This window comes from Centrocercus urophasianus, unplaced genomic scaffold (genome assembly GCF_019232065.1).
Source record: "Centrocercus urophasianus isolate 14NV4802_14NV808 unplaced genomic scaffold, USGS_Curo_1.0 seq_32, whole genome shotgun sequence".
NCBI classification, from domain to species: Eukaryota; Metazoa; Chordata; class Aves; order Galliformes; family Phasianidae; genus Centrocercus; species Centrocercus urophasianus.
The window spans coordinates 4,344,087-4,409,244 of NW_024884889.1; the positions used below are offsets into that span (position 1 = coordinate 4,344,087).

The following is a 65,158-nucleotide window of genomic DNA, read 5'->3' on the forward strand; positions in this document are numbered from 1 at the left end:
TACCTGAACTGCCAAGAATGGTTCAAGAACCGAAAAGCTTCAGGCTGCTGACACAGATCAGATGGAAGGTAAGAATAGATCTATAAATAATTTAAGTAAGCGAACAACAAAAGAAAGCACATGACAATTAGGTTAGAAAGAAGCCATCATGCAGATTTCATATTAACTAGACTATTAGAAAATAAGAATAATGAGAACAGGAATAAAGTTCTTAAACATACTAAATGATGGAAAATTAAAAGTGGCCAGTGGATTTGCGTTGTCTCTGACAAATCCATAGCACGTGAGACTAACTCTGTCTTTGTTTCCTTCAGAAACAAGGCTTATCATACTGTCAACACATTATTGTTCCTGTGATGTACATATTATCTCATAATTTGATATAAAGGTTAAAGTAATAAAGATAATTAAGCTCCTATAAAACTCAAGCAAGCAGCCTGCAAAATAAAAATTTGATAAGTTCCCCAACACAGGTTTCATCTTCTGTTTACACCTCATTAACCACATGAGATCCCTCCAGGGCAGAGCACATATAAGTAATGCAACTACAGTAAAATTTCAACTGGAGATGACAATTCTTGAGACACCGAGGCCAGCCAACAACTAACAAACTAGTGGCAAACTAGGATTGTTAGTACTTCACAGGACTTAAGCCTACTCCCTCTATGACATTTACCTTTTTAATTTGAAACTCATCTTTCAACTTCTTAGAATGATGCCTATTTGCTGACTCTTCTGTAGAGTTTTCTGTTCCCCACATGGCCTCTACTCCAGGGTCTACAGTAATAGGACGAGGGCAAATGATTTCAAGTTCAAAGAGAGTAGATTCTGGTTAGATATAAGGACAGTCTTTTTACACTGAGGGTGGTGAGGCACTGGAACAGTTTGAACAGAGGTGTGATGGATGCTCCTGAAGACTTTCAAGGTGAGGTTGCATCAGACCCTGGGCAATTTGACCTAGCTGTGCATCTCCCTGTTCATTGCAGGCAAGTTGGACTAGACTAACTTTAGATGTCTCTTCCAACTCGAAGGATTCTGAGTGTACAGTATCTTCCTTTCCTAGAAAAACAGCTAGCAGTCTCCATTCAACTGATACCTTAGAGGCTTCCTTCACAGTTTACTAGGAGAAAAACCAAAACAAATGAATAATAAAACAAAAGAACAAAAATCTAGTCTCTCACACTGAGTTCCTCAAAAACAGCAACTATTAAGATCAGCAGAATAGCAGAAGCTACAGAACTATCTGTAATTTGCCGTGCTCCTTTTCATTACTGGTTATCCTCTATCAAATGCATTCCTTCGGTCAGCATTTTTTATTACAGTCTGCATGAGAAAAAGAGAGTAGCATGTCTCAAAGAGTGATTTGGGAGCAGAGAAACTTACTCAAAACATGGTTCAAATTTTACATAGTGTCTATGATAACCATCTTTCACACATAGGGTGGTGACACACTGCAACAGGTTGCCCAGAGAGGTTGCAGATGATCCATCCCTGGATGCATTCAAGGCCAGGCTGGATGTGGCTCTGGGCAGCCTGGTCTAATGATTGGCAACAGGGGAGATGAAACTAAATGATCGTTATGGTCCTTTTCAATCCAGACCATTCTACGATCTAAATTTATCGGGCTGTATAAACGTAACAGAAAACTGTATCACACTTCAGTTATAGTGAGAAGTTGAAACTCATGCTGTTTTTCTCAAAAAAACCATTGCATTTTGTTTTGTTTCAACCCAGTGCTTTTATCATTGCTCATACTTTGCGCAGCACATGACAAAGACAGCTACTATATTCCACAGCTAAGAAGGAAACCATTCATATAAAATTAGAACATAAATTCAGATCCTGTACGACATAAAATTAAATCTAAGCTGAAAAATGAAAACAGAAATCATCCACAGATGAGATAAACACATGCCCTGTTTTCACAAGTTGTGAGTTTTCTAGCTACTACAGGATACACTATATATAATCCCATAATACCCATTAATAACAAAGGTAAACCAGTAGAACAGTTGCCCCCCAATCACTCAAGATGCTTTTTCTTTATTTCTTTGAAAGGAGATGGTCTTCATACAACAGGTTCATCTCTAGCAGGTGGGGAAGGAAGTAACAGGAACGGATCAAATGAGTTATTGGCAAAGTAATACTGCAGCCAGCAGACTGCTAGCAACTGAGACGCCACCCATCTGGTGGCATCCAAATGAGAATAACACCACTGTACTTCTATCAAAATCAGCCCTATCTATCCAGTTCAGAAATGAAAAGCTAAGGATGTGCCCTCTCACTTTTTTTCATCTCCTGGGGTTTATTCCTCAACAGGATTGGCAGGAAAAAAAAAAAAAAAAAAAAAAAAAAAAAAAAAAAAAAAAAAAAAAACAAAAAACAAAAAACAACAGTGAGATTTATCAGATACAGTGGCAGATTGAGCTACTGTGACTCCAGTATACTGTTTGCAACATTTCCCTAAGCTAAATGCTTTCAATCTAGGAGCAACGTAATGAGGATTTTAATTAAACTTTCCAGATAAGCAGTCCCTATTATTCCATCCTCACCTATCTGAGAAATCATCTACCTCACTGTGATACTTGCATGGATCTCAGTAAAAGCAGCATACTTTTCCTGAGAGTCTGCAATACCTTTGTGTTCTGTATTAGCTTCAGCTCATGGTCAGGAAGTTCTTGCTGGTTAGTACTGCCATTAAACTGTCTCCTTCTGCTGTATTTTGGTGTGAATGGCAAAAGGGTATGGATGACCTACGCAGATATTCAAAGAAAACATTCCTGGTGAGACAGACGTCAAGATGAACAACGTTGCTTTTCACCTATTCCTTTTTTTTCTCCTGCTGTTAATCACTGGTGGCACTGAAGAATAGTCTTCCCAGTTGCTGAAAATGGCTGCTGTAATCTCTCTAAGAAGTCTTACTATGTATTTCATAGCGTGTTTGTTGCTTTTCCCACAACTCTTTGCTTTAATGCCTTATAACTAAATAATGTCACCAGGTATATGGACATAGCTCCCACTGGCTTCAAAAGCAAATAAAGAAGGAAAATTTATTTCATCTATGTAAATGAATCGTTATCATGCTATGCAGTACTGCAGATACTAAGGAAGTTACGCTAGCAAAACTCTTTATAGAAGGCAATTCTGCTTAATGCAAAAAAGAAAAATGACAGAAATTGTGAGGAAGGGAATAGGAATGCACATTTACTCCTTTAAAAGGTTGCAGTCATAAAACCAGCACTTAATTCAAGAAGCTAGATACTAAGTGCAATAAGCTGAATATTAAAATAAAGTTTATTTGGTAGTAAAATGATGAACTTTAAGAGTGCACTGAACCGTGTGCTTTGTATACACACATTAAACCAAACACCTTTCAGTTAAACTAATGCTGGAGGTATGATTCACAGACAGAAAAGCAAGAAAATGCCCAAGATAGGCTAGAATTAATGATCTGGGGATACTAAAACACAGGTTTTATGACACAGCCTATTGTTTCTAGACCAATTCTGTATCAAGATTGTCAGCTAAGGACTCTCTGAGGAAAATAGCATGACTGAGGAAAGAGACTTTCTATTAAAGACATTATATTATAAAGACACTTTCTATAAAATTTGTATTTTGAACCGCTCCAGCTTTTCTAAGCTTCAAAACAGCATGCTCACATGAAGATTCTGATTTCAGATCATCATCTGTCTGAGCAGTTTGAAAACGAGATGTTTGTTGCAATCATCATGTTTACCTTTTTTAGTTAATCAAAAGATAAGAGAGACTACAATTATTGCAGATTTACTTCCCCCCTCCCCCCCCCCCTCCCACATAAGAATAGTTTGTTAATCTTTTCGCTCAAAGCAGCTTCTCCCTGCAGACAAAGTACAGCATTCATTAGAGCATTTCATTAGGGTCTGGTATTGCTCTAGATGACCTCATTCTCTATTACTGCATCTACTGAGGCTTTTTCTCTTCCCTTCTTGCTTGTGTCCAACCTTCTCAACTAGCACTCTTATTCATACTTACATTCTCACCACAGACTCACCTACGGAATTCCAATTCTCACCTACTGCACCTATGGAATGTGCAGAAATAATTCAGTATAATATTTCATATACTCTTCCCTAGGCATTTGCCTGTGATCTCCATCAGAGAAAGGCTAGCATAGTAGATGGCTCTTCTCTTTTTGCCAATTTGGTCTTTCATATATTCTTATGAACATGTGAACACTGAATGAAGGCACTGATACCACACACATACATTTCTTGATGCTGTTGTGCAATGAGCCTTGCTTCTGGGAAGAAGGAGAAAGTGACAGTGCTGAGATATCTTAAACAAAGTTGTCTCTTGTTCTCCCATCTTTCTTCCACAATAATGTTCCATCTCATTTAAACAAACTATTAGGAATGTTTTCCTCTGATGGATGGGAAACCTGCCATTGCCTCTTTAAGATGCTAAAATACATTTATTCTTAGAGACACCTTTGTGCACAAGTGTCCTTAACAGTTGTAGTTGTAACAGAATAACTTGTGGGTGTTCAGGAGCAGTGATGCATGTGGGTGAGCATTTGTCTGAAAGATCACATCAAGTGATCTTCAACAGAAACAAATTGTCTGAAAGCATTTTACTATTAATTGCTTCTTCCTGATACTCGTTGCACTTGTCTGAAAAGTTTCTAGATTAGATGCCTACTAATTGAGCATTCAGGGCGAGTTTTAATGTGGCATCAAAATTACTGACACGTTGGACAGTAATTTAAGCATCAGTAAACTTGGGAATAGTCAGGAATTAATAAATACATGCCTAATTATACAGTAGATAAGAAGCAGTACAAAGTTCTGTTATTCTTTTGTTATTCTCTTGTTCATTTTTTCATCTTCTATGCCTACAGCAGGAATTGTGTAACTGGGTTCTCCATCTCCATTTTTCAAGATTCAGTCCTAATATCACCTCCAGGGATCTTTAAAAAAATAATTATCAAAATTATCTTATTTCTGACATTTCTTCAAGAAGGGAGTATTTTTGGAGAGGAAGAATAAGAAGATGCTCAGTGATGGATATTTCCAATCACATGGGTAAGACTAGCACATTTCCTACACATAAGGCATATTTCAGTTGTTATGCCTCAATCTCTGCCACAGACAGACATATTGTTCAATATTTCTAATAATGAACTGGTGTTAGGGCATTACAACACATACTGTAAAACAAAAAGCATTACAGAGAAAAATAGCTTAGCTGGCAAAGCGTACTCTGGAGAGAATGGCAGGACACACCTCAACCAGCAATCCCAAAGGAAACCACTGTAGAACTTCCATACATAACAATAGGCTATCAATGTCAAATAATTAAAAAAAAAAAAACAACAAAAAAAAAACCAACAGTTATAATTTACTTTCACTGCAAAGTTGTCTTTCCAATAAATAAACCATCGTTTACAATAAACTTTGGATGTCACCCAGATAATAGGTTCCAAAGAAGTGATTGTTTCTCAGTGCAGACACTCCCAGGTTTTATTGGGTCCTGACATTTTCAAGTATGCTTTAACTCCAAATCTCATTATTTGTATCGTGTCCCTATTAAAATGTTGACAGCCATGGTTTTCTTTTACGTTTTTAGTGCCCTCCATCTAAACAAACATATTCCTCATAAACTGAGATGACAGGATCCTAAAACCAGCTCTAATTAGATTAATCTTACCCTTCTAATTTAAAAGTCCAAACAGCAGTCTATCGTCTCATGCAAATCACATCAAATATGCAAATTACATCAAATATGAAGAAAACTCTGTATTATCAGACCTTATTATTATTAAATTCAAACTACCACAAATGAACAGCATTTTCAACCAGATAATTGCACAAAAGTTCCAGTATAAAATTAAAAATTATGAACAAGCCCACAGTATTCAGATTTGCACTTGCTCTAGCAGTCATCCATCTAGTCACTATGAAATGCAAAAATATTAATGAAATGAAATCAAATTGAAGAAAATATAGTTTAATTTGAAACTGCTCCGCAACCACTCCGTACAAAGGAAAATCTCTTTTATCCTTGGCTTTGATGAATCTGGCCTGTGATCTTCTGAGTATCTAAAGATGATCAAATTGAGCAGAAAACCCCATGAATCCTCATACAGCCCCTATAAGTGATGTCCTTAATGAACACAGTATGAAGTATTTAGACCATCTTGAGGACAACTTCCATCTAGTCTCTGATACCTTCAAAGAGCTTTTTAGTCAAGATGCACTTTGGCCAGCTATTGAAGCACTCATCTAGTAACATCCCCTTCTATGAAACACTTCACTTGCATATTCGACCATATCTAAGACTATTTCTATCACTGAAAAGGGTTTGGTTTATGTTTTTTTCCTATTTTTTCCTTAATTTTATTTACTATTACTGCTGTTACGACAGTTTTATGGATGAGAGCTAAAGGGAAGTAAAGAAGCAACAAAGTAATAATTGTCATATGAAAGCAGTATTTTTAGTACTTCTGCCTGTATTTCTATTACCAGCAATAAAATTACACATTTTACCTGAGCATTAATTTTTAACAGAACAAAATGAGTAGATTTAACAGAAAGAAGCAGAACACAGACAAGCTGAGAGACCCTGGGCAACGTATCCACTACTGTGAAGCATTCTCAACTTCCACAGCACGCTGCCTTTGCAAGAGATGCAGCAGAGTTTGAGCACTGCTTTCAGGGCCCAGCAGGTTTGTTTCCATTCACTGCCAGCACTAATAAGCTCTCATAGAGCAGGGAGCTACGGCCCTGTTAGGCTCTTTCTGCACATGCCCTATAATGCAGCTCTCCAAAGCCACACGTACCGCTCATCTGAACTACATGCCCAATAGCAGGGGCTTGCAATTGGGCTAGGATCACATGCCATGTTTTAGGCTTATCATTGACTGCTCTGTGAAAGGCTCTGGGGTTTCACTTGATGCAGTAACTCCACTTGTTTCATCATTACTTTGTCAATTTCTACCCTCTCCATTCAAAACCTGTCTCGTACAAACCCTGGGCTGATCTTAATCAAATATGTATTCCCCGAAGGTGAAATGTTATGATCTGTGATTATACAGATGGCACTTCTCAAATTTTTATAATTAAAATAATGCTTTGACATGAATTTTGCTTTTAAGTAAAACATAAAAATAGCATCTCAGAGGCAACACAGAACCATAAAAACAACAACAACAACAGAAAGTCTGTAGACAGAATTTCCTCTGAAGTAATCGCAGAAGTTTCCTTGGCTCAGTAACGCTCTCACGTCAGCAGAGTATCACAGTGAGATGAAGATCCCTATCATCTTAGAGAAAGTTTTGTGCTGACTTGGAGTTTCGTATATACAACTATTTTCCCTTCTCGTAAAGCCACAGTGGCACATTATAAGTACTCAGTATTTAATATAACACCTTCAATCAAGTATCCTATATGTAATTTTCTTCATGACATCTCCTTTTTCATAATGTTACCTTTTTGTTCTTTTTCCACTAGAGAAAAAGATATTCAGTACTGCTTTTAATGAGTGCAGAGAGGGTTTTCCATTTATCTAGTACAAATCTACGTAAAATCTTCGCAGAATCTATGCAAAAATGACATTGTCATTTACAGTGAGAGACCTGCTCATTAAACTACAAAAGAAGGGTAACAGGGCATATGTTCTCGGGAATATCATTTCCTGCCAAAGCAGACATCTACCTTTAGACACAGGTAGAGCTGTGAACAGTCACTGCAGCTTGAACTGTGAAAGAGTAAGACAGGAAACACAGCCACTGAGGGCAGGAACTCCAAAACTGTCACTGACGGAAAGAGTTGGCAGGAGCAGAATCATTGCTAGCTTAACTCAGTTCACAGATTTGCTAATCCCAAAAAGTAAAACCTCTACAGGCCTCTTCTGTGAAGACAAATATACAATTACAATGCATGCTATGTTATTTGCTTAGAAGTAATGCTAGCAATCAATAAACAAAGTGTGGCATTTTTCATGCCTTTTCAAACTTGCAAAATAAATGAATTCTACTGATGGTTCCTTGCAGGCTTTTTATTTATTATGTGTTATACAACCTTTGTACGGTCCTTGCTTTCTGGGTGAGAGGAGATATTACAGAAAGCATTGTTGAATTCAAGTGGAGTTTTATATAGTCACACAGTCCTAAATAACTATAAAGACATATTTCAGGATGGATGGAATATAATGCTTTTTAGCAAGAATTTCAACTAGAACTGTCACCTGCTGCTACAGAACTTCCTTTTAGAAGGAAAATAAAGGAAATGTAAACGGCATTCTGGTGTGCTTCACTTTTAGTAGTGGAAGTCAAGAGCGTAATACTTATTCAGGCCTTTTATTTTCCAAAATAAATTTTGATTTTTCGACAGAACAGTTATATATGTATATAGTTTGCATTGGCTTCTGTGATGTCACTTGCAGGGCTCAGTAGACAGTGTTACTAAAGAAGAAATACTACTGAAGAACATCAGTCTTAATCAGCAGTTATTGGGAAAATAGCTATTAAGTAATGGTTACCAGTGTAGGCCACTACAAAAACTTAAAGAGAATCAATCTGCATATGCCTGTTTACTCCTTTCAGACCTTCCTGATTGAATACGGCAGCCACACTAAATTCTATGCTCTCAAGTGTTCTTGGCATCCATGCTTCTAGGTAGATGGGAAGAGACGAATGTCATGCATTCATATAAATTCTGTTAAAGATTAGCAATCTAACAACTGTATTTTAAGGTGATATTAAAGGGCAGCACAAGGACTCTTCCAAAACCAGTACTCTGCTTGACGGCTATGAGGTGCTGCAGCTGGGTGAAGAAGGCACACTGTGAGGGTTGCTATGCTCAGTCCTGCCAGGCAGCCAATCAAGTGCTGCCACCAGCTTCGTAGTCAATTAACAGCACAGGCCCCAGGTGAGTTTGAAAGGCAGCTATTTCTCCATGTCACACATGGGCTGAGAGGCAGCAATGAGGTGGTGGAGAAAATTGATAAAGAAACTGATACAGAGAGGGGAAAAAAAAAAAAAAAAAAAAAAAAAAAAAAAAAAAAAAAAAAAAAAAAGCATGTTGACTTCCATAATCATTTTTCTTCTGGAAGAAAAGCAATATAAAAGTTCATGAGGACATAGGCAAATGGCCACCGCTTCTTGTGCGGACTGCATCACAGTGATTCTGAGATGGTGTCTTTTGACCTTCATCCCTGCTACCTCCTTGAATTCCATTCCACAGTCTCCTTTTTTTTTTGTTTTTGTTTTTGGTTTTTTTTTTTCCCCAGCATACTTGCACAGTTAAATTTGAGCCAGTATTGTGCAAAAACAATGCTCCTTTAGTCAATTTTAAAACAGTAAAGGAATATCAGAACAGACCCTCCATAGTCCACGTGACTTACATATAAACTTGTTTCTGTTCAAAAAAGAGATATCATGAATGTGCCTAAAATATTCAACTTACTCTAAAGTCTCATGAATGAAACCACTAATCTATTTTCTGGTTAAAAAACAAACAAACAACACAAACATTATTTACGAAACTGAAGCTTTCCTCAATTATAATGTGATGTATTTAATAAGGACAATCCTTCAAAATAATGCTTACAGAGAAGGCTATTTCTCACCTTCAGGCTGAGAAACCAAGGAATTACCATGTACCAAATGACATCTGTACATCCACCGTTTTCTTCATGGAAATACTGAAGTTCTTCACTTCCTTTAAATACATATACAAAATTCTTCCTCCAGATGCTTGTCTAAAGTATTTGTGGTTAATTTTATCTAACCTCTATGTTAAATCACTCAGTCTATACCCTTCTCAATTGACCTTTATTCTAAAATAGGAACTCATATCTGAGCTTAGGGTATGTCTACTGATTTTCCACCTCACCTGTTCAGAAATGGCAAAATGTTTTGTACCCAATATTGCAAATTAAAGAAAAAAAGAAAAAAAAGAAAAGTCATGACATCAGTGCTGTTGAGATCAAGAGAAGTGCTAAAGATCTATGAATGAGAAAATATACAATGAAAAAACTAGAACTAAATATGTGCTAGAGAATTTACTAGTGGTAGGACTATATAAATTTAATGCTACTTTTGTGGAAACTTCTACTTAACCTCTGCTCAACCCTGTGGAGGGCTAAGAAAACAGGCTTTAATTTCTTGCAGGAAAAAGGGGAAAATGATGAAACAGGAAAACCAGAAGGGAATGGGAATAACTCCTGTTCTTGACAATAAGGAAAAATAAAGGTGTGATTGTCCACATCATTAGAACCTGCAGTAATACATTTTATTTCATGTAGGCTGACTGGGAGATGTTTCACTGTAAAATGGAATTAAAGCAGAGCTAAGAAATATGACCTAAAATTTGTTTCAACTTCCGTAGGCAATTTTATTCAAGTTTGAATCTTGTTTGAATTATGAATACAGCTAGCTTTTCTTAACACACTACTGAGGACACATTTCCACATTTCTCTGAAGGACAAAGTATTACAATCCAGTCTGCAAATAGGTCTGGAGTACATATGCTCAGCTAATATTAGTTGAGAAAAAAAAAAAAAAAAAGAAGACTAAATCTCCTTATTCAATCATTTACTGCCCAAGCCCCAGCCAAAGGCAATAGTGCCCAGGTGCTGGGGATAGCTCCTAAGACACACATACCTCAAGCAGAGTAGACTAAATTAAGAGACATCAAGTCAATCTTCCATTGTACATCATGATATGAAGATATTTGAGTCAATACGGAAAGTGTTAGTTGTGAGCATCAGAAGTGCTCTTGTTCTTAACCTCCTTTTGAAGCCTTGTAATTCTCAGTATCTCATACTGACATCTCTATGTCAGTGGTTCATGGGCTGCTTCAGACCAGTGCCATAACTAGCAGGGCAGAGGGACCCATGGGCCCATACCCCGAATAAGGGAAATAGTGAAAAGAATAGAGAGATGGACCCAAAAACAAAACAGCAGCAATGATCTGAGGAAAAACTACTTTACTAAACAAGACATTGGAATGCAAGATAACACACCATAACACAATTGTATAACTAACAAATGTACACTTAGAAGAGTAGCATGGTTAGGATGATAATTTACACGCATACAGTTAAAAAGATTATCATGACAGAAAAAGATAATCAAAAATGAAATGCTCACCCACGTTCTAGGCTCACGGTAGAAAACTCCAAAAGGAGGGAACTCCAAGAAAAAATTGTTCCCCAGTGGCAGTCAGCCCTTAAATGGGGTCAAGGAGATGTGCAGCAGGGTTCCACCCCTTCCACTCACACAGCTGAATTGCTTCACCTGTGCTCCCACAGCTGATTCAGTCCTCACCACAGCTGATCAATCAGTGATTCAGGCCATGACTCAACAGTTCCCATACAACAACATACTACAATATAATTAGAAATGAAGCTAATAAATCAAATATAATGAAAAACCGAAGGTCTTAACTCCAATGCTGAAGTGAGATGTGCAGTCAGGGTGAGAAGAAGGGCAGAGAGCGAGGTCTTGTAACATTGCCAGGTGTTTTATTTCCTCTCTGAATGTGAAGTCCTCCAGGTTATGTAGTTCTCTTCTGGGACAAGTACCTGGAACTGGAGCATTAACTTTTTAACTGCCAGTGCACTACCTGATGTAATGATGTGGAATACTGATAGCCAAACATCATAAAACCATGACTCTGATACACTACTCACTAGAACCCTTCTTGATCAAGTCAGACTCTCCTGAAACATGGAAGCTCTGAAACATGCCCATAGTTGGGTCTTACGGCAACTTTCCACTGCTTATGTCTAAGAAAACTATCTGTGGGTTGCTTTATCTTCGCAAGAGAGAAAATTCATGAAGAATTCAGCATGTTGCTCAAAAGCTGCTGAAGAATCAAGGCAAATACAAGTGGAATAGCTTGCTCCCAATGGGCCAACATGACTTTTCCTAAGGAAAAATGTGCCAGACTGAAATTAACAAATTGCAGCTTTGAAAATCTGAGAACTGTTCATAAATGACTCATAATATTTATACAAGTCCTACCAACTGCTCATGGCCACAGAAATTTCAACATCTGCCATTTGTGGAACCTGCATCAAGGTTAAATTGGTTACAGACATCTGACACCGATATTCAACTGTTATTCTAAAGAATGTCTAAGGCCTTTCCTGTGTATGACTGACTTATAATTAATAAATGTTAAAACACTTGTTTCGCTCAGTATTATGAGTGTAATAAAAGAAACAGACGGAACTATTCTTTTTTTTATTCCTCTAAGATTTGCTATAATTTTGTTATGAAACATAACTATGTCAAGAACAGAGATTTGACTGTCTACATCAAGAATTCATTAACTGCAGTCAATAAAATCAAAGCCAAAGAAAATATATTCGGTTATGCAATTAGGTGGATATTTTTATACTTATGTAGACTGAACAAAAGGCTTTGCAGGGACAGTAGAACATTTGAGCGTATTCACCACTTCATGCTCACTTGAGAGAAAACAAAGTAGGGAAAAATAAAATGGACTTCCACTTTGAAAGTGGGATCTACTGGGTTTCCGAAGAGCTCTAGCTAGTTTAGCTTGTTATTTCTCTCACCCCCAAAAAACGTAAATGCATTTTTGCTGATAGTCTGATAGACTGAAACTTCACTAACGTATAATGCAGTGACTCTTTCCATGTGAATTTATGCAGATAATACAAGACAATCACAAAATGTATAGATGGTTAAGTTCTTCAATCTGTGCATGTATTTCATATGTATATCTGTATGTACCTGTATATGTATAGGTAGGCATAAATACACGTGGTACCTGAGATAAACAGATGAATGCAATTCTTATTTCTGTTCAGTATAACTTTCAGTTATTTAGACAACCCACTGTCTTAACCAAAATATCAAGGAAAATAAGTAGAGGAGAAAAAAGGCATATTTTATGATGAATAAATATACTGAACCTTTGCAGATATATACATATGCCATGTAAATAATGAATCTGCATATGAGATGTTAAATTTCTAGCTCTAGGCTCTTTCTTCCTCATGAACATCCCTTAAGTTTTGATACCCACGAGGGGTGTATGTGACTATGTATATATGCACATATGCTGCCCATCCTTATTGCATTATATAAATGAATTATGTGGCTTTTATCTTATGCAAGAGCTTGTTCTCCCAAGAGCTCTATATGCATATTTTGTATGTGCAATGAATTACCCAGACTATTTTGCCATTGTTGAACTGCTGAGGGGGAAAATGATAAATGTTAATGAAAAATTCAATAATTTAAATAGACACTACTAAATTCAATGGGACTTCTGTCATGCTCTTCACTGGGACCAAGACTTCAGCTTTACTCTTTACCAAGGGTAGATAGAAGAATGAGAAAAGATTCACTGTTATTCTCCAGTTCAATTTTTCTGTCTCCTAATTCTTATTTTTCTTCTGTACCACATGAATACTGGAATCCAGATTCTAAGGAAATTAATCCTTATAACTTGCAAATACATCTCTCAGGACAAACCAGATTGCAATATTCTGAGCTGAGTTGAAAAACAAAACAAAACAAAGCACACACACAAAAAGAAAGAGGAAAAAAAAAAAGATTTTAACCCAACTGAGAAATAGGTTACAATAAGGAAGGGGAGGAATTTTTTTTTAAAAAAAAGGCAGAGGCATGCATTACAGTGCATGCCACATTACTTCCCTTATATCTGCAGTGTTTTTTAATAACTTGAAGGGAATTTATTCCCAGAGAAACTATATGAAGATATATTTGTTCCTGGAAGGAATTTACTGAGTAGTCACATATCTCTTAAGCCTTGTGCTTTTTAAACTTCATGCATCTAGGTATTTCAGATTTGGCACACATATAAATATTTTAATCCTTTTAGCGTTTTTTGTTTCCTATCTTCAGAGCTTTCGTAAGAAGCGAAAGAACAGCATGTTAATTTCTGGTTCTACCAGAGTCTAGCAGAGTCCTCACTTGTTTACCTAACTGTATATAAGGTCCTGATCCACTTAAGGTCTAATCCAAAACTTCTCAAGTCAGCTGAAGGAGTTCCATTTGCTGCCATAGTTTACCCACCAAACTCTCGGAAACCTTCAGCACGCAGATCATACTAGATCTCTTTTTATTCTGACAGTATCTAATTGCAACCTCCTCTCTGGAAGCCTTGTGCTTAACGTTCCTAAAATACACATTCCCTCATTTATTCATTAGTGCTAATTTCTTAGTCTATTTCCTTTAGAGACCAATCGTAATGCTTAAATTTCAAGACTTTATCATCTGCTGAGAATGAGTGTTGACACACTGAAAAGAACTCAGAATAGTCTATGTTTTTTCATGGTGCTAGGGTCTCATAAGTACATAATCTCATGCATTACAACAAACAACATGCACTAAAAGAGATATCTTCTATTTCAAATAGAATGGATATTAATTAAGGAAAAGCTTAATTCAGTTTGCATAGATACTCATTTCAGTTAGCATTACTCTGATTTCCATGGAGTAATATTTTAGGGAGTTATTCTGTATAATGCTCTCAGAGTCACGTGCTTGCATTACGCTTTATAACTCCATGTGTCATCCTTATACTATCTGGTACTTCCTTTTTTTCCATTTTGTTAAGTAGCCAGGGCCCCACTTACCATATAAGGTCATTTTACATGAGAAAGAAGGCAGAGAATAGGGCCCTTGTGTGTAAGTTAAGCTAAATTCTAATCCATGCTTCTAATAGTTTTCTGTGTTCCTACATAATATTCTTCACTTCCATCATCTTCCTTTGTACTGAAATCAAGAAAAGGTAGCTTTTCAACTCTTTTCATCCATCCTGAAGTCTTCTCTTATACGACCCCCTTTGTTACTATTCAACAGTCTCTTTCTATTCTCTCTAGATATTTCTAGAATACTTTTATATTTCTTCTATTTGCCTAGGCAGTGTTGTTATATTTGACTTTATTTTCTTTGCTTCCCTTTCTTTACACTTGCTTTGTTTGCTAGCTAGATTTCATGCAGTCCTTTCAATCTATTCATGTGTTGGTTTGGGGGAGTTTGGTGGTTTTGTTGTTTTTTGTTGTTTGTTTTTCTGAGGGTGAAATGAATAATGCAAATGGCTTTCCTGCTACCTAACAAAAAGAGCTATGTAGCTTTGTGTCTGTTCTTTTATTGCTTTACTTACCTCCCTGCAGTGAGTTGTCTTTTGATCAACTTTCCTCAGTCTTTGCTTTTGCTAAACAACTGAATTTAATTAACTGCTGTATTTTATTAAAACATATCTTGACTTCATAGCTTAAATAGCAAAATAGCAAACTACGGTTTGTAGCAATCAAGTCTGTGTTTTCTTAAGAAAATGGCTTATTTGCTTTATAGTAAGAAAAAAAATTGCATGTTAAGGCAAACATAGATAATATTTATTCAAATTCATATAGCATTTAGTATTTCCATTTTCTTTCAAATAATGTAGCTGTAGCAAAGAAAATAGATATGAAAAAATATACGAAAGCAAAGACAGCACTGTATGTAGAATAAATGCTAAATTGTCATACAACACACCTGGCATGAATGCCAGATTTGTAAGCAGTTCCTCTTGAGATTAAAACATCTTGATACATTCCATAGCTAATATCCTATTCCACAGCAGTGTCTTTCAACTGAAATACTCAGAGTGTTTATAAATATAAAAGTAAAATATAACCTGGCACCAAATAATGTTGCTATTCAGAATTTAAATAACTGACGTGGTAGATGGTGAAGTGTCTTACTCAAGATACAAGAATATTTTCCTCTTCTGTACATTCTGCCAATCTTTGCCAAAACTTACCTTTGAAGTTCATTCTTAGCAATTCACGTTTGTCTCATTTCACTTAGAGTACATTCACAAACTTTTCTCTGTCCTTTACTCACTATATTTGACTACGTCCACATCACGAGTCTCTTAGCATACTGAAAAATATTCAGATATAATAATCTGATATTGGTGCATTATTCTGGAATTTCCTATATAAAGGATGTAGAATCCTTTATATACAAATATTTACACATATGTTGGAGTAATACCCTGCAAAACCCTAGCCAGGCTCCAACAAGGAAATCCTTGTCAAGGAGGAAAAGAAAACTGTACCATTTACAACATCAAAGAATAAATAGTAGTTCTCAAAAGTTACTGTTAGGTGAATATATTACAAATGTAAATAGGTCAATGCATTCCAATGCAATTTGTTCAGGAATTTCTGTTTGTTTGGGTTTCTATTTTGTTGTTGTTGTTGTTGTTGTTTCTTTGTTTGTTTTTAATGAAGCCAGCTAGTGCATACTGTGTAACATTTTAATTCAATTTAGAATTCAGTTTAGAAATGATTCACAGCAAGCTTTAGATTGTTATACACAGAAATGTATGCCGGTTTATTCCTTTAACAAATCTGTTGTTCAGCAGCATACAGCTGTGGATTATTTGTGACCACATACCACATATTGGCTTGAGTATTAATATCAGAATGAGATCATTTGCAAGTGATGGGGTTTTCAGTTCTGAACTGTGATCATCTTCTTCACTAAGAGAATCCCTCATAGGCTTAACGCTGTTTGGTGTCACACTCAGGAATGAATACAAAGTACATAATCTGCCCATACAAGCTCAAGCATTGCAGAAGTCTGGATTATTAACATAGTGGAATTTTAAATTTTTATCTTTTTTTAAAAAAAAAGAAAAAAAGAGAGAGAAGAGAGGGGAGGGGAGGGGAGAGAAATAGTGAGGTGCTGTATTTATACAGATATTGTGTCTGTAAAAGACAAATAAGCCAACAGAGAATAAAACAGACATCTTACAGACATATATATCAGCCAAGTCAAAAGCTTCTTGGTTCAGTGAAAACTCCTGGCAACACCATTTAACACAAATTTTAAAAACACTGTAGAAAACTGTCTCAGTGTACTTTATAAAGGCTGCTGTTTAGTAATGTATCAGATCTTATTTGATTGATTTCTCTTAAGATTAGGATCGTACTGGATTGCAAAAACTGAAATACATACTAAAATAATTTATACAGGCTGTATTTTGAGAGCAGTTTTACTCATTGTAGAAATAAATCTACTTCTCTGTCTGAAGCTATCAATTAAAATGGGAGCCATTATTCACGAAAATAAATATATAGTGTGTTATTCATGACAGGAGAATGTATCATGTATAAGTGGTCAATAAATCATTTTAGGGAAAAGTGATACTGAAAATGGCGGCACTTAAGCTTTCAATTTTCATTAAAACTGTAACTGCATGATGGTGTTCACCAGAGATTCAGTCTCTGCCACACAGTCCCTTGTGAGGACTCCTTGTTGCTCGATGTTGGTCTCAGAACTTGTCAGAAAACTGTAGCCTTTTGTCTTGTACCTGAGTGAATCCATAGAGTTCCAAAACACATCAGAGACTCTGGAATGGTGCAGAGGGGGCCAGGCTCTCCAATATGATGCACATGTCTCCCGCTATATTTTGAGACCTACACTTTGAGCATCTATCCATTATGGGTTCCATGTTTGCCAGGAAGACTGTGTGAAAATTCACCTGTGGACTCCATGGTATTATCATCACAGGACAACAGGAGGATGTCTGCTTTACAGCATATTTTCTACATTTTATTATTTTCCTCATCTACTTTTTTTCTTGCCTTGTCAAAATGTCCTTAATCGGCCACCACAGCACCTGACTGGTCTCCTGTTTAAATCAATAGGCCAACTACAGTTATGTGATCCCAGTCTCATTTTCAAAATGTTTAATCCAGGTGCTACGTTTTGACAAGATTTCCAACAAAGGTTAAATTTAGTGGCAATGAACACACTGGCAACTCAGATCTTGCTAAGCCACCACCTTAGGCATATGCTGTGTTTCATACGCTGTAGTACAGGTAACACCATGAACAAAATAATTATAACTATAAAATGAACCCAGTGCCTAAGAGGCCTTGTTGTACAGTTAGCATTGCAATGTAATATCAACTGATCTTTTGAATCCTCCTCTAAACTTTCTCTTTCCCTGCGCAGGGAGATGGTGGGAATGGCAAAGCCAGACAACCATTACTGTTTGGCAGTTCTCAGGTCCCAGAACCATTTTACTGACAGAACCGTTCAATCAAGAAACTCAAAAGCTGATTAAGTTGTATCAACCTCAGAGTCTTCCCCCTCCCACTTTCACTTTGGGAGGCACATGTGAGTAGCATAGTTTCCATTTTCTCTACTGATAAAATTGTTGAAGGCATTTCTGAAAAGGACACAAAATCAGCTGAACGGGTAAAAAAAAGAAAAAAAAGACAGGAGGACTTCTAGTTTGCAGATTGATATGAAAGAGCTGATTTAGTCTGTGAGGCTTTTCTTAATGTCTTCAACAGAGTTGGGCTCTGAAAGCATGACTTAAATGGTTTATGGCAGTAAGAGCCATGTATTACCCTTCAAGACAAGGCTGGCTGTGGCTCTGGGCAGCCTGGTCTGGTGGTTGACAACCCTGCCCATGGCAAGGGGGTTGAAACTAGATGAGCATGGTGGTCCTTTTCAACCCAGGCCATTCTACGATTCTTTTTGGCTAGTTAGCAAGATTTTTCAGCTTATTTTTTCTCATTTTCTTCATCTTTTATTCAGGCATAATTTTTCTTCCTAATATTAATATTTCCTTAGATTTCCATATCCAGAGGCTTTATTTCAGAATAGGGTTTTTTTTTGTCTGTGGACTTTTCCCTCTTACAGAGACAATTAAACTGCTGCTGCTAAGTACAATGGTGTCAGATTTTACATGTTGTACTGGCAGTAGATTATCACAAAATCGTCCACTCTAGTTTACCTACCTCGAAAGCTATTGGCTTTTATTTACAGCACACTCATATCACACTGTCATAAGCCTGTTCAGCAGTGACCTTCCGGCTCAATGAAAATAGTTTGTTGGAAAAAATTAGACCATAAGTTCAGTCTCTCTAATATTTGCTCAGCTGGTACAGAGGTACATAAAACCACAAGATAATTTGATTTGTGCAGGCTGTATACTGCTGTCTAATTGACCAACAATGCAGCACTGCCCTAGAGCCACTTGCATAATCCATCAACTATTTCCAAAATACTGCAACAAGTTACTTCTTCCCAAGAAGAAGTAGGGAAATATAAGTTTCCCAGTGGGTTTTAATTCATAAGTCTCCTGGAGAGGCTTATGACCATCTTTTCACCAATTCTAAATTCCAGATCGCTGTGGAGTCAGCAAAAAATACAAATGACTATCCAGAAGCAGAGACTATAGGAATGGAAGAGCAGTAAATACTTGTTATAGACAGGAATGCCCTTTCCTCAAACTCCCCCTCTCCCTCTTAGTTTGGAGAAATAATGCTCTGAAGGAAACCAGTCTCAGCTGCCTGTGGAAGCAGGAGATTTGTTTGCTAATTGTAAAATCTTTTCCACCCATTTAATTTAGTTTGAATGCCTAAACTCCTCTACTCAGTGAAAGTACATTTCTGGACACAGGATCTGGCTCTTCCAAGCACTGCTTCTTGTTGAGAAGGAGAAGCTGGCAGAAGTATGCAAATTGAGTTTAAACATTCCTTTTGCATTAGTTTATAAATATTCAAAAGATTCACATGCACACAGGAAAAAACAAACAACTTACATTCTGTATTTAGTATTCTGCATATATCAGGCCTTTCATAATTATAAACAAACATGTAAACATGTATATACTTTTTTCTCTAGTTGGATATTATCCAGAAATTATTAAAACTTAACTTCATTTACTTCTGGTGTGGTACGATGAACACAAATGATATTATAATTACATACTAGTTATCTTTAAAACAGCAAGCAAATACTCTTGCAATTCCGAATCATTGTAATTAGCAATATGTCAATGAATCTAAGCAAGCTTAACTCCAATTATCACTATTTCCCAGCAGATTCCTGCATTACCACATTCTCACTCAACAATAGTTCTTGGAGTTTCACGTTCTGAAAGGCTCTACTCTCAATCATTGATTCTTTTTAGTGATCTCATTTTTTTCAAATGTCTACGTTACATTTATGAACACATGGTAAAATGGCACAAATGGTTTGCAAGTGTGCCACTGTGAGCTGAAGCCAATTTGGCATGCAAGGAGTGATTGGACTAATAACGGTGTTTGTGATGACACAAAAAGAACGAGCATATTGGTGCAAAAGAAAATCTCATAAGATAAGGGTGAGGGACGTCTTCTGCCACCTGGCTAAGGCTGAAAGGGCCTCAGGTGATTATTACTGAGCAGTCTCTATTTGTTCCAGTTTTGGAAATAAAGCAAGCACTGAGGAAGGGAATGCAAATAGATGAGGTATGCTTGGGGACTTCTTTTTTTGTTGTATGAATGATGAGTCTGTACAGCGACTTGCAGTTAGCAATAAAGTCCAGATAGTACTTCACAAATCCTGAGTTAGGTGAGTCATTTACCACTGGAAGAACTGAAAACCTTGAAAGAAAAAAAAATATTCAGTGAATGGCTGCTGAAATTCCCATCTTCATTCATTTCAGAGCTGCTTGGGCCCCTTTTAGTTTCTGTGAACATTCAAACAAGTAATTAGTGCCTGTAGAAACCAGAGCTTAATAGACTCTGTATTCAAATGAGAAGAAGTATATCTTGATACGGAATGGGAAATTAACAGAAACATCATCAGAGCCCTGCAACAAGAGCAACTGAGCACGCAACAAAAAAAAAGAAAATATCATTCATATAAAGAGAAGCATGTGTAAACATCCTATTGAACATGGAAGAAACCAGAGAAAGTACAATAGCTATAGACACAGATATTTCAATAGCTATATATACAGATATTTCCTATGTATATCACAAATATCTATACTTAAATAAATCTGTATGAACTATATTCATTCTGCAACTGTGACTGTTATTTTAAAGGTGACTTATAAATATCTCATTGTTTATGTCTTGGAGTATGTTCTCCTCATACAGAGAAGTTCAAGATGATTGTGGATTCTCCAAGGCCTTGCAAAGAAATGCCAGTTAACAGGCAAATGTACACATACACGATCAAGACTGAAAGGTGATTGGAGAGGTCTGTAAGAAAAGAATTTTAGAATAGTTCCACACACAATGCACATGGTGAATTAAGACAGCTTCTCAAACCGGCTAACCAAGTGATGTCTCATTTGAATGTACAAAATGTCAGAGAGGGCATAACTGCTCAAGCCTTATTATTCAAAGAGAGATAGCTATACAACTGCTTGCTACAATGGGATAGGATGCTGGATGGCCATCCAATTATCTTCTGAGGCTACACTTCTGAAATCAAGACATCCTTATCTCATACTTACATGTGTGCACATCAGGCTTCAATGATCAGGATAGGGAGATCCATTTCATCCTCACTGCTTTCATACAAGAGGTGTCATATAGCCAAAAATAGCCGTAATACTTCAACATAAAAAATAACACATCAATTCTCCTGTTACTTCCCCTCAGACTTGGTACTGGGTAAAGAAGTAGAATTGTGCTGGCATTGCACACTCTTTCTCTCAAGCAAAAGAGACTGCAGCTGGGATTTCCGTTATCATGCAGAAAGAAGCAGTAGAGGACCATGATTTAATATTTTGGAGCTTAAATTTGAGTTTATGAACACTTTCCCATGCTGCTAATTTCAGTGGAAGTAGGAAATACTTAGCACTCAATAGGAAGTTGAGTACTTACACTAATGTCAGCTTTTATGTTTTAACATAGTATTTATGCCTGTGCAAACAGAAATGAGATTTTCAAACCTGGAAGTTTTTGACTGCAGATGAATTACTGTAATTACACCTCAGTAAAGCAATGACAAAATACTATTATCTTAGCTGTGGAGAAAAAGGCTGCAAAGGGGAATGTGTTTTCTATGGCTGAAAATGAATGCATTCTCTAGACTCTGTTAAATTCTGAAACATCATTTACAGTCCACATTCATGACTAGGAGAAAGGCAATCAGCAGGGTAGATATCCAGTCAGTTCTTCCTTTACCCAAATAAATTCCTAATCTGACAACTTATTTCTCTTTTAACAGAGATAACCTGATGAAAGCAATCATTAAGACTCAAGATTAATTCCCAGATATGCTGCAGTTTGAAATTGTATTGGCTCTTTTATTTCAACTGTAAAACTAAAATGACTTGTATACTTAAATACCAGTTAAAAAGAAATACCTACAAGATGGCGATGCTAAGAGGAAAATCATTCTTCCCGTTTATTGAATTTTCATAGTCAGAAAAACAGCTATTGGATTTGAAAGCAGATTTGTTGAGGAAAAGAATTTGCTGAAGGTAGAAAACATGGTGGGGCTTTCCTCCAAATTCCCTTGCTGATAAATGAACGTTAATGCTTAAGCCCTTCTAATGAAGACAAGTTTACCATGGAATAAAGTCGTCAATGATGAGCAGAAAACAGAGCATTTGTAAATACAATGTAGCACAGAATGATAAAGCACATCCAATTTATGCAAAGATGTGCTTGCAGCAGTATGATAAATAATATCCGCATAATCAATTACTGGAAAAAAAGACAGACTAAATAAATTGTTTTCTGGCAATTTATAGAAAACAAGCCTAGCACAAAAAGGACAATTTGGCTTTAGTCTTTTAACAGGATTGCCTGACAAGCACTAAAACCAGACTTACTAGTGATTCAAAGGACACAGTATTTACAACTGTCTATTTTCATTAGCAATAAAATAGTCTATGTAGGGCAAATGCAAAAATCATATTTGTTTTTTACATACTAAGCAGAATACACAATGTAATAACAGAAATATTTATGTTCTTTTGATATTTACTGTACCTGAGATTCTTTGGTTTAAAACACATGCCGGGTGAGAGAAGCGGGAGACAAAGCAAGAAAAACATATTTGATAGGCTCATCAATAAATAACAATAATGGGACACTACAGTAATTTTAATTTGGTACAGTCAATGTATATTTAATAGTCTATATCCACTTGTCTCAGTCAGAAAGTTTTTATTGATCTGGGTAGCACTGATGTGAGCCTTTAGAGATATTTCAGAATAATTTTAAAACTGAATTAGAGAAGCTGCAAATAACACTGTACCTTTACAGAGCGATTTACTTTATGATCCAAAAGATCTCTGAGATGCACAGAGTGTTTCTAGAAAGCATCAGAAACTGCTTAGTATACTGAGAATATTAGAATGAGTGAAAACAGCCATTTAATATCATGAGATTAGCTTTGGAACACAATGTTACTGAACAGAAGCAATTCTCCAACTCACCCTTATACCAACCAAAAGAAAACAAAAATTTAGAAGAAAATATCTAGGAGCTGACAGCACAAGTAACATTTGCCTGTAAGGGTATTCAATTTTTTTTTGTTAGAATCTGCATAACACAACTAGATAATTAACAGAAAAAAAAAAACCCACAAAAAAAAACATTTAGCCATTTATGACCTTCAGTCTACGCAGAACATTAAAATTCACATAACCTCCAGATTCAGTTTCCTCGAAAAACATTCAGTGATGCCTGCAGCACTACTTATTCTATTAGTAAATAAAATGCTGGTTTTATTTTGGTGCCATTCCAGTACAACAAAAATCTCTCTCTTCATCTGTCCATGGAAAAGGTACAGCCAACCTTCAGCAGGCTACTGTTTGTCATTTGTTCTACATAAGGGACACAGCCCTAGTTTCATCAGCTAAGCAGATTAAAAGAGAAAAATCAATATCAAGCTGATGCAATGCTTGATACGCACTTGATTGTGTTTGAGAAGAGGGAGCGTGAAATTTGGCTCCTTAAAATTTGCTGTTGATGTTGGGATTCAGACAAGAGTTTGAATCTACATACCAGATGCCAACCTCCTTTTTGGGACTCCTATCAAATTTTGACCTTTTGGCTGAACAATTTGCATATTTCAAGGTAACCATACCTTGATTAGCCACGATCTGAGTAATGGAAATACTTGGTTGTTCAGAGGTCTGAGATATCCCCAGAGGTTTCGCTTCAGCGCATAGATCTTCAGGCACTGGTCACGCTTCACTGCCTACATGCATACAGAGTTACTTCCCGAAGTCTTTATACCCATTTCAGGACATTAAGGCTTCACTGCACAAAGATTTATATGCTGAAGCATCCTCACATCAAGATTTTCCTACTAAAAATATGAAGAGCTGTTGCTGCTCTCTTCCTGACCCAAGAAACTGTTATCCATAGGGATAGGTGCTGTAAAGGTCCTAAGAGCAAGCACCTAAGCAAGCACCCAATATTAGTCTCCAAGGAGCCTTCAGAAAAGCATCTGTTGAGACACTTGTGGCCTTTGTGTTGAGGAAGCTATACCATACACAGAGCACGCATCTGTGTGAAGGTTAAAGACTTTCTGCAGATTGGAAATAACCAAGACTAAAATATACTAGCAATAGACTGTAAAAATTCATATTCTGAGCATAATAGACTGAAGTGTAACACAGTATAAATTACCTTCTGAAACAAAACAGCAACAGTTCAGTGTTTCACACCGCTGATTCAGTGTTCAGGATTTTACACTGTAATATTAATAGGAAAAACAATTTCAGTTTAAATCGAAGTATTACTGGACTCCCCCAAGTGCTACACTTCTTCTAGTGAAAACTGACATATCTCTGAAGTTTGGAAAGTCAAACGGCTTACATACAACACTGCATTTCCAGTGGAAGTACATATTTGCATCATCGTAAGGATGGCATGTATTGTGATGCAGCCTACTTCACTGTAGTGCATTCTCAAATATAAGCACAAAGGTGCACTGTATCTGCTCTATAAAGTGACTTCCTTAGAAAAACTTCAATTTCTAAATGCAACAGAATCTCATTTTTCTAATTGTCCAAAGAAATGCATCCAATTTTCTCTTCTAGTCAACCACGTAGTGTCAATGAGATGTTTTCCTGGCACATGAGCTACATGAAACACATATATTTTCAATTTTGATGAGTTACATTTTTGGCAGCCATAAATAATTAAAACCTTCATTGAAAATTTCCTCATATAGAAGGGCAAAACGATTATAACCAGAAAATACTTCATGAATAGATACATACTGGCACATCAGAAGTGCGTTAAACATCCTTGAGAGAGTAAACTGTTCATTTTGATTTCATGTTGAAATACTACGGACAGGTTTCCCTTATCAAACATGGAAATTTCATATGCCAAGACCATACCAAGCATGGGAGCACGGGTCAGCCTTTTTTGATGCAAACTCCTCTGAGTTTAGATCTACATTGGAGTCTTCTAGGATTAAGCAGAGATGATGGGCCAGTACCACTACCAAAACAGTGCCATTCAATATTCCTAGAAAAGTGAATGCAGTTTGAGGCTTCACTAGTTGTATCTATTTTGACTTCTGACTGGAATCATGACTACAGAACTTCTTTCAGAGGGCACACGCATTACTTACAGAAAAATAAGTTTGAACTTCATTCTACACTTACCTCAAGTGCATGGGTGTTTGTAAAAAGCATCATCAAAAATGTGGGGGTCAAGTTAGGCAACAGATTTCCATGATAGAGTTACAAAATCCAATCAGATTTCAGACAGCTTAATGTTAAGTGTTTGGTTCAGTTAAGAACTGGGTTCAAATCTCTGACTTCAGTGAAGCAATCTAAAGACAATGCAAAAATAAGAACTATAAAGATTTCCAGCCCTCTGAACCTACCCACTCTTGTTTAAATCCCAGAATGAAAGCTACTCTTGCAAAATGTTAAAAGAAATGGTTCATTTTGAGGGTTTAACAGAGACATACAATACTCTGGATTTATTAATGGGAGGAGCAGCTTGTTAAGAAATGTTACAAGACATCCGTGAAAACCCTTCAACAAAGATGCCTTGTATGTTCTTTACCAGCAGCCTGGGATTTGAGCCATTAAGTCCAAAGGATATAACCTACTCAAACTTTAACATTCCAGTTAATGTTAATTTATAATTAAAATCTTTATTATCTTTGTAGTAACTGTACTTGGTTTTAATAATCTGAAACTGCAACAAGGAGATTTGGGGTTGAATATTTCATTAATGTAATTTTTTTCTTTTTTTCTTCAAAAAGAAAAATCTTGAGGAAAATTAGTGTTCATGAAGGCAAGATCTTTAAGTCCTATTTTAGGAGAGTATCCAAATATTATAAAGAGAAACTGGTGAATTCAGTGAGATATTGTATGCTGTCCAAGGTAAACTTTTAAGCAAGTTGCATGTCCCAGAATCCACCTGAGAATGATATCATTCATAGTTTGAGTGAGAAAAGACTGTATAAATCTTCCTCTGCATATCTCTACATATCTTCTTGTTGTGTATTCCACAATGGTATAATTCTAACACTTCTGCTATTCTGACTACATTTTTTTGCTAGGAAAGGGCTGCCACTCACTCTGTTACCGGTTGTGTTTTTTTGTTGGGGCTTCTGGGTGGTTTTTTTTTTGGCTTTGTTACCACTGCAGCTAACAAGACACAGCAATTTTTAAAACAATCATTACAAAAATCTCTGACACTTCAAAGCAGGACTGTTTTCCACACGTGAAGATCATGTAAAGCATGTAGAAAACCTAAGAGATGCTGCAGATGTGGTGCCCTAAAGATTTCCAAGTACTGCTACAGACTGTAGGAGCAATCATCATCTTACATGGAGACGGGTGCTATGAGCTATAAGTTTTTGTCTACCTTTAAGATTCTTCCTTACTTTATAATTCTGAAATGATGATAATGAAAAATGATGTATGTAATTTGACAGTCTCTCATGGAATTGTATTTTTTAACAAGAAAACAATCAAGAGCACAATAAATAGTATTTGTCAACCTATCCTTACACATAAGGGAAAAAATATCCTAGGTCTGGAATGTTGCGGACATTTAAAAGGAGAATGGCACGTATTTTTTGAAAAGTAAAACCTGAAACGTATTATTGCTCCCTTTTGGCAAGAGAATTGAAAGAAGTCATATGGAAGATGCAGCCCATCTCAAATACAAATAAACACAAAAACAAAGAAGTTACTTTCAATAGCACGATCTCTCCATCATCCCCACATTTCTTATTGCAATGGAGATTTCTCTGCGGCTTAACTGGATAGCTGCAGAAAGAAGGACAAACCTGTGTTAATTAGCTGAAGAACCAGTAGTCTACAGCTATTTCCAAGAAAATTATGTATGATAGATACTGCAAGTCCTCACTGAAGTAGTCAGCCAAGTTCTGCTTATAAAATCACAAAGTAAGAAAGAATTTACTAGATGTAAGGCTGGGCATTTTCTAAACAAGATGTAGAAATGAGGAGCTCTTTCTCTTGCCTCTAAACTGCTTTTGAAGTATTTTTCTACAGACACAAAGAACTTCTGCACAGAGCACACCTCAGTGAGGCAGAAACAAGACCAAGATTAATTATTTTAGAGAAGCAAACAGCTATTTACAGAAAATCTAGCACAGTGCCCATGCTACCTAGTCACCAACGTACAAAAGAAAATGTTACTTTTCATTACACTGGAAGAGTTGTCTTTTCCTACTTATGGTGCTCTGGCACATTGGGGCCTGGTAATACGCACAATAGCTGGGAGTGACTGCAGTACAAATAATAGTAAGAACATGCACCTTTATTGTAGTTGTAATAACCCTAAGTACTTCCAGAGCTTTCTAATTGGCAACATTCTGTTGCTTCTAGTGAAGCTACAGCAATTTAACTCAGCTGAGAATCAGACCCAGAGTATCATGTTCTGTTAGGAAAGTGAAGTAACTTTGAGGAATAATAGCATCAGAAAATCTGATGATCTGAACAGATTTAGTTTTTTAATATAATCTTTTCAAAACAAGTAGGAAGGGTTTCTGTTTATAAGAGAAGTAAGATAGGGGCCATTTTATCCTACTACATATTAGTGATGTTCTCAGAAACTTCAGAATGCATATCCTCACAGTTGCCCTCATGTTTCTGGATAGCATAATTCATAAATATGCAATGTGAGCTCTGGAAAAGCAGTAACAGTTTGAAAACAGATAAAAAACACATAGAAACAAGGATAACTTGAACGTAGAGTTTGCAAATCTATTTGCAGACCTTCATCCTTAGTAATTTGCTTATTGAGAAATAAGTGCTTCCAGGGTTTTCATAGGACTGCACTCAGATTTCCCATAGCACCCAGTCTGGCAGCTTTGTTTTGCTGTTGTTTGAGGGGTTCTCGCTTACGGAGCATCAGATAGTTTTCCCATGCCCTATAATGAGTATCATACATATTACATTCTGGCCTCTACCTCAGCTGTCTTTAGGCTCTGAAACTTTTGATTTCTCATAACGTCACAACTAAAAAATGAACTCGCTCCCTGAATTCCAATGGACACTTAAAACATTTTTTCTTTTTTTTCTTTTTTTTTTTTTTTACTGCTAGGGCTTCCAGGACTTTTGATGTTTGATGTTGAGAAGTACGGACATGTAAAGAAAAGATCAAAGTACACTTCTGACTAATAAAACTCAGCAAAAGTTACTGCACAAAATGCTGGTAAAATTAGACTTCATCAAGGAATCATGGATAGCTAAAGATAAAAGGAAAACATTAAAAATCAGAACAGAAATATTAAAAATAAAAAAGGCAGTAAAAAATTGTTTTAGAAGGGCAGCAGGAAAACATGCAAAAGATCATGGTAAACATTATCTAATTCTATGTTTTCATTTTTACATTGGTTTGCAGATAACGTGCTGTTGGATAAAGTACTGCTCGATAATAATGCTGGTGGGAAATGAGCATGCCTTCTGAATGACAACACTGCATTTATGTTCAAAGCTCTAATGCTTCATGGCATTCATACGGAAAAAATGCAGTCTTGCTTTCAGGAATAATAGCAACAAAAACTTGATGAAGACCTTTAGTTATAACATTTAGTAATAAACATTAATTTTAAACGCCCTTTTTTTTTATCTTGAAAAAGGAAGGCACTGCTTTAAGGAAGCTCACTTTTTCCCCTATAAGGAGGTCTTTAGACTGATTATGCTTGAGAAATCAATTGTACATTCTGGATTAGATGATTCTTTGCGTCTCTTGTTCAGCACTAGATGTTCCATAGCAAAATTGTGCATTTAATACTTAGAAGGGGCAGATCTGTATGCCTTAATCTGATCAACTCAAAATAATGTTTCTAATATGTCGGTTGCTGCAAAAGAAGTGTCTCTTGTTAATTTTCATGGAAAAGCACATAATTTCCAGGACTCATCAGCGTACATGGGGTGGGTTCTGTGTGAGGAAGATTGATACAGAATTTCAGTGAAGAGAGACCTACCTGGATCATAATTGAGTGATTTCTTTTTGTTATTCAGTTATAGTAGCATTCCATGTAGCTTGCTCTGAAAGCAATGCTTCCAACTTACTTCCATGGAAACTACAACAGATAGAAAGAGCACAATAACACTATTTGATAGAGCAAATTCTTTGCTACAGCACACTACTTCTCATCATGGTCACCACCATTAGCTAAGCATTTTTGCCAACAATGAACAAGAGCCCACATGCCACACTTGTAAACATCTGCATGGCTGAGGAGAACGTGGCTTTTCTTTCACATCACTGTTGCCACAGCCAAAAGGCACTACTCACCACCTCACTGTGTTCACATACCTTCAGCATGTGTTGATGCATATCAGTGGGTGCCATTTTTTCCTCATGGAGTAAACAAATGACACACCTTTGTTTCATCTGCACTTCTATGTCAGACACTGTTTTGTCAGACTGCCCCTCAGCTGCCATTCGTTGCACAGTAACAAAATCTAACAGGATATTAATGGGAAGGCTCAACCTCTACTGCCACGCCACCAACATCATCGTCTGACAACGTGGACCACATAATAAAATGGGAGGTATTACTTTTGGAGCAGCCAAGATACATACATTTTACTGCCAGTTTTCCTGTTATTGTTATAAATGACCAATATTTCCCAAGAATACTCTAAGTAATATTTCCTGGCAATGAGCTTCAGATATTATTTCATTATTGTGTAAGGTGCGGTTCCTCTTACGAGTTTCAAATTGCAATTTTAAATTTGAATGTTATTACACCAAAAATGAATGTACACTTGATTTTACTTTTTTCCATGCTTTTTATTATTTCAGCAATTCCTTTCCTCTAAACATAACTGAAGTGTTTTTTTTGTTGTTGTTTGTTTGTTTCTTTGTCTGTGTGCAGTAATACAGAATACTACAGATAATTTTGTCGCCCTTTTGTATTTTCATCTGATTAATCCAAAGGGGACACAGAGTACAAAGTGAAAACTGATGATGTTATCAAACTATTCTATGCACTGTTGACAAACTACTGTTTCTCTGGTTCTTCATGTGAACTAAACTCCGCTGGCATGGCTGTTACAGGGCACCAAACAGGTGTTTTCTTACACTTGTCCAAATATACATTAAATTTTGCTCTAGACAAGCACCTTTATGCCAAATAGATTGCATCTGAGAAGTGAGGGCTTTATTAAACCAATCCAAAAGGAGCAGTGAAGATCTAAAATAGCACAGTCCTCCTCTGTAACTATCACGAGGTACTATTCAATGAGTCTAGCTCAAGCAGATTATGAAATTTGCACAGTAGCGTAGGACATTGAGCTTTCTCTTCAGAGCCCTAGAGTGAGGATTCACTGACATTAAGATCCCAGGGTCTTCATCTCATCAGACAAAGGTTGAAAAAGTTAATAGAATTCCCTGCAAGTGAGTGAACTTCAATACCAAGCACAAGTCGCCACTCACATTGTCTATGCACCCAGGTGCCATAGGAGAACCAACAAGAAGAAGTGAATATGGATATGTCACGCCCAGCAAGAAATTCTTTTTCTCCTTACCCAGCAATAAACAACCTACTGCAGCTTCCCTAAGAACAGGAGAAATATAACAACAAAGGAGTAAGAGATTTCCACTATACGAGTAGAGAAAAGCCCTCCTGTTCTTCTTGGGAGATAAAGAAGAGATTGTTGACCATACGCCTTAACACCTGCTGATTACTGATTTGAACTGAAGATGGCTCTCCTCTCCCACATTGATTACACATTGCAGGGAAGATAAAATGAAGGAAATTTTAAGACTGACACAGAAATAAAAAGTTACGGGCATTCCCTTGCCCACAAAACTCATGTTACTACAATCTGTCTATTCTGTGTTTGCCAAGCAAAAGCTGCTGCTTTGCCATGTTAGATGGGATAAATATTTTCCACACTGAGATAGTTAATTTAGGTGTCAGCAACAGAGGTGATTATTCTGACTTACGCTTTCATTACGTTTTGAGCATTAATTTCAATTGCTGTCTCTCAGCGAGACCCAGAACAATGAAGACATTCTGACTTTGATCTTTATTCGCACAGATTATGCAAAGAAATCACTCAACGTTCACATTTGAACTTGTTAAGTTTTTATGATTAACATTTAACTAGTGAATAAAAAGGAGAACAAGCTCCCTAGAATTCAGAAAGTATCAGCCCACTTTCCTTAAGACATCTCTGAAGTAAGGTCAGTTTTCACTTTCAGACACACTGCTGTGGATTTAAAGTCTTTTTAGTGAGCCTTGTGGATCTTCTTCCAATTTGGCTGCCCAGTCAGAAGCTATGAAAACAAATTGCTTTCAAGCAATTGAATAACTTCCAATATCAGTCTCTATGTGTAGATATAAACTGAGCTTTGTACCTATTTCTGCAGATTCCTGGGGAAGAATCTTATTCAAAGGATATTTGGAAATTTCGATTCCAATCCTCTTTACTTTTTGTTGTGCAGTCACAGCAGAACCAAGGTATTAACCACTAACTCACAGAAAACATTTTAGAACTGGTATTAGATCTGATACACTTTATAGTAGCTAATTCAGATTGTATTATTCTTTCCATAATTCAACAACTATTTCCTTAGTTCTTTCCTTTCATTTTTATTCTCTCCATTTTCATTTTGTCTCTGCTCTGTTTTGCTGCCCTCTTTTCAGTTTTTCCACACACACTGTATTTCACATTCTCTTTTATTTCCTCCATCTTTTCCCTTCTTTTTTCCCCCATTTCACTCCTTCCATTTCCTTCACCATTTCTCTTGCTTTCTTTGTTTAATTCACTTCTTTCACCCTATCAATCTATTGATTGACAAATTAATGGATAGCTTTGAAAGGGTTCTTGTAGGTGATTTTACTACCACAAGACCATTCAAATGTACAAGAAGCATGTTCATTTTCAATCCATTAAATCATCACTGGACTTCTGAAACTGACCATGTACAGTGATAATATTTTGCTTTGCTTCTTCAGAGATGCAAGTTTACCAGGCACAATTCCTATATATCAGAATAATACCCATGAAAACTGCAGTACATATCCTGCACTGCTCAAATTAGAGTTTGCTGCCAGATTGTTTGAAAGAGTATACAGGAATGTACACAGCTGTGGCAGTCTCTCACTAAATGAATAATGCAATAGCAACATCTGTAGGATTCTTGAAATGCTAAACGTTCAGATATGAAGTCTCTGCTGAGGACACAGATGGTAATGATGTTATTCTTACAGTGGTTCCCACCAGAAAGAGAAAGAGTTCCATAATCAGACTGGACTGTTAATGCGTGAAACAATACTTTCATTCAGCAGCAAAAGCTCTCAATGCATAAATGCTTGCTTTGTGGGTTGCGTTTGATTCTAAGTTTTGTTAAGCTAAAGAAATCCAGTAATGAATACAGACATCTTCAAGCATGAATACAGATGCCAGCACCAGTTGATAGCACTCAGCAGGTGAATTTAAACTGACAATCCAAGTTAAGGTAGAGTAATTAAAATGAATTTTCCATCAAGTGAAAAAAGTGTAAGTCTTCTGTTTACCTCAACAAAACACAAAGAACCAGGAAAATTTACCCTACAGGCACAACAGTATTATTTACAGGACAGTATGTACTGTTTGAAGAATATCAGTACACACTGCCTACTGAAAGACAAGAAAAAGAAACAAAATAACCTCTGAATTCAAGCAAACAAATATCATTCATCATTCAAATACCATATCATTCATCAAGTGTTTTAGAGCACTGACATCTTATAAGTTATTCTTTGTCCTTTTCTTTTTCTGTTTTTTTGTTTTGTTTTGTTTCTACAAAAACTGTGTTCCAAAGACAAGCAAATGTAAAACTGTACTAAAAGTACTTTTGGTTAAAGTAGATGATGACCCTGCAGTCAGAATAAAGCTAAAAGTACTGGCTGGAAAGCCAGTCCAGTGTACAATTAGGCAGTGTTGAGAGGCAGAGGAATTATAAGAGGCTAATAATGAGAGAAATAACTGCAAGTTACAAGCTTCAGAGAGAAGGCATGATGTCACCAATCAGCTCGTCTGGACAGCTGTAGCCTGAACACTTGATCCCGGACACAACTTATCTTCTTAGCTGGGATAGGCTCTCCAGAAAGATCAAGGATTATTTCCTTTGTGCATTGACACAGCTGAGACAAGCATATCAGAAATTTTAAAAACTGTACCCAACTGAAGAAGAATATTTGAAAGGCTTAAAAAACAGGGGAAAATGTCAAGATGCTAAATCAGAAATTCCAGGAAGACTGGGTAGACAAAGAAGGAACAGGATCCATCATTTTCTAAAATTGTTAATAATTAACCCTACATATAACTTAATACATTACAATAACAGTCCTTGTTTGATTTATTTTTTAAGACCAGACCAGAACTATGGCCAAAAGAAATCTGATTCAAACAACAGTTAACTTCCCTTTCTAAATGCAGGAAACATGTTCTTCAGGCCCATCTCTGTGAGCCTTGGAATTCATAACAAGTTGATTTCTCTGGGAAGGGAGAAATCATTTATATTCCCACTAGTGCTCTGTAGAAAAGTCCAAAATGGATAGTCTTGCATCATCTACACTACTGTCCTTAGGAACTGCTAAACAACTCATGCTTTTATCACGTCCAAACTACTTACCTTGTTATCCATGTCCTGTGAAGATGGAGAGCCACATAGCTATGCTGCTTTCTGATGGAGATCTTAGGAAAATTGGATTCCTGTTTTCCTTTTGGATACATCTCCTTGGGTTTGGTATTTTCAAATGTTTGAGCTGCTACTCAATAGAAGATTGTCTTTCCTCTGGAATTGTTGAAGCCACCTAAGAAAAGCTTGCAGAGGATATGCTTTTATTCCACATTCCTATTCCTGGAAATCAGATTTTGAAAAAGAGTAATTGCTATTAGAAACACCTGGGGATGGGAGGTGGAAAGGAAGGAAGAAAAAAAAGAAAGCAATAAAGATAGATAACAGCAGCACAAGTGCTTCCTAAAGTTAAATAATTCTACAGTGTTTAGGAGTAGAAGGTCTGCTGATATGGGACCATCAAATGAGTTCAGTTAATCACCTCACCTTATGTTAATCACCTCACCTTACGGGATATGGAACTATTAAAAAAAAACTCAGATACAGATTTAAGAGTGGGAAAGTTGGTGTAAAACAAAGTCTCTAAGGCCTTTTCCAGAAAAAAAATAAAAAGTCTGCTGCTCTTCCCACAGGAGAAAGAGAAGCATTTATAGACAACAGAGACAGGCTGTGAAATCAGGGGTCACAGCTGAAGCTGTGATAGCCAGGACTAAAACCCAATGAGGGCCATCCTTAGGTAGAGAGGTACAACTCAGAAGGTCTATGTTGTAAACTGAAGAACTTCTTTTACTGAAGTAGCCAATAGGGGTTGGAAACACGTGCAAAAATACTGTGTATAGTGCTAGCCAAAAGTAATAAAAAGGTTTTAGGAAAAAAAATAAAAGGCAGCTCTAAGATTCTTATTTCTACTCAGAAAAAAACAACAAACCCAAACCTTCAAGAACTGATGAACGCACATATTGATGCACAAAACATTAGTATTTTGCACATGTTGGAATACGAGCTTCAAACTGAGCCACAGAAGGCCTTAGTGACTTGCCCAAGGTCAAAATATAAAGCCGGTGTGGGGCTCTTTGATTATGATTTGCTTTCTAACGTAGATAAAGCTCTCATGCTGAGGGAACTGAAACACTTTTCAGGCACACAAGAGCTCCATCTAACTAATTTACTATTCATATATACTTTAAAGAATCTGATCCCAGTAGATGTTTGTTCACATCACAAAGCTACTACGTATTTTGAAGTAATCTGTTAGAGTTGGAAGGCTCTGTGGAGGAAAGGCACAGAAGTCCAGAACTGAAATAGGAGACACGTTACAAAGCAGGATCAAAAGATACACTGACAGATGCAGTCAGGAGGCGGAGATGGTGTTTCTGTGCTCTGCTAATAGCTTTAATCCAGGCTATCTTGTGGTAATACCCACATCTAGTGCTTTATCAAAGGCTTAATAATGGCACTAACATGGTAATATGATTTCTACTCTCTTGTGAAACTTCCACAATTGCTGAGTGTTCTATTTTACTTTTCCTCTTATTCATTTTCTCTATATCTCCTTCTATTGCTCTGTTTCTTAAATAACAAATTATTTGTATCTACACAGGCTATATGTATCCACACATCTGGATGTTTGTTAAAATAGACCAGTAAGAACCTCACTTTTTGTTAATTGCAGCTTCCTGCAAAAATACTAGCCCAATCTAGAAAAGCAATCAGATACAATTATTTTTGGCTTTACAGTTAAATCCATTTAAATAGGTTCAAATATTGTTGAACGCTTTGCTGGTGTTGGTCAGCAGCCCCAAACCAATTTCCTCATGTCCTAAAAAGTGCATGTAATTCATGTATATTTTCTATTTCCTAACAACATCAGTCTTTTTTTTTTTTTCTGATTTGCTGCCAAAGGATTAGACACCACTTTCTGCTGCACCTTTGCTGCCTAATTAAATGAAGAGAATATAAGCATTTCCTGCGACTCCTTGATGCCAAACCGTCAAGAAACTGTGGTGCTCAGGCAGTTTCAGAATATCTTCACCTGTATACACATCTACATATACATATGTAAGTTTATCTCTGTTTCGACAGACAAAGCAGTTCCCTAGCTGAGGAAGCTGATCCGTAACAGTCCCTGATACTACAGAATACAGATACAAAGCCAAAAAACATATGACCTGTCCAAATCATAATGAATCAGAATCTCTCCAAACATTAGGAGAATTTCAGCATGTTGAGGAATCTCATAGGGAGAGAACAAAATGTGCTAGAAAACCTTAAATTATGTAAAATATTGAGAAGTATTATATGAGGCATTTTAAATAAGGGCAGAATAAAGGCTAAATACTTCTGAACTGCCTCAGAAAAATTAATCCTTCTTAATTCATGCACTGTTACTAGACTCTAACATTAAAATGCTGCCTGCCTTTAGGGTGATGTAGTTAATAATTATTCACTTGTTTTAATTTGTATTTTATGTAAGATGCATTTTTATGCCTCTCCAGTTATGGTGGCATCCAAGAATTAGAAACAAGCATATATTAATCTCTCTGTTACCACCAACTGTCTTCAGCTAATGAACTACAGGACCTTCCATGATTTTCAATTGAAGTTCTGAATAAAACAATACATCTAATAGAAATCTTACAAAATCTGAACTTTTCAAGTATACCTTATTAGTGACACCTAAAGGACACATTAACCATAGAGTGATAATAAAAGCTGCAGTTTTTGTGTCTACGACTGGGTGCCCCACCACTAGGTAAAATCCTCTCAGCACCATTTCAGCTGTAGCTAGTGTGCTGATGCTGGGATCAAAAAAGTCACGTTCAGTTTTTATGTGCTGGTTCTCTGAGTAATCCTGTGAAAGAAAACTGTATTTTGTATGTGTTCTCTGTCTCACAGAGATGGAGTCAGAGAGTCGGTTATAATGGGAGAAATGTTAAAGTCATTTCTATCAATCTTGTTACAATATTCGGAGATCACATTACTTGGTAGGATTCACCCTTGAACACAGCTTTCAACTCTCTCCAACTTGGACTTAGAAATGATATTTTGGGTACAGACCAACAGAACAAAAGAGAATCTGGGAGGGAAAAAACAAAGAAACAAACCAGAACAAAAGAAAAACAAACTAGCGTATTTCTGGGATCAAATGACTATAACAGAACTTTTCGTAGCAATGAAGCTTTTCCATTTCCTGAGTAAGCATGCAGTGATATCATCAAAGAACTTTTAACATCAGTGCATTTCTGAGTCCAGCAGGCTTTTTCTCACAGACAGGCATGCTACCATGAAGGCACCTGGAGATAGGATCTAAAATTTGTAAACCTCTTGAGCAGTTATGCTTCCTAATGTAATACAAGAGGAAAAGTTCCCAGCTATGACCCACAGAAAAATAAGCAAGGATTTCTCCTAGGGAAAAGAAAAAAAAAGAAAAAAAAAAGAAAAAAAGAACTCTCATTAAAAACTAATTCAGAGCTCATGGAAAGCATGATATCAAGAAAACAAAAAAGAAAAAATTGGAAACTCAAACACATTTCTGACAGGTAGAAGTTACAGAAAAATATATTTTAGGTCTAATTTCTGACCATATCGGCCCACAGAGATTATGGCAAAGTTTCAGCTCCCAGACTGTTGGCTCCTAAGCAGATGGAGACTGAGAAATAAAAATCAATACCACCATTACCTTAGAAATGACCACTAATTTTCATGCTGTTGGCTACATGTTGTACGGAAACAGAAGTCGTTCTATTTGCCAATGTTTAGTGAATACCAGTTAACAGTATGTAATGTAAATTTTTGTAAGCATGCAATGCTGTGTAAGACACGTTACTGATTGAAGTCCTGAAATGTGTTCCTGACTTAGTTGCAGTGGGAGACCGAAATAAATACTTAATAGTGCCTAGAAAACAAGATTCAAATATTCAGTAGAGAAGTATGAGTATACAGTCCTGATTTTGAAAAAAATTTCAGTTAAGTTTATTATTGCTTTTAAAGTTCTACAACTTTACTTTGGCAAAGCTGCTGTATGACTACATGCAGAATGATATTTCTGTCATAATCTTTTGTGGGTTATGAATACTCATGTTAAAAAAATGAGGAAACTACTTATAAATATTTAGGCTTGAGAGATACGTGAGGTGCATCTCTAGATTAAGCATTTTTACAAGAAAACATTTAAAATCTTACAAATACATCTAATACACCTAAATACACAAATACACTTGAATAGGGATTTATTCATAAAATATCATGAAATATTTGGTCCCTTTCCTAAAATATTAATATAATTCTTGAAAAAAATACCATATTTCTTAGAATATTATATAAAAAGTAATTGATTTGTATAATACTTTTCAATTACATATGTTTCATACATAAAAGACAATAGTATTTTTTTATTTATTAGAGCTGATCCAAAATTAATGCCTCCCATTTTATTATGTGCGCCTACAACGTCAGACATGGATGTTGACAGTATTTCAGTAGAGGTTGAACCTTCCTGCCAATATTCCATTACTTTTTGTTGCCATATGACTGATGACAGCAGAGGGGCATTCTGACAAAATTGCATCTGACATGGAAGTGTGTATGAAGCAAAGGTGTGAACTGAATTCCTCCATGCAGGAAAAATAAACCCACTGATATTTATCAATGCTTGCTGAACATGCATGGAGACCAAACAGTGGATGTGAGCACAATGAGACAGTGGGTGATGCATTTTAACAATTGTATCAGGAGCATGAAAGATAAGCTACATTCCAGATTTTTATCTAGAGAAGTCACACCATAAGATGGAGAGCACCTCAATCAGATCATCTGCACAAATCGGCTAATAATGGTGACCACAATGAAAAGCAGTGTTTTGTTGCTGAGAATTTGTTCTATCAAATAGTGCTATTGTGTTCTTAGTATCTGTTGCACTTTCCATAAATAGGAAGCATTACTTCCAGAGCAATTTACATAGAATCGTACCATAACTTAAGAGTAATAATAAGTTGCTAAATTAGGAGCCATACAGGTCTCTCCATGGTGAAATTCTGTATCAGTCTTCCTCACAAAGAACCCACCACATGTAAGGAGAAGAGTCCTGGAAATTAAATACATCATGCCATAAGGAGGAAATAAAAACAGTTCCACAGCAAAGTAACGTTAAAGCCAGATTTCACATTGTTTCAGTTTCTCATACACTTTTTATATACCCATTGTCACATAGTTGCAATCCTAAATCACGTGAATCTAAATCCACTTTTCTCCTTAAAAGTTGCAGAAACTTTGCTACTGCTGATTTGATTTTGAAGGATACGCATCTATATGTATTCATCTACCCAGTGCTAAACTAGAAAGATTAAGGTAAAGACTTAATTACTGAGACACTGATGCATGTGAAAAATATTTTCATTTGTAAATTCTAACCATATAAATGGTTTTTGATTCCACTTCCACTTTCTTTATTTTTCCAGAACCTCTTAAAACTTTACTCCCTGTTATCTTAGCTTATTCTGATGAGCTAAGTTCCCCACGTCCCAGGTCTAGTTTATCTAATCTAAGATACTGTGCCCAATTAATTCTCATTTATTTTGTGGCAGGATTTATTAGCAGAGGCATACTGACACAATTAACTTAATGCCTGGCCAACTCAGAATTCTGGCACAAAATACTTTTAACCCCTTTCAGAATGTTATACAGATACTCTGTTGGTTTCCTAGATTCTTGCCACAATACCCTCTACTGTGGTTTCTTATCTCTAGTTCTCCCACACACCTATTTTCCAAGCAGATCTAGTTCTTATTCCCTTGGTACATGTGTCAGGCAGCTTTCCTCTTCTTTTCCCTTTCAGCCAGGAGCAGCTGACAACATTTTCAGTAGAAGAAATGAGACATACAATGGCTAGAAAACATTTTATGGATCAATCATGATTAAAAAAAAAAAAAAAAAAAAAAAAAACATTAAAAGTCTGCATTTAGCAGCCTGAACCTGGATAAATGGGGTCAAATTTTCAACAGAAAGCAAAGGGTACAGCCATGATGCAGCAGCCTCTCTTTGCCAAAACAGTCACTTACTTAACAATCAGAATTGATTACTTTAAATTCAAACTGGTAAATATTTTTTCTATGCTAATGAATGAATACTTTCAGAATTTTCCCAATTCATGTCAAGTAATTACATCTGAGCAAAATTTGAAGCATCTGAAAATTAGATTCTGTAGGTTAACCATCCAGTAACACAAATATCTCATGTCCAAAAAAGTTGATATTGAAAACCTTCTTGCACCGACAACATCAAAACAAACATTTTCTTATGTTCTGCAGCTATTAATTTCTATACAAAATGAACAATAATTTTCCATTACAGAGGGCAGATGTGCTAAGGGTGAGCATGCTGTTTACATTTCTGTACAGGGCTATTTCATCAAGACATCAAACGCTTGGCCCAAAGACAAAAAAAGACATCAGTTGTCACAACTCTCCATAGAAGAACAGCAACATTACTGAAAATGTTAGTGATCTACAGTTTATTTTATCTTCTTGTACTCAGATAGGCATTAAAAAAGAAGTCTCAAATCTGAGGTCACACAGGAGCAATAAAGCAAGCATTTAAAACCTGCTCTGTGATTGTATTTCAGGTATTATCTATTATTTCAGAGGAACAAAAGAGGACACCAGTTCCTTGTCTGCTCCTTCATGTCACAGATAACACTTCAATAAATTGTGTCAGGGTAGCTGTGATGATAGATTTTGAATCTATCTAATACAGAAGCTGTTTCACCAGGAGACAGACGTAGGTCATCAACCTGTGACTGACACAAACCTGCTCAGGGATGTTAATGCAGGGAACTAACCAAACAATTTTCTGATGTTTTTTTTAGAGATAATAAGTTTCTTCAAGAAAGTTACAAGCCATCTTGAAAGCTGTCAAACTTTCAAAGTTCATATGAAACTAAAACTACCACGTGTGCTCTCTCACAACACCTTCAAATAAAATCAGAGCATAACAATATTAATTTCTATTTCTGATTTTCTCACAACACCTTCAAATAAAATCAGAGCATAACAAAACTACCCACCTCAATTAAGCCAGAAAATCGCACCAAAACTTACCAAAGATAGAGCTGTATTTTGAAACAGTACAGTTTGACCCTGGAATAAAGCAAACAAACAAACAAATAAAATTATATTTTTGTATAAAGACTATATTATATAAAAACCTAAAACTGGACAAGCATTGTCTTCCTGTCCAACATTTTTTCCAAGCTGCTATTTTCTTGCAATTCTTTTATCCTGTGAAAGAATAAAATTTAACTATTGAATTCTCAAATATTTTCCAGGAAATTATAATGTAAATACAAATCGAAGTGATTCTAAGTGCTTCAAATAAAAATCACAAGCATCATCATATTCTTAATACTGACATGCCTTTTATAACAGTCCCCAAAATTCAGACATAAATGTAATCAGCAGCTTTGCACCCTTGGCACAATGGATTTACATATTAATAGCAATGTTTACTGTTTCAGAAAAAAAAAAACAACCTCAGGCTTTGTCTAAGATTGCAGAGATAGGCACCAGCAGCTATCTACGTATGGTACATTTTGGTCTCTCTCAAATAAAAACATACCAAAATCAGTATACACAACGGTGAAATGAAGACCTTGAATAGAACACTTAGAGTAGTTGGAGTAAAATGCATATGACAGAGCTGAATAGGTCATTTTAAAAGTAAATAGTGCTTTTTTTATCAGCATAAAATAATTGCTTCAGACTAGTGGATGTCTTCAAGAAATAGAAGTAACTAAAGCTTAAGAAAAACACTTTTTCAGTACACTAATGCATTCAAAACCGATATGCTTCCTGGATACTATCTTAATGTCACATATAATGCAATGAATAGAAGACTATCATTTAATTTCAATGGACAAGTAATCAGGCCTAAGATATCCTTTGCTGTAGTGAGCGTCACTAATTAATTTCAATGAAGGAAACTTTCACAGGTTGATGTTAGATACTGTCCTGGAAATTGGTTGGGGACAAGTTACCCACACAGCACGTGGTAACATTTCCCCCAAGGAAGGAAGAAAACATCTCTAGCAGCATAAGGCACAAGCATCCCAAGGTAACACTTGCATCCTAGTTTCCTCTGCATTAATGTTATCAGGATTTCTAGAAGATTATTTTTCTTTATCTTTAAATGAACAAGGTATAAGATGTAGCATTAAGTCTTCTATGTTGGACTTGATCTTGTATAAAATCGAAAGTCCTGACTAAAGCAGAGCCAAAGAGTTCAGAAAGCATTATTGTCAAAATGATATAGAAAACTTCTGTCTCAAAAAAGCTATTTTTCCTGTCTTTGTTCTGCATGAGTCACTGTTTTAAGATCACAATGGATATTAAATAAATTTTTTCTTTTTATTAAGGCTTCTGATAAGAGGGTTTTCTTTTTCTTTTTTTTTCTAGCAAAATTTATTTGCTAGATATGTTTGATTTATGAGATGTATTGCTGATTCTGGTTGTGAGGGACCGTATAAACAAGGCCTGTATACACAAGGTCAATTTCCTACCTTTTCCATGTTTTTCTTTCATGAAAACCCAATAAGTAACACCTAAGTAAAAATATTAAACATTATTGAATTGCAGAATAAAGTTCCTTCTCTTCAATATCGTGGAAAATGTAGAAAATGTTATCTAGAAGGTAAAATTGCAAACATGGACCACTCAAATGTTCTATAAGATACACCTTTGAGAAATAAATAAGCCTCCACGATTTTCTTGGAAGCATGTTCTGTGTCATGATCAGGCAGTACTGATGCTTTCACACACTCTCGAGCTTTCTTCCTGGAAAGGAAAACAAGAGCACAGTTTGGGCTCTACATTGGGCCCATGATTTTAACAGGAAAAACAGCAGCTGTTTTTTCCCATTACCATTTCCCATTTGGCAAATTTTCTGCACAACGGGCCTACCAACTTACACCAGCAGAAATACGAACCTTTGAATTTAGCTTGTGATTAACAGAATAAATTCCCATTCCTACAGCCAGAGAGTCTAGATTTTATCAGAAGGGGTATACCACAGAAAAGTAATGACAGAGGCACATTCTCACACTCAGATGAGTAGGGGTGGTGTCTCTTGGAGAAGGAGTCCATGCTGCAGACCGTGGATACAGTGAAGAACCATAGGCTGCCCTCAGCCATCCAAGCATTAATCCTCATCAATGCCAAAAGCCCCTACTCTGCTTCCAGTTGGTCTGGTCTTTTATCTCTTCAGGTCTGGCCTCTAAAAACATAACTGAGCTAGAGGTTTCCTTCACTGTTGTTGGGATTTACCTGGTAAAATTTCAGAAATGCCCTGTATGACAATGAGATTACATCAGGTGCCATTCTAAAAAAAAGTCGCTTATTGTTCTCATCATCTTATGCAGATTTCTTCTAATTTCATCCATTTCCTTTGGTAAACCTGTCACAAACCGTCCTACTTCAAGGAGGCAAAAAACATTCATTGGACAGAAGACTACTCATCCAGCTAAGGATCTACATCACAAATATGGCGCACAGTGTTAAACCAGCCTGAAAAAGTGATTTATTTCCCATCAGCTCAGGGAAGCTTGGAATAATGAGCCTCCACATACGGGCACAACGATTAGGTATCTACATGCAAGTAGTAATGCTACACCTGCTTCCTTCCTCTTCCATATGCCTTACTATGTAGCTCATAAGACAGTTGAATTTAGGGAGAGTTGCTTCACATATTTCAGCTTTAATTCTTTCATTTTTTCTTTAATTTAATAGGCTTTAATTCTATGTTTTATGAATGACTAAGATAAAACCTCCAGACCAAAGTCTGCTTTCTTGCCTGCCTCATCTTTTCTCGCTATCTCTGTAGCTATTCGTAAACATAAACTTGTTATTAGTGGCATAGTACTGGCTCTCTGACATTCATGACAAAACTGATCTGGGCTGAAATTCAACATTGTTGTGGAACACAAGAGTGCTGAACTCCCATGGAAATCTCAACCATGCGTCTCGCTCAAATTTAACAGAGGAAGAGGAGGTTCTTTTGATATATGTATACCTGATGTGACATTAAGAAATAACGGTTCAAATGTTGGTCCGACCAGTTTATAACAAATCTCAATCAGGGAGATGGGGGAGGGGAGGACAAACACTATTATGAATTAGGGTGGTGGGGAAGGGAAAGCGGCAATAGGAAAGAAGCAAGAATTACTTAAAGCATGGATAGTCAACCACCAGGACCCAGAGGCATCTCATTGCAAAAGGGCAGGGGGAGAGCAGCAGCAACGTTACTGGCCTCAGGCAGCAAGCAGGTAGAGCGCAGAGCAAGCCTGGGAGGGAGAGAAGCAGGTCGTGAGGCTTCTCATGTCAGAGATCTCTCCTCATGGTTGTTGGCCCTTTTTTTATCCTTCCTTTTCTGCCAGTGTGGAGTTCCCGGGTGCTTAGGTAAGAGCCATGCACAGCACTGAGTTCTGAGATGGCTATCTCCCTCAAGATGAGTCCACACTAAATCACAGAATTGCAGAATGGCCAGGGTTGGAAGGGACCCCAGAGATCATGTATGTCTGACCCCCCTGCCACATGCAGGGCCACGACCCTCCACATTTAATACTAGATCATGCTGCCCAGGGCCCCATCCAACCTGGGCTTGAACACCTGCAGTCGTCCACAGCCTCTCTGGGCAGCTGTTCCAGCACCTCACCACTCTCTCTGTAAATAACTTATATATCTGCTGGAAAGACCACAAGAGGTCCAGGAGGCTCCTGAAATCCAAATATATAGCTATATATTCAAAGCCTCTCACAGATGGCAGATTCAAGTCAGTATCATCACAGGAAAACACATAACTACTACAAGTACACAAGTATAACTATTACAAGTGCTAACACTCTGAACTCAAGGAAGTACTCACCATCATCCTTTAAAATGTCTTCCATGCTGCTCACATCAGGCTCTGAAGTACCTCAGGAAACACCTACAGAACTGAAAATTGCAGTTGTTTCCAGTGAGAGCCTTGTGCTGGTTTTATATGAAGTATTTATAGGAAAATATTGAACTGTATTTCACTGCGACTCGGTAAATAAGGCATGTTGTGCTCAGTGCTTTTGGGCAATAATTAAAGATTTAAGGCATTCAATGGAAGTGTCATTGTTTAATTAAAACCAACAAAAATCTTTCCACATTAAAATATTTGCTTGTTGTCACTCAGACTTTGTTCTAGATACGCTATAGGATTTTTGTGGCTAATCTTACTTAAAGCAAGCAGTAAGCTATTTTTCCCTGGATGAAAGCTTTAAAAAATCATATTGCCTTAATCTTTACGCTGTTAAGAATTTTAATATGAATTTATTCTTCAAATGTGCGGTCCCATATGCATTATTTAATTTCATTAGAGATAATGGGCAAATTGATACTCACTACACTTTCATATCACTTGTGTTTCTTTGTTGGAATTGTGGAGCTATAATCTGGTTATTATCAGATAGAGCATTACAGGCTGCCTCAGCCTTTAAGAATGGCTCTCAGGTAGTTCTCTCCAGCAGTTCTTTGGTCTATAAAATCTGCGCAAACTGTTAGTACCTTTGAAACAGTGCAAAGTGAACTTCCTCCTCCCTGTCCCCCCCAGGCAATTGATTCGATGAGTAACATTGATTGGTGAATTAACCTTGCAGAGGCCTCAGTTTTATCACGTACTGGGTATCCACATACTCAGAAAAGCAAAAGAGACAAAATGCCCTGAAGGAAAGAAAAACCCAGAAACCATATGTACTGTCTCAGTGAGAAACATTAAGTGGGATTTTGTCATGACCCAAGTTCAAAAGAATAGTTTGTGCCTATGAGATCCTCAAGTGTTGTATTCTCAGTTTGTGAATACCAAAAAGATGTGGAAATACATTCTAGATTACTCTACACAGACTCTAATTTAAAAACTAGAATATCTATCTTTCTGCCTACTAACTGGCATCAGTGTAACTACTCCAGTGAAGTTCTTCATCAAATTCTTCTGAATCCAAGTCAGAGATTTCCCTGATGTTTAAATACCCTATCATCGATCTCCTGTTCTCTATCACTTTTATTCTGACATTCAAAGAAGTTTAATTAATTTGCAGGTTAGGCTTTTACGTAACCGTGACCGCAAACTCAATCGAATTTTCAGGGTTTATATATATTGCATTTTAATTTCAGCCCATAAAAGACCAAGGGATTATTGCTACCAAACGGTTTGGCTGATCCTAGATTACTGTATTCCATTTTCCACTGTAAACGGTGGTATACATATACAAGTTTTCATTAATTTATTTTTGCTTCTTAGTATCCTCATAGGCTTCCCCTTTGATATCTTTAAGAAGCCTTTGATCTGTTTTGCACCTTAGAATACTTAATATTTTTGAGTTGATATAATCACTTTTGGTGAGTTCTTTTGATGTCTTCATTGTATTTATTGGTTTGCTATATCTCTTTATTTTTACTTTCAAAGAGCTCTCTTTGTTCAGAGACAGACATTACTTTCCCAGTGTTATTTTCCTGGCACGTTCATCTGTAAGAGGTTTGCATCCTTTATGTTTTTAATTTGAGGGGCTTTTAGGCTGTGCCATTCACAATGCTTGCCTTCATTCTGTGGCATGCTTTACTGCTAAACAAAAAAAAAAAAAGGATTCTCTTGTATTTGGTGGCCGTTGCTTCTGGAGACTGCTCCTGCCTCTATGAAGTTTAAACAAAGAACAACACCTTCTCAGAACAGCGGAACAAGAGCAACTTGAAAAGTTAATAAAACGTCTCTCTGTTTTGTTATATTGTGCTGTTGATGAGCTGCTATGTAGCCTGTTGAATTCTTTTACGCTTCGCCAATGTTCTCTGCCCCAAAATGTTACTCAGAACAATGTAATTCACGCCTGTTTTAGGAGTCTGAGGCAAAATACAACACAGATTACTGAAGGCAGCAAGCTGGCTATCCAACCTGTCTTTATACTGCAAAGTGTATACTCAGACAGAAGCTCTGAGGTACTGTAGCTTATTCTCAGGATTTTTAACTAGAAACAGTTACATGAATACTTTCAAGAACACTATCACTCTCTGAACCATTTGGTCTTTGTTCTGTAGCTTGTAACATTTCTGATCACGACTAGAACACCTCTCTAGGAACCGAAGTTTGTTTGGCTTTGTTGTTGTTTGCAGTTTTTGAAGTACATCAGAGCCATTATCCAGACTGAAACCAGACAACACATAAATCATACACTAATCTCAGAAGTTGTCTTCACTTTAAAGCTCATTACATAGCAGATCGTAGTCATTTAAATGTATCAACAAATACAACTGCTAATGGAGTGGTACATAACATTGTTGCCCCTATTAGGCTTATAGATGACATTCTTCTCCAGCACTACAGTTTATCCAGAGTAAAGAAATCCCCAGCTGATATATTCATATAGTATTAAGGTCTATTTTTATGAGCAGCTCAAAAGGGATTTAGGACAACACCGGATCTATACTCATTCACAGCTAGTAATTCGTATTCTCATCTCACTGATGGTACTGTAACAGAGAAAATCATAGCAATTATTAGGGCTAAATTATTGAGCGTCTGCCAGCAGTTGACCTGAGCTCCTGGAGTCAAGAGACTGGAAGAAAATTTCAGCTTTAACGTTAAGGAAATTTAAGTTTTTTATCCCTCACGATTGTCAACAGCAAGTGCAAAATAGCACTCCCAAACATCATAAGTCACAAAATAAAATAAAACCTAAAGTGAATTAATAGTTTTAAGACGTGAACACTTTCAGGACAATTATACTTTTAGGAGACAACGAAAGAATGATTTACGGAAATAAAATCTATCAGGACACAGAAAGATGCTTTCTGGTCTCATCTTTTGAAATGATGCTGCTAGTCAAGGTTCATGATTTCTTAGCTTCTCATGCAGTTCATACTACGGGAGGAGCTGACCTTCTGGCAGCTCTCATCGTGACTCACAGAGCAACAGAGACTCCTTCTTCCAGAATTTTCAGGACGGTCCAAACTCAGATTTTAACCCCAGGAAAATTTTTGCCATTTTTGTAAAGACAAACAAACAAAAGAACAAAAACAACATCAAATAGCTTCCCACAATCCTCACACAAAATCTGAGTGCTACTTTGAGTAAGCTATATGTTCACCTTTCAGAAGAGCATGTTCACACACCCCCACCCACCTTGTGAGGTTCATGTGAATGCTTGGGCATTACCTGTATGTGCTTCTTTCCAGGTAAAAAAAGGATCTTCACTTTACATATATGTCACTCAGCTAAACCTCTTTTATAATTTCAAGATCTCTGTAAATGTAAAGATGAGATCTGTGGAGAAAAAAACAAACAAAAAAAAAGGATAGGCTTGAAGTTGTGTACAGCTTTAGGAACTTCGGATAAAATACAAGGTTTCAAAGATCAATTACTTGGCTGTATCCCAGAATTTTCTTAAATATCATTAAGAACGTTTAGCTACTGTATTAGTGCTGATTTTTAGAAAAGCTTCATCTTGGAGCAAGTGAATAGAGAGAAGTAACATCAAGATGAAATTACCAACAAAGAATTTCTAATTTCACTGAAGTAAGCCCAACAGACACTGCAATGTAATTTCTTGCTAATGAATGCATTATTAGAACTTTGGCACAAAAGAGCCCTCTGAATTTTAAACTCTCATAGATCTTTGTTGAAACCCTGTAAGACAAAAACATTATTTATATCAATTACATTTTTCATTTACACAGTTGGATGAAATAATGATAGATTCAGAGTTTATTTCCCAGCAACTCAGAAACAATTATTAAAATAATTGAAACTCTTTGCACAGCATAGAATTTTGCCTATGCAACGTTATCTAGAGATCCATCAGGAAGAGGCCTCGATTCATCTCACTGATGCAGTGGGGATTTTACTTGGACCAAGTGGCTAAGATCCAAGGTTTGAGGGAGTAAGAAGCAACTTATTGAAGCAGGAATTGTTCTTTCCTTTCCTTTTTGCTCCTGTAACAAAGAGTTTACCATGGAATTTGTACAAAGCAAGATTCTAGTGGTCCTCTTCTGTTGCTATTAAGCAAAGAGCAACTCACGCTTCATGTAGTAGCCTCTGGCCCCATGCACTAATTTCAGCATTGGCTTACCTTCAGAAAACCCAAAAGTACACAGGCTACTTACAAAGAGACACTTATATAAACCACAGATATTTATTATGAGAGCACAGGACTTATTTGATTGTATTTTCTCCTTTCACGTTATGCAGATGGGAAGTAATTCACTGTCGTTCGTGTTCATTAGCAGCATCAATCAGTTCTGCTGCTTTGTCCTCATCCTTCGGCTACAGGAGGAGGGCAGCTGGAACCCACATTATATGACTCAGCAGGTCTCACTTGGCCCTTGGGCTGCACATTACATGCCCCATCTCAACTGTCTGATGTGCTGAACAATCTCCGATTTCCAACTGGGAATGCAAACTGATAATGAGATTGCTTTCATGTTATGAATCTCAGTGGCATTACCACAAAGGCCATTTTCTGGCTTTCGCAATTGCCTGAAAGGGAAAGGAAAATAAGCTGTAGAGGTAAAAACAGAATCGTTGTGTAAGTTACAAGAGAAGCACAAGCTGCTGATTCAAGAGAAAGTGTTAACTGGTTTCAGGAAAATAGCATTTTTACTTTCTTCTGATACATGTCACGTTAAGTACTTATTTAAACATACTTTTGTGGCAGAGGGTTACAAAGGATATTGCATTATATTTCCACCAGCACTTGGGTAACACTACATAAATGCTATGTATTTGTGTAACACTACATAAATGCCTTGCAAATTTTAAAACAGTAGAGCGGCTCATACTATTCTTCTGCATACAATCATATTATGCCAAGAGATCTGCTTCACATCAGCAACAAAACCACTGATCTGTTAAATTTAATACTGAACAATCTACTAGCGCTTCTTCTTCCAGGTATTATGACAGTCCATAATTACTTCTCCAATTCTCACTTAACATTTGTGCTATAGCATGGTTTTTAGTTGTCTGGCATCATGTAATTGTATTTTAAAATTTGCTAAAGAAGTATTATGTCTTGAGAAACCACAAGCAGCAGGGGCCAACTTTTAATAAGAATCTCTGTTAATGTCACTTCAACAACATGATTTCCACTGTTTTAATCACAGGGGGTCTTTAATTTGCCTTCAGGGACACACAGTTAAAGCCAAGAAAAATGTCACAATTACCAACTGACTACGAAGAAGAAAGAAAAGTAGTTGTTTAAGCATTGTTAGGAAATTACACTCCTAATCAGAGCATTTAAATATTTTTGTGCTTTTCACTTCAGTATTGATAGGTAATGAGATATATATTTACATCAGGCATAAACAGTGACAAAAAACTTCAGCTGGTCATGAGTCTGCTGCAATATCCCTGAACTTCTGAAACAAGTCTGCACCATCCTGCCAGGCTGGCCAGACTGTGCTTCCTCATGCCCTATGTGGGGGCACATCATGGACTCCTTCCATGAGATATGTGCAGCCCTACCCAGGGACAACCCAATGTATGCTACTACACTGATCACTGAGGGAGAAATACAGTCACCGAGCAAAGCCAGAAAAGATCCTGTAAGGAATTTATTCCTACTTTGTTCTGCTTTTTCTGAGAAGGTTGTTATTACACAGAACATAAAAGAGTGGAGATATAAGAGTTTTAGACTAAGGTTATACATGATTCAAAGCTGTACTAACATAATCCTTGGCCAAGCTAAAAAATTCTCCACGTCCTTTTCTGTTTGGCTGTTTTTGTTTTTTGTCTCACATCAACTAAGGTAGCTGTGGTCCAGGTTTGGGAGATGGAAAGTATTTTTTGTCTATTTTGTACTGATTGAGAAAGAGAATGACAGTGAGCTGGCATTTGCCTGAATTCCTTACATCCCAGATAAAATCTAAAAATACCATTCATAAATGTCATTCTACTGAAGGCAAGACTGTTGAGCAGAAAGTATTCCACTATCTGAATCCCTTACTAACTGTTTCATTCATGTAATAATGGTAGATGATAGGATAATATCTGACTAAATGAACACCCTGCTAATTTTAATTGGGACTGTGTCTTGGAAGTGTAATGAACTTCTGATCTATTGATGACTTTCATAATTCTAAGAATAATGACAGCATATTCAAAAATAATATTCTGCATGCAAGTTTGCTTTACTTGTTCTATAAAACGTACCTTACAGGTCCATCTAAGTTATTAGCTATGTATTTATACGGTACTTACCTTTGCTGAACAGAGTAACTTAGAACCTAAGGCTGTACACTATCAGATTGTATCTCAGCTGCATACACTGTACAGGAAACTATAGCACCTCCTTCAACTTACTGTAAAGCATATTTATTCAGGTGGAATTTAATTAAAGTCAATAAATTGAAGTTGACTTCTGGCTCTTTCAAAGTATTGGAGCAGAGAAAAAGATAGTGACACTGGAACAATCTGCAACCACCTGGGACACTACCATCTCTCAGTAGCCCTTGATTAGTCATTAATAATTTTGTGAATTTAAATTTGATTTGCACAATGTAAAACAATAAGTTGAGGTGTAGAGATGCCTGTTAAGCTATGCACTGCAAAAAGTCTCTCAAAATGTGGAATCACCTAAGTACACACTATTTGACAGTGATAAGCAACTGTCACATTGGTTAAAACACATATCACTTCATCATCTATGCTGTATGAGTTTTTCCTTCACCTACTGAACATAAGCTGATGATCCTTTTTCTGGATCCATAATAGATTAGCTAAGGCTAAAGCTAAATGACCGCTTTGCACACACATTTATGTACTTCTCAAATCATAATTACAGAAATTGAAAAAAAAATTGGAATTTAAAAATTTTTCTGCCCTTTTTGACTTTGCATTTACATCTTTGATTGACTGCCTTTACTAGTCAGAAGTAACTCAAACTGAAATATTCAGCGAGCAGCTGTAAAAGGGCAGTGTAAAAGCCATCTGCTCACTCAACGCAATCTGATGTACCCATGCCAGCTTCAGTATTTGGGCAAGATTTGCATCTGAACAAATTATCTGCTTATATGGGACCAATTCATAACCTATGGTATTCACAACTGTATACAATGAAGTCTGATTACGTTTAACAAAATCCATCCTGAAATGCCTCCTATGAGGAAGATCTTCCAGTCTCTCTACACATCCAAGGGCAGCTCTGAAAGTAATGCTTCCCATTTTATTCCGTTGGCCAGCAACATCTGATGTAGATGGTGGTGGTATGGCGGAAGAGGCCAAACCTTCCCACCAGCATTCCATTATGTTTTGTTTCTGTGCAACAAATGGCAGCAGAGGGGCTCTGATCCATGGTAGGGTCTCCAGGCACCCTCAAAATTCTATCACCAAATGAAAGAGTAGCAAATCATCTACATTTCCCAAGAAAAATGGAGCGTGCAAAATATCCTGATATATGTTCCCATAAGCTTAAGCACTGAACAACATTAAAAAAAAAAATCTTTCTAAAATAAGCATTTGGATATCAGAGGTAAACATAAATCATACTGATTGCTAAATCAACTGAAAAATAACGGATGAAACTCGAACATCAAATAGTACAGAACCTTTCAGCAGAGTAAACTGCTTCTCTGTAAATGTTCACAATGTGGACAGCTGGGGATGATTTTTACTTTAATGAAGGAAAAAAAAAAAAGTATGGAAATGACAAAGGATGAAAATATGGTAAGAATATTTACAAACAGAGCCAGAACAGAAGAACAGAATCAGTCAGCTCTATCAATAATACAGGAATAGATATGTTTTCATCTCCTTTCAAAGATCAGGAGCACATAATTGACAAGACAGATACTACATAATGATTTCCAAAATTATTTTTTTCTATATGCTCACAGAGCCATCTTCAGTGTGGTTTTACAATTTCACAGGCAAATCCACAGAAGCTATCCTTTCAGAAGCACAGAACTCCCGTTTTACACAGCGGAGGTCTGTGGAAATGCTCTATGTGCAGTGTTATAATTCAAGAAGCCAAGAAACACTCATTACATGAAGAAAAGCCCAAAGCTACCCAGAAAACTGTAAATCAGGTTAATTTCAATCACAGTTATGCAGAACAATCCAAATGAGGACAGACTTGAGAAGCAAGGCCTTATGTATCAACTTTCCATGTACTTTCATGACAGTCAATAAAGCTACCTCTCTGTTTTGCACAAATAATACTTGTTACAAACATTTCTCTATTAGAATTAGAAATTGTTTGCCAAAGTCTCATCATCTAAATGCATTTACTGTTTGTTAGCTTTCCTTGAAACAGTTTAGACAACCAATTTCCAGGCTATTTTTCTGCGAGTTGCTTGGTTCATGTGTTCACAGATTTGGATAGTGGGTGGTTGGTAATTCTAGCTGCACTGTTTCAATTTTCATATTGGCTGACAACCTTCCTACAAATAATAATAAGTCACCACAACCCCACATGCATGCCCTAGAGGAATTCTTAGGTGCATAATTGATCCATCTCAAATAATTAAAACATCTGAGACTGTGACTGTTTGTACAATTAACTGGAAGAAGCTAGAAGGCTTGTGACTGATGATTAGTAGCCCACTATGGAACCCAGCTATTTGAAATCTGACACCTGTCCTCAGGAACAGCTTTGCGTTTATGAATTTGATCTAAAACATTTGTTTAGTTTTGAACCAGCTGTGGACATTAGCTTAGAAACCATTTTTACTACTGCATCAAAGTGCACAAAGTAGTGCAGATGCTACGGGAGTAACGTTTGCCTAGAATAAATCTCCAGATTTTATACAATGCTGTACTCCCATAGACAACTGATGAGATTTGGACAAAGACAGTGGACAGCTAATAGAAGCTATTAAAAATAATTAGGCAGGACCTGTGCCTTTTGCTTTAGATATTAATGACAGAAAGGAACATAGGAGGAATTTTTTATCTGTTTCAAATTATGACTAAGTGGGAAAAGGGTGTTCATAACTATAAGTAGACACAGGAGTCAAAACAGGAGAGTTACTTGGTTTGATGCCTGAATCAGAGTTCAGTGAATCAAGGTGATCAAGGTAAAATATGGAATTATTTACTAACAGAAGAGTGTATTAACATATTCTATAAAGCATAGAAAAGATGAGAGAGTTGAAACACAGGCAAATATGCATAACTAAAGACGATGGCAAGGGTTATGAAAATAAAAGCTATGCAAAGATCTAAGAAGTAAGATGAACCCTTTTCCTACATTCTAGAAACACCACTTTTCAAACGCATGTGCTCTCTCAGAAATGTATAATGCACTAGACACTGGAAAGCACACTTATGTAATGATAGATAGTATGCAAATAATAGAATTCTGCATTTTTACAGTACTTCACTACTTTTTTGGTCTAATATGCTCAATATTTAGTCCTATCCTTACAAATTTCACAGAGCTTGTTAACTGGTATATTCCCAGCACAGTTAATTGGGCAACTCAGGTTGAACTGAATTGCCTGTTTTAAAATATTTTCAGGATCATCCCTAAAAGATGGTCTGACAGGGTTGGAGCTCAATGTTAAATGTTACCAAACCAAACATTGAAAAATTATCACAAGCACTCAAAGTGAAGAATCACTAGATGAAATCAGTTGAGATAAGTTATGTTGCACATATAAAAATAAAATATTAATTTGACCCTTGCAGTGTGGTTCAGGTGACTAGTATAGATGACTGCATATAAAGAAAACCCAGTCATTTAGAAATCAAGAACAAATGAATTTAAAGGCAATAGATTTTAGGCTCCTATGATAAAGCTGGGATTGCTATTTGGACTGTACAAGATGTCTAACACTAAATTCTTGTGTATGCCATTCAACACCAGAATGAGTTTAGTGAGTTTTTTCTTTCCAACTGTGTCCCCAGTTGCAACGTTTGAGGAAAGAGTGAAAGCTCAGCTATCTGTCATCCTGCACTTCCCACAGTTCAAATTAGAAACTCACTATAAGCATTAATGTGCCTGGAATATAAACAGATTTGTTCAAGTATCCTTACAAGGTAATAAAATTCAGTTATTTCCCAAAGCTTGTACATTAGAAAAGACATCACAAAAGTAGCGATTGATAACAATTTCACTTCTATAGTCAGTGACAATTACACATTTATCAGTTTTTCCACAAGCCATCTAGTTAGCTTTTTGGAAGCCAGAAATACTTTTCCAATACTTTGCCTGGGAGAAAATTAAGAAGATAAAGCTGTCCTGCTGTTTTCCACATAGTACTGGATGCAACGTTTAACATTGGTACAGCCTTTAAAGGTTAGCAAGAAAATAATTTCTCTGCTTTTTTTGGTTTCAGAGGCTATTTACTTTCTATCTTTTCACAGAGTTGATGCATAGTTATTTCCTTGCCATGTATAATCATGTATAACATGTTGCTTTAGTAGTTTCTCTGTTGTTTACTACAGCAGTAGAAAAAAAAGCAAAAAAAAAAAAAAAAAACCAAAAAAAAAAAAACCAAAAAAAACAACCCAGGAAAACACAATCATATCTCCACAAAAATAGGCCAAGAGGACCATTCAGAAGCTAGGATGCTTCTTCATTATTTCTAAGCATAACTAGATTTCAAGTTTATGGCGTTCTCAATGCCTGTAAAAGCTGTTTTATATATATAAATAAATTATATTTATATATATAAATATACTTATATATTTATATATATATATAAAATATATAAAAATAAATTATATTTTTATATATATATAAATTTATATAAATATATAACTGTTTCAAACCTGCAAAACTGGAAGTTTTTTCACTCTTTCTGAAGACAAAGCGTGGCTGTACTCAGATTTTCCCCAAACTACCCCCAAACATCTTTCCATTTTTAAAGGATTCTCTGCAGAGGTTGAGACTCTGCAGAGGTAGTCAATTCCTGTGGCATTACTTACCTCTGATGCTGCCATTAGATGGAGTGCTAACCAATACACTTTTGGCTGTCCAGAGATTGATCACATTGGTCTTGAGGGATAGAATGTACATCTAAACACCTTCAGGAGATGGAAAAACAGTTAAAGCTGTTGCTGAGATTATTTCAGCTTGAGATACATCTACTTCAGATCTTATTTCTCTAACTGTTTGGGAGGCCCAACTGAAAAAAAAAAAACACACCTGCTGAAGAGAAAAAAACAATTATTTTCAAGTTTACTAAACTCAGCAGCTATTCCCAGTTGCTGAGAACTCCAGAAGTTGAGAAACCTCAGATACAAGAGGGAGGAATACATTGGCAGTTCCTCATCAGCTGACAGCAAAATTTCCACCTTCTACATCTATATCTTGTCAGTGAATGACTGGCACAGTTCCCTAGCTGAAAGATATTAGCTTATAAATGATCAATAAAAGCCTGTTTTGCCAATGCTTTCTTACTGCCTCTGTCAACAAACATAAGGATTGTAAGCTTCTTTTGTCCATATATCTTACTGATGGATAAGATAACCACAAATACATACACTTCCATTGTTCAAAAGGATCAATACCACTTTAATGTTACTTTAACACTGATTTAGAGTTGTTTTATCTTTAGAGTTTCTTGCAGGGCAAAAAATCTCTAAGTAGCTATAGATTCTGAGTCCCTCACATAATACAGCTACAGATTTTGTAGCAGCAAATCTAAATCTGGATTTTTTTCTTGACTGAAAGTTGCATGATCTCAGGATAGTATCAGTTCACCTCTATAAATTACAGTATAACATTTATGTTAAAAAGAAGCTGCTATACATTGATTTCATTGACATTTCTCTCAACTACTATTTCTGAGACCTTGGACAAGTAATTTATTCTCTGCTTTATCTCATTTCTCTATCATGAAATGAGTTCTTAACATTGCACTTATTGGTTATTTGGATCTTTGTGAGAAGAGGGCTGGAAACTTGTTTGTGCTCATCAGATGAATTTGAACTGGCCTACATTTTTACACATTAAAATGTGTAATCATTTCCCGTGCTCTTTAGGAAGTGCTAACAGGGAATACAGGTCTTCTGACATTCAGTCCTTTCAAAAGTATGTTCAACAGTTACATCAAAAATTTAACTGAATAAGAAATCAATCAGGAATATTTATAAAAAATACATACTTCTTGAAAAAAAGCCTTCAATCGGCACTTATCCATTTTTCAGGTATTCACTCTTCTCATTAAAATGTTTTCGTAAGTCTGATCCTTTATCTCTTCATCCTCAACAACTTAGAAAAAAAAATCAGTTGACCCTATAAAGTAAAATAAGGTGCCATTTTTTTTGTTTGTTTCAATGTTGTAGCCTACAAAGCAATATTTCATGGGTTCTGCTGAATAACATTTTGAAAACAGAGGAACAGGAAAGGAAAAAGCATTCATTCTCAGAAAACTTGTTATCTGCTAAATAGTCTTGAAAATTTCCAGACAAGTGCGTACAAAAGTAAATTAAACTACCTAGTTTCAAATTTTATTCTTTCTCCCCGTTATCTTTCTGAACAGCATGTGAAAATACTCATATAATATATATATGTTAATAAAATGTGCAAATAATCTGTGTCTTTTTTATTTCCTGAAAGGTTACCATCAGGATGTCAGATCTTTGGGAATCAAGAACAATCAGGTAGTAACTAATCTGGCTAATAACACTGAAGTTTAACATCCAAAAGGGAGAAGTGCAAAATCTAAAGACAAGAAGGTCCGCTGAGATTGGTTTATGCCTCCTCTGCCTACCGTGACTACAAAATGGAGCACTACTATGTGTATAAAGGAGAGTCATTTTAAAATTAAGTTATTTTATTTCTCTAAAATTCACATCTTTCAGATATGCCACTGCAAATGCTTCAAGAGATACGAGTAAGTGAAATCAAGCCATGATAACAATATAAAGAAGTCCCCAAATTGTGATTACAAACACAGTTTTACAAGAAGGCAGATCACCAAATTCTTATCAGCAGCAGACAGCATCTGTGTCCCCACATATTTGATTGAAATAGAAATGCACAATTCCCAGTGTATTCCATAGACTGCAAACATACTGACATTGATGCTCTTATATGCTATGCTGTCCAGAGAGAAGATTATAAAACATAAATTTCAGAAAGCATACCTGTAGCAAGTTCAATGCGGTGTGAAAACTGATAGTATCTCAGTAACTCAGAATCATTAAAATCAACAGGAGATTCAACACCATTTAGGATTACAGCCATAGGCCAAACAGCTGAGGTCGCTCATATTGTCACAGTCCTGCAGCTAAAATATACTACCAATATATCTACAATAATTTGTGTTCATTATACCATAGTATCTTTGGCTTTTTTTTTTAATGGTAATATTCATGTCAAGCTATCTTTTAAAAGTCTCCAGTCTCTTCTACATAGTCTGAACAAAATCTTGTATACATCTTATATAAGACGTGCAATTTAGATTTCATTTGCTAAAAATTAAATTGAATACCTACAACAAATAATAAAAAAAATGATCTTACAGACACTGTATCTGTTTCCAGATTCACTCTATCATCTGTGCTTACATTTCCTAGAGCAAATGTATAGTAGACTTAATTCTGCCATTTCTCAGTACATTTGCTATTCTGGAATTCTTCCTTCTTTAGAATTTTCTGCATGTCAAACAACACAAGGATAAATAATACTATGTAATTAACACAGAACTTCATGACTATATCCTCAAAACCATAAAAAAGCAGCAGCTTGATTACCTAGCAGTACAGGTTGAGATTTGCATGAGAAAAATTGCTACAGTTCTTTAACAATAAATATAAAGAAGTAACCAGGACTTGCCTGGATTGCAGAAATGTGGATATTTTTGCCACGGCTTTCAGTAACTGTGCAGATGACTTTTTCTTTGAATCCATCAGCTCCAAAAGAAGTTCTGCATTGTCTGCATTCATATTTCTGAACAAATTATTCTAAAACAGAAATACAAACGCACAGCAAGTTTTGTACTCACACTTGTCCTGGAAACCATACTTGAGAGTCAGTTCACATAGCAAAGTATGATGTATCTTTGAAAAAAGACAAACTTTTATGAATTCTTCCTTCCAGAAGCACTTAAAATAAATATAATAACAAAAGAACAGAACTAAGGAAAATCTTATTTCAGAATTATTATAGGACAAAAGAGAGAAGATACTGCTTTTTGGAATAGAATAGATATTGAAAGCTCATTCTACTGTGAAGAAAACCCATGTAAATACTTGTTTCACAAATACATTTGAGCTCTGTTCAGACAAACCCACTACAGGCTTGCAGATTTTGGAACTAGTTTCTGCATCTGTTGGCTCCTAAAGCCTCTCTAGTACAGATCATGTGGGGAAAGAAGTGGATGTCAGGGAGGAGTATCATTTATATCTGCTGTCACCCAGTATAGTGTCCAACAGAGAAAATATGTCACCAGCTTAGGTCTGAGAAGCACTTTGGCTGCTTTATTTCTGCCTAGGAGTGATCTGGACAATTACGTGGGGTTAGAAAACTATAACTCTATTCTCTCCAGACACAGGATGAAATGGTATTTTGGGATGGTGATTTACACTGAGATTAATCACAGTCATGGCCATGGCAAACTGTAATATAGTGATTTCATTGTTCTGCACATATTAGAAAAAGAAAAAGAAAAAGAAAAGTGAGTTTATGTTCTTGGTATTGAGTGAAAGTAACCATACTGCTGCTATTAGATACTGGCTATCTCAGTTAATTGATTAGATGGTTATTTAACATACTTAGCTACTAGGCCTTATGTCATTATAATTATTCAATTCTTACATTCATAAATAAAAGTGGATATTTTGGCACAGAATCCTGAACATCTGTTAATCTGTGTGGTGCCTAGATCCAAAGTTGTGTTTCAGCATACTATATGTATGTGGGCAGCTGCAACATTTAGATGTGGATCCAGCGTTGGACTGGAAGACCCCAGGCTGGTTTCAACACTTCCTTCCAGAGTCTGGCATATTTCAGTGTGATGGTTTTCAGTTGCATCCATTTTCAACAAAAGCAAATGCAAATGAGAAGCTACACAGAAACAGTACTGCATATCAATTTTCTGCATCAATTTGTAACGCAATGGAAACAGATGGTACATTCAGGCACTATCAGAGAAAGCGATTTGGGTTTTGGTGACTATTCCTTTTTTTTTTTTTTTTTTTTTTTTTTTTTTCTTTTTTTTTTGACAGAAATCTATTTCCATACCTGAGGTGTTTCAGCACCTGTTAAAACAGGATACCACCATAAGTGAAAACACATAGACCAACCTTGGTGACATGCAGCTTCCTCAGTTCTGATGCAATTTTCTGATCAAGGGTCTAGGATGTAAAGCATGCCTTTTTTGATGGCTCTTAATACCATCACTTAGTTTCTCCTTGGAGAAAAAGCATTCATCAAAGATCATGAGAAGCTACTTCCGAAACCATAAAAGCATAAGAGGCTCCTTCTATTTTTATAAGCCACGCTTTGTGTTAAATACAAGTCATGAGGTCATTTATTTTTGAATTGTACTCCACACAGTATTTTCTATTAAAAAAAAAAAAAAAAAGCCACAGTTGCTTTCCAAGTTCAGGACGTATATCTCAGAGAAAATATTCATTCAAATGCAACTTACTGCAACCACCACCACTGTATCTTTTCTGATAAACTCAGCTGTAACAAAAATACACCAATGCTTTTTTGAAAGGAGCAGTTGGGAATGCTCTCAAGGTTGCTGGGATGTAACCTAGTATTGCATGGTTCTGAAGTAATGCTCTGTCAAAAATTCTCCAGTAACAAGTTTTCATCAGCAATTGTTCATTCATTAAGTAATTCAGTCCACCAAATATCTCAAGCCCAAAATAAAATTTCTGGTCATGACGAACAAAAGCAATGAAGAAAGCCCAGTTGCCTGTTTTAAGCACACAGAGAAGCTGATTTAATTTTGCGGATTAAACCTTCAATTTCCTATGTTCCAATAGTCTCAAACTTGCTGTTCTCTTGCACATCTCCATGTCTTATTCTAACTTCTATTTAGCAATTACTTCCTTGAACAAATATTTGAACTCCAGTGATAAAATTATCAAGCTATAAAGTGTTTTGTCTGTTTGATCTTTTTCTACTCTTAAGCCTGCTGTATTGAATTTTTAAATTCTAAAAATCTCTAACAATAATAAAACCATTTCTCTTTTTAAGAGAAATATTTAAGGAAAGTATTTAAGTAAAACTAAAACATTTCTTCTTGAACTGCTGTTGTCAATTCCAACAATACAGGATTCTTAGCATTGTCTCCGCTGCATAGTAAACATTCATTTTAATTATAAAACATATTTTAAGTACCTACCAAAAGGTAAATTAACACTAATTTGAAGTAGTACAACAATCCCTATGCATAACTGAAACGATGTAGTCAAAAGAAGAGTCAAGTAACATTCTTCCATGGGGTGTAAACAGTTTCAATTTTAAATGATGCTGTAAAATGGAAACTAAACATTCTTGTTTGTTTACTTTTCTGCTTATGCTATGAAGACTCCACAGCAGGTTTTATGGAGCTTGGCACACAAACACAGCTGCAGTCTCTAAATTCTATAGTATTTATTGATGAACCTTACCTGTTAGGTGCTTTTACAGTGGCACGCCTGCCTGGATTAGTGCAGCAGGTAACACCACTGCGTTTACTAGCAGTATGTTTCAGTTGGTTTCTCAGTATACACTATTGGTACAGAAAGATCCTTACAGCAGTGTGAGGACATGACATCTCACCGGATGTGTTAGTCACAGAAATGAAGTGTGACGTCTCATTCTACAACCAAAGTTCGAGGCAAAAAGAAATAAACCGCATAATATTTATTTTCCAGTGAAGGACATGTTTCATGTCAGATTACTACTCGTAAACAAATTAGCACACTTTGTTATTTACACATATCAGAAAACGGATGTTGTAAAATTATTTGTTTACCTATCCTAATCTATTTACTTCCTATTTACAGATAATAACACAGATGTAAACCAGGTATAAATCAAGGCAAATGGTCTGTATATGTTCATCAATGAGTCTTATTTTTTGTGAATTTGTTGATAACCTATTATTTCAGTAATGAAAAACAAGTAAAAACTTCCCCCAAAAGATCAGATTCTTCTCCTATTTACAATGCAAATAGAGGCAAAGTGCAATTTCCATTTCTAATTAAGTCTCTGCCAGTTCCTCAATCAGGTAAATTGCTATTAGCTTCTTGCTAAGTTATTTTGGGGACTACTTTGAACAGAATTATTCTGGTTGCTATAATTAAGACTTCTAAAATTAATATTTAAATTTTATAATTGCTGGACTATGGCATCCTGAGAAATAATAATTACCTGTCTGATTGCAAAGTTGAAGAGAGCTGTTACGTGCATTTAACTCTCTTTAATCTTGCAGTTTGTACCCCTGTTCACTTGAACAATGTTATTATGTTCTGAAACTGATTACGAGGGTTGGTTTGTAAGTCAGACAGACAGCCAGAACTATCAACTAAAAATAATATTCTGCATCATTTGTTAAGAAGGAAAAGAATGCCCTTGCCACTTTGAGCAAACTGAGCTAGACCTTAGAGCAGAAGACAAACCTGGTCCAAACAATTCAAAAACTTCATTTCAAGCCTAAAGTTCCTTCTCTGAGCAAATGCAGATGGCAAAAAATTCTTGATCTCACCATTTGTATGGAAAGCCAAGATGGATGTTGGTATCTCATCCAGAGTGTTTGCAGTTCCTGTCCTCAGATCTGAGACTGCATTTAGATATGAGCAGGGAATTTGAAACAGGAAACACTAGAAATATTTCAAGTAATTGCTCAAAAATAGGAAATCATTCCATCACAGGTTATTATCCATAGTGACGTTACGCTAGGGAACAGGAAAAAGATCACTGTTCATGTATAACTCAAGATGACAGCGCATCTGTAAAACAAAACAAGGGCAACTACAAATGATTCTGAGGACAAAATACCCTGAGAGAATTCAGTTCAAGTCTGAGTTTCATGCTTCAGTTTCAAGGTCTTCAAGAAACTACGGTACTTCTTCAGATGCATTAAGGCACATGAGCTGATGCTTTGATTCTTTCATTCTCCTTAGGAAGTGTGTTCTGAGTCAATTTTTTTTTCATTTCTATATATTCACCCAAACATGAAGAGCAGACCAATCTATAGAGTAGTAAAAAAAAAATGATGAGGAAAGATCAAAGTCCAGTATGGCATGAAAGAAGAAATGGCAAATATTTGTTAGGTAAAAGCTGATTAAGACTCAGCGGATAGAGACAGCTTCTCCAACAGTGACTGAGTTAATGCAAGACTTGAATTGCCCTCTAGAAGCTTCGCTTTATTGACTGTACAAAAACCTAGGACAACTACACTCTTAATTAGGATCCTCAATTAAGTACTTAAAATTTGGTGGGATCGATGCCAACCAAAGCAATTACCCTCACTTTCTTTTTGCACAAATAGAGTGCTACATCACATCTTTTATTTCCTGGGAGACTCATCACTGAAGACACAGTTCTTAAGCTGAAAACAAATGTGGGTTTTCTTTCCAACCTTCTGTGTCGTCTTGATTCAGGGTCCTTTTGGGGAGCTGGAGTCATCTGTTCAATATTGCTCCTTCTTCTCTCCTTACCCTTCCTTTCCTCTTTTGCTGAAGGATTTATCCCCATTCTGTCTTTCACTCTTCCTATATAAAACCACAGTTTTATATAACACATACATCACAAGTGCAGAATAGCCTCTCAAAACCAAAACTAACAAAACTAAACAAGCGTGTTTACAAATAGTCTCTGATGCTCCTGCTTATGTCCTCCCCTCACCTTCAGTAAAAGAATATCAGTTTCTTCCTACACTAAAGTACTTTTGTTGCACCATAATTTTCATTGCTTTTTTGTATTTCTAATAGAGCTTTCCTAGAAGACGGCAGATGGAGCTGAAGGTATGGCAGGTCCCTTGTCATATATATTTGCAAAATTTCATAAATATCTTCTTTCATTTTGCTTCTGATGGACCACTTTATGTCCTAATCTTATACTACATGTTTAAGAATATATTAGTTTACAAGTTGCTAAATTATTACATTGTGCTTCCTTACATGACTAATTAAGTATCAAACATCAATTTGAACTACAGGCCATTGATTCTTTAGGGAACATATAGAAAAAACACTTTGTTCAACTGCTCTTTCATTTAGGAGATCTTTCAGTGATTATTACAAAGAAAATATTTGAGAAAATTCCTTCCTCAAATAAGAATAGTATGGCAGAATGAACTTCCTAGTTTCAATTATTCCATAATCATGCATTACTTACAATAATTAACAACTGTACGTAATTATGGGTGCGCAGGGGTTTCCCTGCTCAACATGAAATGGCCTGTTGAATGTCACAGTATTTCAGAGGGGAAAGGACATGAAATGTTACAGAATATGCCGAAAAGCTTTTTCTCTTCTGATACAGGGTAATACAGCGTTCAAATTAAAGTTAAATTTTACTGCTACCTTTAAAAACTGTTGATCTATTTTAGCAATGGAAACATATATAGAAACAGAGAGATTTATTTGAAGTGGGATATTTATATCCAGAAGCATGGATGTGGCAGGACTAATTCAGTAATTCAGTCTGTGTTATTAGACTGGTTATTACTGAGAAAGAAAATACTACTCTGGTCTGTCTCTGTATGGTGGGATAGTTCTGTTAATAATGCTCAAATATTTTTTGAATTCCAAATGAGAAACATCTATATTTACATAAAATAAAGCATCTACTACTGAACTAATAATCTTTATGAACTGAGAAAAGGGGGATTGTTTCAAAAGTATTTCAGAATTGCCTTTCTTGAAGGCTGCACACAAATTTGTCTGCATGTGTGTATACATGAATGAACATTATCTGTATACATATTTCTAACTCTAATAGAACTGAGATTTCCTCTTTCTAAGCTTTTGTTCAATAAACAGAAACAAAATCCTTTATAGTTAAGAATCAATGATCCTTTGGAACCATTCAAGCTATACTTACTAGTCCTGATTAGAGAGAATAGCAACACTCTCAAGAAACAAAATTGTGATTGCATTAAGTAGAAGTGACAAAAGTCCCATCAGAAAACGATGCACGCTGCTATGTTTTCCTATAAGGACACTTTTTAAAACAAAAAAGTCCCACATCTCTTGGCAATCGGCAGCCAGAAGCTGAAATTCACCCCGGATGTCTCTTCACTCACTGCAAAGTTGTTTTATTATAGAGATTATACTGCCATCTATTGGGCATTGCCATAGAAGAGAACTATCTCATTGCCATCTCTGGACTCAGTAAGGTAAGAAAGGAAAAAAAAAAAAAAAAAAAAAAAAAAAAAAA

At 36.2% G+C, this 65,158-nt stretch overlaps 2 long non-coding RNA genes across 2 annotated transcripts; both read right to left on the reverse strand.

Moving 5' to 3' along the window:
* Positions 1 to 19,493: 19,493 nt before the first annotated feature.
* On the reverse strand, positions 19,494 to 44,837 carry LOC122166193. Its single transcript, XR_006170714.1, has 4 exons — positions 44,734 to 44,837; positions 40,917 to 40,955; positions 33,877 to 34,104; positions 19,494 to 20,424 (listed from the first exon to the last, which is right to left on the reverse strand). It is a non-coding gene; the product is annotated as an uncharacterized LOC122166193 (long non-coding RNA).
* Positions 44,838 to 48,065: 3,228 nt separating this feature from the next.
* LOC122166194 lies at positions 48,066 to 57,007 on the reverse strand. Its single transcript, XR_006170715.1, has 3 exons — positions 56,934 to 57,007; positions 55,753 to 55,851; positions 48,066 to 48,147 (listed from the first exon to the last, which is right to left on the reverse strand). It is a non-coding gene; the product is annotated as an uncharacterized LOC122166194 (long non-coding RNA).
* Between the last annotated feature and the right edge of the window lie 8,151 nt (positions 57,008 to 65,158).